Raw genomic sequence first — 72089 nt, 5'->3', positions numbered from 1 at the left:
CCAGTTTCGATGACCTTAAAGAAAAATTTCTTAGCCAGCAAAAGAAACACAAAAAACTTCACGTAGCCGCCCATGGGATAAAACAAGGAGATGCTGAGGGAAGCAGAACATTTTTGGACCGATTCACCCATGAAACCAAAGACATAATGGACTTGCCTGAATCCCAGAGGATATTGGCTCTGTTGCAGGCCTTCGGAGCCCAGGACTGGTTAAGTATCTGTACAGAGACCTGTCGAAGACTTACGAAGCAGTTCGGAAAAGGGCATACGTATACCTAGATAATAAGAGTCCCCTGCGGGACGAAAAGGAAAATAGGGAAATGACAGAGATAATAAGACCTCCGGTACAACCCCTACTACAAAAAAGATAAGGGGCAAGTCAAAATTAACCTTCCGGAGATGTATAAAAGTCCCGGGGAAATCCTACTCACCGAATCCGTCGCGAAAACCTTCCCGACACCATCCAGGTTGAGCGGAAGGAAAAAGAGGGAACCGAAAAAGTATTGCGAGTTTCACAGGGATAACGGGCATGACACCAATAACTGCTGGTAGCTCCGAAAGGCCATCGAGGAAGCAATCAATAAAGGAAAGTTATCACATTTGGCCAAGACCGTGCGACAGCAGCAAAAGAAGGATGACGACTTGGAAGAAAAGATAAAAGGACCAGAAAAAACTATTTACACAATCATCAAAAAGAAAACAGGAAAAGAACGTCCGTTCCCGAAGGCATACAGGGGAATATGATGCACATCACGTTCTCCTCGATCTGCAACACCCGAATCTTTCAGGACCCTCATGTAATCTCAGCAATACTCGAAGTTTCAAAGGTGAAACAGATATGTGTGGACACGGGAAGTGAATTTGATGTTCTCTACGAAAAAGCCTTTTGGAAATTACATCCTGTGTCACGAATGAATTTCAAAAGAACCGAAACTCTGGTCTAGGGATATTCAGGAGGAGCCGAGAAGCCCATCAGAAAACTAACGGCAAAAATGACAATTGGAAAAGGACGATGGGAACGCACGGAAAAAATATCGTTTTTCATGTTGCAGGGAGATTCGCCCTTTGAGGCAATCTATTAAGACCTGGAATTCAGAAGTTTGAGATGATCCCTTTTGTGGTGCATGGAATGGTCAAGTACCAGTCAAACGGAGGAATTGGAACCTTATCAACAAAAGCGAAAAAAATGACTCAAGGAGGACAGGACGGGCCACATTGGCTCTCGTGGAGAGAATGACCTTTCTACAGGTGATTGAATGCGTAATCTCTATCTCACAAAGTGTGTTTTCTATTTTTATTATGAAAAAGCCTAGAGGCTATGGTCTGTAACCTCCTCTTTATTAAATAAAGGCTCGTTTATTTTCATCAAATATAAATAATATGTGCTAAGAGCACGCAAATGGGGACGCCCATGTAGTTTGAAAACTCCAGAGAAAATTTAAGAGGACAAGAATTCATAAGAATTCCAAAGCATAGTCCCATTGTAAATATCTACACCACCACCAAATATATATCCATAAAAAAGCATGCTAAAACTCGTAGGTATCTATACAAAAACACAAACTAAAAAAGTGTCGGTAACATGTAGTCATAAACTGCAAAACAAAGCGACATCAAGGCTACAAGGCACCCACCTCCAAAATAAGCAGAACAACAAAAACATGACGAACCAGCCGCATTTCAGACAGCAAGATATTCACATACTTAGTTTGGGATTATGCCCAAACTAACAAAATATTCATCTACAACATAAAGCAGAGAAAATATCCACAACACAGTCACAGCAAAGTAATTTGTTTAGACAGCATCACAAGCGGCAGAATCAACAAGATGTTTAAAAAGGCACAGACGCCAGATCAAGGCACATAGGCCAGCAAATTCTTCACTGAGGGTTGGCTTCAGGTTCTGGGACAATGGTATCAGGCACAATCTTCAACATGTCATCCACAGGAGCAGTCGGGTCAGCAACAACCTTAGCCATGTAAGGAAAGATAGCATCCTTTCACTTCTGGTCCACAAGGTCCACTTGGTGAGCAGCATCAGTGACATAGTCAGCTCTGCACCTGACACACACTATCCCTCTGCTGCAAATTCGTCCAGAACGGTGGCTCTCTCCTCAGCCCTCTCAGCAGATATCACCTCACCCAAAAGTTGCCCCACCTCATCAGAATATAACAATGACCTGCAAACATATGGGATAACCTCTGTCACCAGCCTGGCTCTCTCATTCTTCATTATGTTCAGTTCATCACGCAAGGCCCTGCAAGTGCTCTACTCCACAACCAACTCCTGGTTCACCTTGGCCACAGCTTCCCCACGAACAACATTCTCTGTCTTCAGATCATTCATCTTCTGCTTCAAATCTTGGACAATATCCGATGACTCCACAGAGGTAACAAATCTGGACTCCTTCGCTCTAAGATCATCAACAGTGGCTAACAAATACTGCACCTCCAAAATTTTTGACCTAAGATCCAGAGACATCCTTGTAAAATGTTTGGCTGCTACTGAATCCAGATATGTGTGAAACTGACGGTCTTTCTTGAACGCTCGCAAAAAAATCTCATTGTCCATCTCATTTATCTTCTTGACATCCTCAGCATTCATGTCCTCCCCCTCCATCCAACCAAACATCCCATGAGGACCTATAAGGAAAAGATAGATAAATAAATAGGGAAGAAGATAAGATAAATAAAAAAGAGCATTGAAGGAGTAACAAAGTACCTATCTTGGAATCAACAGGCTTTCGGAACTCAGCAATCTTCACATCATCACCAACCTTCTTCCTCTTCACACGACCAGCAACGGTGTTCGGTACATCAGAAACATCAGCATCCTTCTTTTTCTTCTTTTTATCAGTAGCAGGCACTTCTAAAATCTCAATATCCAAGGTATCCACACCTAGGCCAGCAGGATTCACAGAACTTGATATCTCAGGAGGATCATTATGGGCACCAGAGGAATCAGCATCCTGCGAGGGACTATCAACAACATTGCTCCTTTGACCCCCAGCAGAAGGTACGACAGACACCTCCTTTACACCTTTTTTCACAAACTTTCCGAAAGTCATGTCTATAAGGCAAAAACAGAATACATGAACACAAAAAATCCGAATATTCAAGAAAAAACGCAACAATATGCCTTACCATCAATGTCTACACCACCAGGAAGAAAACCAAGCACTTTTGCTTTATACAAAATGACATCAGGGTACAAAACCACTTTTTTAGGATTAGATCGAGTATATCGACAAAAATCATCAACGGTGTACTCAGGAACAAGATTCTCATATTTTTATGAATACATAGTAAGCTTCTGTCAAGAATAAACTCATAACCAGGAGGAAAAAGAGAAGACTCCATAAACACAAAATCGCTCTTCCAACCACGAATATCCAACCCACCACTGCGAAAACAACCACCCTTGGAACGATTTCCTACTGTAACCCATTCACCAGAAGGACAAGTTTGCACAAAATGCCTAAAAAGATCAAGCGATGGTTCTCCACCATAAGCCCTATACATAACCTCGAAGGCCACTATCCTATACAAACCTAATGGGGTAACAGTAGAGATATGCACATCAAAATAATCCAAAACCTCAAGGAAAAAAGATGAAAAGGGATATCTCATATTCCCCTCAGACATTGATTTTATGTAGAAACCGACATACCTTACTGGTGGAGTCAGAATAGTTTCCCCATCAACTGGAAGCCTAAAAGATGCTATTTTGCCAGGAAAGTACTTATATACATATTTTTCTAACTTGAATCGGATTACGGTCGATTCAGTAACTTTAATACCAGATTTCGACATCAAAATGACTACAAGAATGGCAAAGTTAAAAACACACAAGCAGAAAGTAACGTACCTAAAGGAATGATCGGAAGAGGATTGTGCCAGAAACCCTAGGAGAGAGAGAGGAGAGAGAAATTTTTTGAAACGATCGAAATAAAAAAGAAAAAGAGAAGAAAGTCAATTATATATGTGGCTGCATGCGCTTCAGAACTGTCGATTAGGTCACCTTGAGACACATGCCCATCTACCACGCTTAAATATCTTTCAAACCATTTTAAATTAGGTGTCGGGGCAATTTTACATAAAACCCCCTTAAGAAAGCAGAAGCAGACAAGGAAAGTCTAAGGCAACGACTCTTTTGCAAAGTTCCTCCCCTTGGACTGGGGCCTTGATGGTATACCCCTCCTGCGATACGCAGAACCTGCCGCCTACAACATCAACAGAATGCGCTACGGTATGAAGGGATATCAGACACCTTTATAAAATAAAAAGGAAAGGAGCTAATTTCCCATAAATAAATGTGAGTCCCTCGATAGCTACAGATCGCTCTCGAGATTGTCTATTGTTATGTCGTGAGTGCGGAATCCTCACGAGATAACTAGTTTGATTAGTTATCGTGTATATCGCTAACTATCAAGTAAATAATCAGTCGTATGATGCTATATTCGTTTCTATAAGCTATAGAACGAACTTAGTCGCCTGGTACATGTATGTCGAATGTGATACCTCAATTTAGGGTATTCATTCGTATATATATGTTTCAGATCGAAACTGGGCTTGCTGGGCTTTGTTCTTACGAACTTAGCAGCCCAGCCCATGTAACGAAGTTAATCTTCGTTTGTACCAAACGAAGTTTATCTTCGTTTGCCTCTAACAAAGATATTCTTTATCTTCGTTAGATGTAAGACTTGGTTATATTCCTAAATGTTTCATCAACAAGGAATCCTAACACATATTAAGTTTGTACTTGTATAACACACAACAAACATCATACATAACATATATATAACACCAAAACATGTAATCGATCATTACCAAAACATAAAGTCCATAATCTATCAATTACATATATATAGATACGACATAAAGTAACATAATGTCTTAATCTAAAAGACAGATCAAATCTAAGTTGCTGTTGTCACATCAACGTGCATCAACAATAAAGGGATTTAGTTCCACCTCCAAAAGAGATAATTAAGGAAATGGTTGACGAAATCCGGAGGCCGAGAAAATCCTAGGGAAAAAGTCCATATGGCGCCAAACCATTTCCCACGCTTATCACTTCTCCTTATAAGTAAGAGATCAAAAGACCTCCAAAGGCACATATCATTTTTATACATACATACGATTACATGCATATCATCTCCATCTTGTTCGATTGGCGTAAAGAAGCTAGAACCTTACCTTCAACGAATCGCCAACGAACAACCCCACAACACCCATCACCCCATTTTCATCCTAACCTCGGTTCGGTGTAAAAACAACAATGACATCCAATTATTCATTATGCGGTGATCAAACAACGCATGTCTGGGATGACACCCGGGACTCTTGAAAATCCCCCTAATAATCCACCCCTACAAATGTAAAAATTGAGATTCGAATCCTGATGGATTTTCCAAAGTCAAAGACCTTACCAATAGGCCACCCGCCCATTGACTAAATATTGTTTATCTTAAATATTGTTTTAACTCCACCTAGATATATTTGAAGAGTAGGTCTTAAAACCAAATAAATAATCTCAAAGTAAAAAAAAATTACCTTGTAGTTCAACTGTTCAAGTGTATAATGTTAATTTCTAATGCTATTCACCTTTTACTTTCTTTATTATTTTTCCCTAATATTGTCTTGCCATTTAATATTTACAAATGGTTAATGGTTTTATCTGTAATATCTATATAAACAAACTAGCCCTAAAAAATTTAACACTTTACCTTTAAAATATCTAATTTACCCTTTTAATCTATTTAATCCTGAAATTCCAAAAATACCATTTAAAAAAACCTTACGCGTGTCCCTTCCCTTTCCTTCCTTGAAGTTGCTCACATAGTATACCCAAAAAACACACATGCGTTACTGAATTTAATAATCAATCAACATAAAAAGCGTTCACTCTAAAACAACGACGACGGTTTGCACTTTCAACCGGACTAAAAAAAATTTGAATTGAATCATACATTAATGTAATAACACGAGTACAAGTCTAGTCCTATTTTAATCATTGTGTACATATTTAAGTTTCAAATTTTTAACTACCAGGATATGTTTGACATTTATATACGCTAGCTGTCGTATCGGGTCTCACCAAGTTTTTGACATTTATAACGTCAAAAACTGAAATTATTTCTTTTTCTCCCCTAAGGTTGTCTTATTTGCCATTTAATATATTTACGTACAAATGGTTACTAGTTGTATCCAACCATAATCATTTGCACGGATTTAACTAACAAACTTTTAACATTCTATGTCGAATATATTTGACACCCATGCATATGCGTTGTCATGTCGAGTGTCATGTTGTTATTTTGTAAGCTTTCAATTGGTTAGATACGTACAATGTTAGAAATTGAAAGTATAATATAAGTATAATGAATATAGAAACTGAAAGTATAATATATGTATAATAAATACGATTATAGTTAGATACATATTATAAAAATTCGGGTATAATTGGATACATGTCAAAAGTCAATTAACCGTATAAGAAAACTTCAATATTCGTATATACTAGAATTTTAACCCGCGCGTTGTCGCGGGTTTTTGTTTCAGCGATACGTCATGCTGTTTGAATATATAAACATAAACACATAACAAATCACGAGTACGCAGCGAAAAAGAAACGTTTATGCAATCATATTAATTAACAAAGTAATAAATAGAATATGTGTACATTTGTGCAAAGCTTCCAATAATATTATTAATAATAATAATTATTATTAAAGAGTCTAAACTAAAACTCCTCTACGATCACACACTTGATACCCATATGATGTATGCTAATACCTGATCACGAACTCATAAACCCCTTGTGTTTAAAGTTATTGCCGTCGAATAAAACAACAAGAACATAATTAATGTTATGCCATGACACACTAATTAATGATTGAAGTAAGTTCCACGCATGGAACTAATTCGTAGTTGTAGTTTTGTTTTCGACCGAGAGAAGACTTAATATATTTAGGGTTTTTACAAATCTAATTTGTCTTACAAAACTCTTAAACCTTAACCCCTATATATAGGGATAATTAGTTAGGGTTTTATAATTTGGTGACCAAGTCTATAGAGGATTAGGAAACCCTCTCCAAAATCGGTCCACCCCCTATTTTAGTGTAATTAGGAAACTTCTTTATTTTCTAATTTACACTTTAATCATTCTCTTTTAATTAATTAATAAACACTATTAATAGTTTATTAATTATTTCATGATCAAATTAATCAATATATTAATTTAATACATTAATTAATTACATAGAGTTTACGTGTCATTTTCATGTAACCCCGTAGGCTTAAATAAATACCGGACATGCGTTTATGTAACGTGATCATAACCCAACACATGCAACTTTAATTATTGCGGATGTTTGTTATTAACTCGGATATATTACGTTTAAGGGTTTTCAGTTTTGTAAGTATATCTATACGAATAAAGCAAAAAATAACGAACTTTATGAATATGTTCAAGTAATTTTTAAACGGTATAATTGTAATTTTGTATAGTCTCAAAAGAAAGATATCCGGTTAAAAAAAACCTAAAAAAAAAAAATATACCTACTACCTCCACATTCAGATTTACAAAACCGTGGGTATACTTTTGAAGTTTACTCACTTATCTAAATATTACCACCATTTTTATTTCTCTCTCTTAATACCTCTGAGGCACTCATCTCTCTATTTAAGGCTTTAAAATTATTACTTATGTGGTTCTCCAACGTATATGTTTTTTCAGTATAGCAGCAACCTTTTTATTTTGGATTTGTTTTGGGTAAAAGAATCGGGCTTCTCCGTTACATTATACTACATCTTTTGTTTCTATAAAGTAACCATTATCACCGCATCTATAGTGGCACAGGCGTACAACAACGCCAACACCATTATCAACAGTCAATACTGTTAGCGCCACAACCATCACCATCTCTCGTGATATGTGTTTGTATAAAATGGGTTCCAAAGGATTCCTAACCACCACCCGATTTCGCCGCTGAAACTTCTTGCAACAACTGCAGTAGACCACCGCTTCAATGGTGATGCCGATACTCTTTTTGTTCCAGATGTCAGGTGTTTAGGTTTATGTAATGTTATTGCGATATCTCATTTGTAAGTTATTGATTCGTGTACGGACTGTAGCTTATTTTTACAAATCTGGTATTATTGAATCTTATTTTATGTATGATATGAACGCTTGTTGAGTTGTTTTTGTAACAAAAGTTTTATTTAGTCATGCATAAGAAAGTAGTACTTCATGGTTTGATACTTGTATTTTGATTTTTTGTAAGAGTAAGCTGCTACAAAAGAAAATGAGGGACTTTTTCTTTCACAATGGGATAAGAATAGTTGTGGTGGGTGACTGGTGTACCAACAAAGTAAAAAGAAAAAAAAATGTACTGAGAGAAGACACGTGCACGCAAATTATTTATGTAAAAAAAGGAGTTGTAACTTATGCAGATATGGTTCTATATTGTACTTTGTGCATACCAACTTGTAAAAAACAAATTGGTTTTTAGTATATAGGGTAAATTGGATACATTTTAAAGTCAATTAACCCTTTCAATTTTTATTTTTTTTTTTATCTTTTCTTATGAAATGTCGCATTTCAAACAACAATTAATACCAGTCGGACACGAGTACCTTAACAGTAAGTTGGTTACCGTAGAGTGACGTACCCACTTACTCAGCAAAAACCTTACAAGGTGTAGCACTCAAACAAATGGAACTCGCAATCATACCACTAATACAACATGCATATAAGAGTAACATTCTACAATGTGAGCTTTGACCAACATCAAATTTTAGGTCCGTGTACAATACATAAAACTTACAACTTAATTAATATTAATTAAATGCTAATTTATTATTGATTTAAAATTTTTTTTATTTTTTTAGTAACAAAAAATTAATCTATTCTATAAAACTTTAAATTTTTTTATTGAAATATTTTCAAAAAATATATCCTTCAGAATATTTTATAAGTAACATACATAACAGTATTTGAATATTACAAAATTATAATATGTTTATCAAAGTTTTATATTGTGACATATTTAACGATATTTGAATATTAAAAATCATAATAGGTTATTATCATTTTATTTGTTTTATTATTACACATGGTTTATTACATTCTTATTTTACACTTTGAAAAATAATATCTTGTCTTTAGATGAAACATATTTCAAATATTTTGATTAAAGTATGACAATGTTATATTTGTTTTCTATAAAGATTATATTTTTACATGTTTTATTTTTCTTATATGTGTCATGTTAATTACTTAAAAAAACTTCAAAAAAAAAGATAAAACTACAATTACTTTTAAAATCTTAATATGTTTACATTAAATTTTATTTCAAATTTTAGTAGTTGGTTTTATATTTATATGATAGAACCTACAATTAAGATATATATATACGAGTATTAGCTATCATTATATTGAATATATATATATATATATATATACACATAGGGGATGGTAAAATAAGGCTGTTAGGTACCTAAGCTTAGATGACAGACACTCACGTATTAATTTTTTAAACCATAAAAATCATGAGAGGCCAGACATTTATTCATTAAACAATATATAATAAAATATTAGTATGTGAGGGTTTCACACCTAAGCTTAGGTGTCGGATAACCTTATATATATGTTAAGTATTATTCTATTTGATATATATTAATTAGCTATTAACCAAAAGTCTAACTTTAGAAAATCAAGAATATATTGAGATTAGTCAATAAATTATTAGAGTAATTGTGTTTTAGTATATTAAAAAGATTAGCAGGAGATCTATCAACTCTTGTTAGTGTACATAACTGTAACTCTCTTGGTATTAAATCTGTTAGAATATACTAGAACGGTACTCGTGCGAGGCGGCAGTGTAATAGCGGTGGAAGTGATAGGTAGTGGCGGCGCGCAGCGATAACGACGGTGGGGAGGTGGCAATGCAATGGCTGCGACGGTGGTGGCGGGGATGGCTGTGGTGGTGGAGGCGAATGGTGGTGGCGCGCGGTGGCGGTGGCGGAGGTAGTTGCGGTGGTGGCAACCGCGATTGGTGGTGGTGGTGATAGCGGCGACGAGTAGTATAAGCTATCGATATAATATGGTTTTAATGAATGGCAGAATGTTTCCTGTTGCTGATCCTCATTTTGTATTTGTGAACAGCAGCAGAGGCCGCATATGATAATTTACTAAGCTATTTCTTTAGAAAGCTCCTACTAAGATGAGAAATTCCTCAATAAAGAATGTTGAAAAAAATTAGAAAACAAAAAATACATACAAACTCGTCCCTCGAAAAACTAATCATTGAGGACGGACCAATGACTAATCAAACCTAACGCTATGGACTTAAGGATGGATAAATGAAGAATGAGGCATAGACGAGTGAAGGTTGAGAGCACTGGGCTATTAATCGTAAAATGATTTTTCATTCCTAATTTATTAAAAGGGAGTGATAAATCTACAATATTATTTATACATTTATAATAATACATGTTTTATATAGTTGTACATTAATATAATATGTAGATGTAGATGGTCAAAATCTGCAGTAGATATATAACTTCCCTTTATTAAATATTAATTCATTTGTCCTATTAAAAGTGTCTTAATTTGAATATTCAAATTCTTTATTTTTGAACTTTGACTTTAAATATCATTTGTTGTGTTATATAAAACTTGATAAATATTATAACATTACAAAATACGTATAAAGTACAATCAATTCATATAATTTTTCATCAAATATAAACTAAAACAAATAAATTTATTTAAGTTAAAAGTAAAAAATATTAGGCATTGAAGATTCGAAACATGACACGAGTATTAATTATTAACTTGTAATTATAAACATGACCCATCGTATTTATATCGAACATGAAAGGAATCAAGGATTTGATTCGAAAAAAACACATGACTAATATTGAAGCATAAAATTAAGAACATATTTGCAAACAAAAGTTAGAAAACTAAGGCCTCAGCCAACGGGTTCGTCGATGGGTGTTCCTCGGATCCATCGACGAGGACACCATTGGCAGCAAAAAGTTCATGAGCTCTTTGATGGAGCCGTGTCGATGGGACGAAGGAGGACGATTAGCAGGGAGAGCGTGCATGTGGGGTCAGTGAGCATAATCAAACAAAAAAACAAACATTTTTTTTTTTAAATTCAAAATGTAACGGTTTAGGGTTTTTTTTTTTTCCTTTATTCTTATTTATTTAAACAACCATTTTACCTTCATTTCTCATTTCACTTTCAAATTTCAAATTAACACACACATATATTCCTTTCTATCTTTCAAATTAAAAAAGTTCTTTAACTTCCCCTTAACCAAAATCATGAACAACAACAATGATAACTTCAACCAACATCAAAACGTTAGTGCCGATATGTGGCAACAAGTTTTCGACTTCGCGGCACCGGCGAGTTCATCAACAAACCAAGGACAAACAAGCCAACCAACAGGTTCTTCAAACTCGCTGCCCAATATGGGTCCTTCTGCAAGTTGTTTTGTGAACCCAAATTCACAACCATTTTATAACACTATGGGTTACAATCCAATTATGGGTAATAATTGGAGCGAACAACAACGAATGGTGTTAGCCCAAGCTCAAATGGCTTTCCAATACCAACACCAACAACAACATCAACCACAACATCAACCACAACAACCAAACCCGGTTAATGCACCTGAAGCGGGTAGCGTCGCCTCTGCTGATGACGAAGATGAAGATGAAGTTGAAACTCGTGCTCGTGTCGGGGGGAGAAGGAGGCCCAGGAATCGACTTGAGAAAAGAATTTGGGAGAATGATGACCACGAATTGTTGGCACGTTCTTGGGTGCATTATTCGCAGGACTCGGTTGTGGGTAAGAATCAATCAGATGCCATTTTTTGGAATAAAATTGTGGAAATGTTCAACAGGGAAACAAGATTTGGCTCCCGTACGAAAAGCCAAATACATGGCAAATGGAACAAGATAAAAAAAAGTGTTAAGGAGTTTGGCGCGACGTTGAAGAGAGTTAGTGAGCACGGCTGGCAAAGCGGAGCAGATGATAGACAAGTGTCTGACGCGACCGTAGAGTTGTACAAGATAACGACAGGGAGAAACATTGGCATTACCAAAACTACTATGACCTTCTTCATGACATGGTCATCGTTTGGAATGACAACGCCTCGACGAGTTGGCAACCGACTCCGGTGGTAGATTTGACTGCCGATGACACTCCTCGTGGTTCGACCCCGGCTGCAAATCAAACGGGTTAATCATTTGAGGGGTTATTTGGTGACGACCCCATTAGGAGACCACCGGGTCGCAACGTAAGCCGGAGGTTGTCTAGTTCGTCCGGTGCTACATCTAACCAGTCATCGGGTTCGGAAGCGGCCCAAACTCTTACTGCGTATCTTCGAGCCCAACAAGAGGCTTTGGAAGATGCCCAGATTAGGGATGCCATGAAGTTTTTGGCAAAACCGATTCCTACAGGTATGTCGAGAAAAGACTTGAAGGCTCACATTGCATATCGAACACACCTGCAAGAAAAGTGGGGGAGCAGGTTCTATGCAAATGCCAAAGACGAGAAAGACAAGGAAGAGGACGAGGGGACGAGTAATTTTATTTAGTTTGAATAATGTAGTTTAATTTAAATGTAATGTTTTAATTATGTACTTTGTTTGTTATGTTTTTTTTTATATTAATGTAATGTGTTTTTATTTAAATGTAATGTAATGTTTTCTAATAAATAAAATTAAGTTTGTGTTTTTTATTTTGATATATTAAAATAAATTAAAAGTTGAGGAAGAGTTGAGGAAGAGGTGAAGTTGGTAGTGAATGAGGAAGAAGTGTTTTAGAAGAGAGAAAAACCGATGTGGAACGTGTCATGGGTTGGCAGAGGCCTAATGGGACCATACAAATCCCGGGGTTAATGGCTTAATGGCAACACGAAGCAACCGGCAATACCCGGTGACGAATCCGGGTCTTATTCATCTTCTTTTTGAAACAAGAAATTATAAAAGAAAGAAACCCCCCTTCCTCAGTCACCTTTTCTTCTTTCTTGTTATTCTATTCAGCGGCGGCCGGAGATATGACTACGCCGGAAAACATAAACCCACATAATGATGACGTCAGCTTATCAGACTTGAAGAAAAAAATGGCTGATTTTGCAAAAGAAAGAGACTGGGATCAGTTTCACAGTCCAAGAAATCTCCTTCTCGCCCTGGTAATTTACTTTTCTTTTTTCTTTATTATTTATGTATGCATATATACACTCACACTGAAAATGTATAGATATATGTTATTGCTTACATATTTATGTATGTTAACCATTTTTTTGTTTTTTAGATATAAATCAATTGTGGAACATTATTGTGTTTATGTTTGCTATTATAAGGTTTTGTAAATTTGTTTTCTTAAATGTTTGCTTTTAGTTTACGCATTTTAGATGTTGTTGTCTCTATGTAAAATTGAAAATAAAAAATATTAAAAAATAATAAAGATAACTATTATATGCCTGCACATTGAGTCCTTTTGAAATCTTTCTTTTATGTTTGAGAATTAAGTGTTTGATATTGAGTTCTCTTGAAATCGAAAGTGGTTATTAATATGAAACAAACTCATCTGATATTAGGTTCACATCAAGTAATAAGCTAGGTACACAACTCACTCGAAAAAGCTTGTTAAAAGTGATGCAGGGACCCGTGACCTGACCCGACCCGACCCGCAGTATCTTTTATTTAAATAAATAATCTCTTATTTTTATAAGTTATCTTCTTAACTATTAGGATAATTACTAATTGATTTGTTTCCTAGTTTAATGAGATTAAGATTAGTATAAATAGGGGTTCTGGTTATTGTAAAAATCAGTTGAATATTATTGAGTTATAAGAAAATTGACGTTTTGTCAATGTTTTTCGGTCTTTGATTAATTAATTGTTCTTTTTGCCATTTGAATGCACGCGTAACTGCATCAAAAAGGTGTAAGGGACATCTAGATTCATCAATTATAAGCCACCAACCAATCGTATTGACCGATGTGGGCTCGTAACATAACACTGTATATTGTGGGGTTTTGGTTTTGAAGCTTAATGGCTTATTGAGATTTTTAGCTAAAAAGTTCAACTTTGAGTTTTAACTGATTAAGAGCTTATCAGCTTGAGCTTATATTCTTAAAAAAGTGGTAAGTTCAAGATTTTAGCCGATAAAATGTGATTGCTGGTTTATTGAAAGTTTAGTAACCACATACACTCCAAAAGTAAGCTAATTGGAGGTGTTTGGCATAACTTATTTTTTGAGCATAGTAACTTATTGAAGTTAAAAAGAACCAATTGGTCAATTCACTGGCTTATGAATTTATGGGTCATGTTGATGAGCAAATGTTTTAGTATCCTAAAGAGTTTATAGCAGTAGTTTAGTATAGAAATGTGATCATGCTAATGGAGAGTTGATCTTTGTCAAAGTACTGAAGTTAAGCATAAATAAGAAAGAAAGGGTAATTAAGATGACATTAGAATTTGAATCTATATGTCAAAACCTCAAAGATCTACACTTCAACTTGATTGATAATTACTGTAGCAAACATATGATGTTAGTATATGGAAGAACCTTGATGAGATGATTTACTTAACCTTAATATAATTATAAAATTCTTTTAGGTGTCATGTAACATTGAGCAGAACCATCTTTTGAAGAGTTACCAAATGTGGCAAATCTTTGGGGTAATCAAAAACTGGACTTTTCTGTTTTTTAAGAAGGGGCCATGCCTGGTAAAGGTAGCCAGCCCTGTTTGGTTGGTGTAGGACAACTTAAAGTGGGTAATGTTTGTTTGTTTGTATACAAATGTAAGAGTGGCAGTATTCTTCATGGTCCTCAGCATAACCATGAACTTTAATCAATGTCCCACATCATAAACCACTGACTTGACTCTATAAACTTAGCTAATATACACTTATGTCTATTGTATATATATCACTTCCTAAATCTTTTTTTACAAAAAGACATGTTACCGTGATCAATGTGTGATGATATAATTAAACTAGAAAAACATAAAATATTGGATAAAAATGTTTGAATTTTGTTTTCAGGTAGGAGAAGTAGGAGAATTATCCGAGATATTTCAATGGAAAGGTGAGGTACCGAAAGGACTTCCAGATTGGGAAGATGAAGAAAAACAACACCTTGGTGAAGAATTATCAGATGTGTTGCTATATCTTGTAAGGCTATCAGATGTATGTGGTATTGATCTTGGCAAGGCTGCACTTAGAAAACTTGAAATCAATGCTTGTAAGTATCCAGTCAAGCTTTGCAAAGGTTCTTCCAAAAAGCATAATCAAATCATAAACAACTCTTTACCCACCACCAACAACAACATTAGCGGCAATATCAAGGATGATGTCTCCCATGATGGTGTTTGATCTTTTCTTTTTCTATTACCTTTATCTCTTGTTTTGACCTTTACCCAATATTGGTAATCATTTTCCAAAGTCCTTTTATATGGTTCCTCTTTCTGGTATATGGTTTTATAAAACATTAATCTATTTGTTCTTGGTTCCATTTTCCTCAATTAATTTGTTCTTGCAAAAGAATTACATACGACTTATTTTCCGAAGTCATATCTTTTACTTTAGTTTGTCTAAAGTACATTTTTAAGTTTCAAGGCTGAATAAAGGTAGTTACCAAATTTTTCATACAATATACTTGCACTTATTTAAATTATATGACTAGTTTTTCGTAAGTAAAGAAAGTTAAGAAAATGCTAAATGAAATTTTTAAGAGTATATTTAACGTGCATTAAATAAGTATACTTTTCTTTTTAAAAGTTCAAAAGTTCACCAATGTACAACTATTTAATAAACATTAATTAAAGCTCTTATAGTTGCATTTAATAAAACCTAAAAAATTAATCTTTTTAACTAGATTTCTTATAAGAAGAATTTTTTTAAAATTTCGTTTATTTAGAACGTGGAACTCTTAGAGGCTACCCAATGCCTTATACTCATACCTCAAAGACTAGTCTCTATCAACGTACATAATCAAAAAACTCTTCAAGGACTAATCCCCTCAAAATATACCCAATACACTCATCCCTTAAGGACTAGTCTTAGACCCACCAATTATTTAATTCTACCATTTTATTTAAACTTTACACTCTCAACCCTCCATATATAAATAAAACACATTTTACTCCATTAAAATAAATTTTAAATAAAACACACCTCATTAATAATAAAAATACATTTAGAACGTAAAAAGATAAAAACAAAGTACAATTAAAAAAAAAACACAACCTAAAAATGAAAAAAATAAAATCGACATTTTTATTGTTAAAAACTAAACTAAAGCTAAACTAATTTGGTCTGAATAGGAAGTCCTTGTGCTCCGCCATGAGTTTCTTCTTGGCTTCCTGGATATACCTCTTCTCTTCTTCATCACACTCTATATGGCCCATGAACGAAAGAGCCAAATACATGGTGCATTTCCTTTCTTCCTCACGAATGGCCGCCAAAGATTGTTGTTGAAGAACGAGAAGACCATGCATCGGAAGACGCACACGTTCGTGAAGCCTTTGACTTAGTAGGGGGCGTGTATACATATCCGAACCGAAAAGATCATGCTCGTATTAGGTCTCCTCCTCCTCCTCTTCACTATCAACAACATTAACAATGTTTTTCCTTTTAAGCAAGCTTCGCCCAAGAACATCATGAGCTAACGGACCAAAGAACTTTGGCCTATCTTTCACAAGCAATCAACACTCGTACATGGTAAACTGAGTTTTGGTTTGAGAAAAGTACCCTGAACGCGCTTCTTCCATGACTTGGCATCATTCTTCTCATTACACCGGTTCCCATCATAGCTCTTCCAAATTGCATTCAACTTTGAAACATTTGTTTTGATCTTTCTCTACTTGCCATTAATCTGATTGTCTCTTCTTTGGTTGTTGGGGAATCTTTCATTGTAGTTATCTATGATTCTCCTCCAAAAAGAATCGCCCGATTAGTCTTTGCCGTGTATTGGATCCTTTGATGCATCGACCCAACACTCTGTGAGAACTTTCATCTCCAACTCGGTCCAATTTGACGAGTTTCCAGCAGGTTCTTTTGGTTGTTAGTCTTTCTTCGTGCATTTGGCCATGATTTTGACCCTTCGACCATTTGGTTGTACGTGTTTCAGGAATGGATTGGGGTGTGGGTACAGATTCGGGTGTGGGGATAGATGGTGGTGTGGGAAAGGATTATTGATCGGGTTGTTGAAAACCTCTAGCCGAGATGACTCTTCATGGTAGAAATTAGGGGGTTGTGGAGATGCAAGTTGATCATAATAAGCTGCCATGAATTGATGATAATTAATGGGGGACACTTGGATGTGGAATGAACGGTTAGGGTGGTGATTGGTTTGGGAACGATTGATTCACATCGTTCAAAGCGTTAAAGAAGTCTTCGACTCTTTGGTTGTTGAAGTTTGACATGATTTGTTGTTAAAATGAATTGGTATGTGTTAATATATATGAATTATTAAAGTGTGGTGTGTTCTAGTGCTTATGGAGGTGTATATATAGGAACTTTATAAAACTAGCCGTTAAAGGACTAAAAGGGTCAATTTTTTGAACTAGTGTCGGTCAATTCGGCCGTTACAGGGACCTGTTTTGCCATTGTCAGAAACTTTTTTTGTCTTATTGCATTATAGTAGCCGTTAGGTTCTAATAAAAATAAACAAATAAATAAACAATCGTCACAACTCGTCCCTAGAGGAACGAACAAGCTAGACGAGTCCATCGAACGAATGAGGGACGAGTCCCACCCAATGGTGTGGACTCGTCCGTCCACCTCGAACGAGCACAGAGACGAGGGCATTGGGCACGCTCTTAGCGTGTCTCAAAACTGTTTCTCTTGAGCACACGTATATATTTTTAAATTGCATTTTTAATTTCTATTCAATGATGTCATATAAATTAGTGACGAACTCAAAAGAGAGTTTGGGTGGCGGATTAGTTTTGGGATCCAACTTGGAAATTGATATTAAACTTTTAATGACGTATCAAGTCACCTTTATGTTTAACGGGTAAAACTAAACAATAACTTTTTTTAATTGATTTTTGATATTGTATTTTATTTTAATAAACAAAGTCTAAATAAGTTCATTTTTTTTTTATATAGAATTCGCCGTAAAGTCTTAAATTATACATATTTAATCCGGTCAAAAGGAAAATACTAGGACAAACTTACGAACTAAAAAGTTTTAGTTGATTTTATATTTATAAGGCATATGCTTATAAGAGTCTCTTGGACGCAGGACGCTATGGACACGGAGAACCCTAGAGTTGCGTCTTCAAGCAAGAGTCTTCCCAAGGAAGTCGACAGACGCTCGTATGTGGGTCCAGGAGGAGTGCGTATGCGAACAAAATAGAAAAAATGTTTATTTCTTTCATATGTGGGTCCAAGAAGCTGTCTTTATATGTAGAGGATTCCTAAGGGAAATCATGGGTGATGTGCTGTTGAGTTGGTAACTAAGAAGCTCCAAAACTCCCTCCTTATAAGCATAGGCCTAACAAGTAGGCTGACAGACTGCACACAACAAGCAACCTGCTTATTGCTTATTGCCAACGTTGATTAACACATTTGGTAGACGGGTAGAAACCTATATATATTTTTTTTAGAATAGGTCATCTTCAATGTTAAGGACGCCTTTAGGCGTCATTGAGCTGTCATATCGTATCCTTACAAATCCTTATACATCTTTATAAATCCTTCAAATCTTATAATTTTATCTCCAGCCATACAAACATCCTTACATATCCTTACATATCTTTTTACTTCCAACTAAAGACAAAAATATATAAAGTAAGGGCATGCCCTTGAGTAGGGCATCCTTTAAAAAATCCTTAGTTTTGAACAAGCTTCAATGACAAATGATATCCAATAACACCTAAGGGCGCCTAAGGGCACCCCATTGGAGATAGGCTAAAGACCATGGTTCAATGATCCATGATACCAATATATATATATATATATATTAATTAGTTTTTCGGAACGCATACCCCGACCATAGAATAAAGTGTAAGCCGACCACCACTTTCCCCGGCGATGTCGCCGCGGAAAGTCAGATAAGACAAAATTGCAACAACCCACCCGCATTAATTGCCTGCTGACTTTGACCAGCCTTTCCGCGGCGACATCGCTGGGGAAAGTTTTCTCGATTTTCGTGATTTAAACTTGACCGTCTGTTTGTCTCTTCTCTATCTCCCCACCCTTTTATTTTCTTTTCTTTTTACACTTCCGAACTCAACCAAAACCCTCAAATCTCCATCTCTTTCAAAACCAAAATTCACCATCTTTTCTCCAAATATTCCGGCCAACTTTCCGCGGCGACTTTGCTTACCACTTTCCGACGACTTTTCCGGCCGTTTCCCGACACGGTATATATTTTCCGCCCATTATCCTTTTTTTTCTTTTATTTGTGCTTTTGATAGCTTTGGTAGATGGTTTTATTCTTTTTTTCTTTTATAGATTTGTTAGTAGTCTTGGCGGTTCAAATTTTCCGGCCAGCCGGCGTATCTCGACCATCCTAACTTTTGGTATGTATTTTCTGGCCATTACCTTTTTTTGTTTGCTTTTATTTGTTTTTTGTTTTTTTGATAGTTTTGGTACATGTTTGTATTTTGTTTTCTATATATTTGTTAGGATTATTAGTATTGTAAATTGATGTGTTAAGATTAGTGGTTTGTAATTGTTGTTATTGTTGTGTTATTGGTACAAATTGTTATTGTTAATATGTTAGTGTTGTGAAAAATCCCTAATGGTTTAAGAAAAACTTTGTAGAAAAAATTTTGTACCAAAAATTAAGTATTATGTAGAAAAAAGTTATAAAAGATAGGTAGAAAAGATTATATAGAAAGAAATAATTTGTATGAAAATAAGTATAAAAGTTGATTATATAAGTATAAAAATCAAGTTTTGACAAACTTAAAAAAATTTATATAAAAGAACAAGGTATAAAAAAATAAAAATAAATAAATAAAATATATATAACTAGAGTAATTTATATAAAATGTATATTAAAAATGAAGTATAAAAAGTATATATAAAAAATAACTATAAAAAGATATATATAAAACTAAGTATAAAAGGGTATTAAAAAATCAATATAAAATACTTGTAGAAAATATAAGAAAATTTAAGTTCGGAAATAAAATATAAACAAGTTTGAATAGGTATATAAAATTATAACTTTTAAAATATACGTATAAAAGTAATAAAAAGCTAAGTTATAATTTATGAAAAATGTATATTAAAAATGAAGTATAAAAAGTATATATAAACATAACTATAATGAGATATATATAAAAGTAACTATAAAAAGGTTGTAGAAAATGTAACATTTTAAGTACGAAAAAAGAAATATAAAACAAGCTTACACAAATATATAAAATTTTAACTTTAAAAATATACGTATAAAAGTAATAAAAACATAAGTTGTAAATAGTATAAAATGTACTTAAAAAATGAAATATAAAAAGTATATACAAAAATAACTATAAAATGATGTGTATATATATATATATATATTGCTTGTAGAAAATATAACAAAATTTAAGTACGGGAAAAAAAATATATAAAAACAAGTTTAAATAAGTATATGAAATTATAACTTTCAAAAAATACGTATAATTGTTGAATTTAAACAGATGTTGTAAATAGTATAAAGAATTATGTGACAATTTACCTTTATTGTATTGTTGTATGTATTATTAATATGGGTATAATATGATTTGTAATTTGCAGTATAAATGGCTACAGTTCATGGTGGGGATGGTGGTAACGACCCACCACGTAAATCGTGGGTGCGAAAAATTTGAGGTTGCGCCGAGGGCGGTGGTAAAAAATATTGTGTTTTATATATATATATATATATTTTATTTATGGACTTCATGTGAAATTAATAATTTTTTTTGTTTTGTAGCACCTAAAAAAGGTCGGGGGAAGAACAAGGCACTAAACCGGAGAAAGAGTTTAAAGAACATGGTCGGCTTGAAGTTGATTTTGACACGAAAAGGTTTAGGACGTGGCACGCAGTGGGGGATTCAGGGTCTATGTTTAAGATTTATATAGGGACATTGATTCGTGGTAGTGGGGTCCCTATGACTTACGACTCATGGTCGGATGTGCCGACGCAGGATAAGGCGTTCCTAGTTCCGGCCTTAAACGTACAATTTCTATAATATTATATTCTTAAATCGATATTTTGTAAAAACTTGATATATCGCTAACTATTACTTAAAAATTGCAGGAATGGTTCAAATTGGATCACTTCATCGATTTGGACCCCAATGATCCCATCCGAGCAGCATTTGACAATATGATCAAGGCTGATGAGCAACATATGTATCGGAACTGGAAAAGCAGATTCAAATCAACCCACTTCGATCATAAGGGGGTTTAGAGAAGATTGCAGAGTTGGAGGGAGCTGTTCCCGAGGGTATGAAGCCGGAGGACTGGTCCGCTTTGTTGTGCTTCTACCAGAGAGAGGACCATGTGAAAAAGGCCAAGACCAACAGGGATAACCGGGACCTCCGAAAGCTCGCAGGGACCCACGGTCGGGAGTCGGCATCTCAGTATGCCGATCGATATGCGGTAACTTGTTATGAAATATTTACTTGTGTTTACAAATATATATTCCCTAAATAATTGCTATTTTAATGATAATTTGATGTATGTGCTTACAGCGAGCTAATAAGGGAGTCGAACCTGATCTGGTCAAAATGTATGGCAACAGACACAAGCATGCGGATGGGTCATGGGAACACCCGACAGCTCAAGCTAATTATGTAAATTTCTCTTTTGAAGTTATTAGTATTACTTAATCGTTTTGTCAACCTTATATATAAGTTATATTTTTAGCATTACTTATTCGTTTTAGTATAAGTTATATTTTTAGTATTACTTATTTTTTTTTATCAACTTGATATGCTTTTTTAACACGTTTTTCAGGAGAAACTAAAGAAGAAGAAGGAGGATGCTGAACGAGACCCCATCCCGACACCCCAGCCAGATCTTTTTTTGGCTACATTTGAAAACCGGTCGGGCCACCGCCGTGGCCAAGGGAGGATCGTTCGGGGTGTGAGAGACGCAGAGTATGACTATACTCATTTGACTCAGCCACGGGTAGTCACACCCAGCATATTCAGGGTTCCCTTGCTGGACCATCTCATGTTCATGGTGGCCAGGCTGGACCATCTCATGTCCCTGATCTCAACTCCACTCCTCCTCAAGAGCCTTGGTTTGATCCCGATACTATATTTAATTGGTCCGGTGCTGTACAGGCTCATGGCTCGCAATATGCTTCCACCTCTCCGTATGGCTCGCAGTTTGGCCCCACCTCTCTGTTCTCTGTTGCATCTATAAATTTGGGTAATGATTATATAGATTTGGTTAATGATGATGATGAGGAAAATGATAATTAGCCTTTTCATATTAGTGTTTGGTTGTTATAAACGGTACTCATTTAAACATGTGTGTTAAATTCAGTTTGTGTGTTATCCCATCTCGACAACCCGGCGGCTCAACCAACACCGATTGTCGATTTATTTATTTAGTTTTTTTTTATTCGTAATAAAATGCATGTGTTTTTATTTTATTTTATGTTTTGTATCTTTAAATTTTTTAATATCTAAATGAAATGTATGTATTTGTTTTCTTTATTTATTACCCATTGAAACTTTCAAAAACACAATACACACTCCATATTAATTTCTAAAATGCCATTTTATTTTTTAAAAGAGTACATTACAACATAATTAAAACTACTTAAACCATCATACACTAATTTAAAAGTACTTTACATTACAATATAATTTAAAAACATAAGAACATAATTTAGAAACATTACAACATATTAGATGTAACAACCCTACTTTTTAAATATTATATACGTGCTAGTTAGGTTGTCTATGTTCCCGCAACCCATAGTTATACGTAAAGCTAGTAGATAATGCCCCTAAATTAGCAATCTAAAGCTATTGATTAGTTCTAAATTCAACTCAATAAAATACCATTGAACAAAAATCTTAGTTGATATTTGAGTAAATTATAAATAATAATACAAGCCTCACAAGTCGAGCTAGCAATCAAAAAAATACTTATAAATACCCAACAATTTAACCATCAAGCCAACTAAATAATATTTGGTCATGGAAATAGTATGAACATCTTGAAATATTTGTAAGTTCTTTATGTGCATAAAATGTTTGAATAATAATAAGTATATATATGTATGTTTAATATAAATACAAGATTAACAACCAATGAGCCATGTGACAAATTAAAAACACAAATATACATACATACACATAAACACACACGACATATGTATGCATATATACTCCTAGACCAACAACTAACTATACTCACCAATAAACTAATAATACACTTATAAAACAAATAAATACCCATCTAATATATATATACACTTATACACTTACACTATAATTACACAAAAAAAAGTAAACAACCCTTCATTTCCCCCTCCCCCCCTTGAGGCCGGCCCCAACACACACACTCCACATTTTTGAATTTTTATTCCTTCCAAGATCACTCTTGAAACTCACACAAAATACACTCTTCACTTTCTACACACACCAACTTTATTTTCTCTCTCACTCTTCTCCCCTCTTTTCTCTTCTTCTTATTTTGGCAGCAAAAAGGGCAAGAAAAGGAAGAAAAATCAACATAAACATTTGCTAATAATAAGGGTTTAAGTTAGATTAAGCAAGGATTATTGTGAGCAAGGTTTAAGGGTTGTATTAAGGTGTGAATAAGAGTTGTTGGAGGCTTTAAGGGTCACGAAAAATCTGCATATTTTCATCATCAAAAAAGTGTTCTTCAAGGGTATATAACTTCATCTCTTTACTAGATTAATCTTATTCTTGTTCATACTAAAAAGGTTTTATCAAAAGTTCATGTTTTCTTTTAAATGTACACTTGATGAGGGCAAAGTTGATAGGATCTTTCTTTCCATGTTCATGCATGTTGAATCCATGAAGAAAGATCCAAGGATTCAACTAGTTTAAGAACCAAAAGTGTAGATATAGATTATATAGCTTTTAAAGTAGTTTTTCCTTTGAAAGATGGTTATGTTTTTATATATTTTGAAGTTATGATTTCTGGAAATTTTATAAAAATACGGACTTTTGATGTTGTGTTGTTGGATCTATAAAAGTTAGCATGAAAAGTGTTGAGATATGTTAATAGTTGTAAGATAATCTTTTTGCATGAAATGATGGACATGTTTTATACAATTTGTTTTTATGTTCATATTTCTGGAAATTTTCTGGAATTTTTCATAAAAGTATGTTTTTAGGTTGATGGAATTTAGATGGATAAAGATTTATTATTAAAAAGTTGAGATAATTGCATGCTTGTTAGATTTAAGAAAGTTGGATCTTTTATTGGATTATGAGATGAAGCTAGGCTTGTCATAAGTGAAAAATATGTTAATCTTGATGTTAAATATTCTGGAAAAATTTACAAAATATCAAGGATATGAAGCTTAAATCAAAACTTGTTAAAATATGCTTGAAATCGTAAACCGAAAGCTTGCAAAAATGCATTTTGAGCACACACATGCACCATAATCTTTTGAACATGAAAATATGATAAACCTAATGGAAATATGATGTATCCAAAGTATATAACTCAAGTCACTTGATGCATGGCAAGAATAAGCTCAAAAATCATCTTTTCGGGTCAATTTATCACTAACCGAAAGCACAAAATTTCACATATCACACTACCACCACTATCACGACTTGAATCACCAAAATATGATGGACTTACTGTAAATATTGAAATAAGGATGAAAATCTATTTGGAAGTACTTAAATTGCTTGAAAAATGAGGCTTAAAACACGTTTTCGGTAAGCGGTTTTTGATCATAAAATCCACAAATAAGCAAGACACAAGAGAGATTGAAATTATATAAATTTTACATGTTAAAAGATGCCTAGAAATACCTGAGATTTTTGGACAAAAGCTTTTGTGGTGATTTGTAAGTATTTTTATGATTTAATGGATTAAAATGGTAATTAAAAGATATATAAATTAATTAATAAATTGTATAAATCATGAATTTGATAAAATATACATAATTAATGGAAAAATTAACTAAGACCTACTGGAGAAAAATAATTATAAGTAAAGAACCAAGTTTTATGCAATTTAAGGGTAAATACTTAATGGAAATTACTAATTAATCACTATTATTAAATAATTAAATAAAAATGCATAAATATAAGTATAAATCATAATATTATAAATCAAGAAGCATAAAAATCAGTAAATAATCCATATATAATTATTCATGAATTTTAAAGACAATTTAAGAACCTAAAAATAATTATAAGGAATTATTTAATTAATGAATCCATAAAAAATAAATAAATAATTAAATATTATTAAATTAAATAAATATATAAATCAGAATTATTTATCAACATTTACATTATAAGAACACAAATGTCAAATAATATTACTAAACAAAGTATACAATGTAAATTATATAAAACAAAGCAAGTCTACTAGCATACATTTCATGATCTAGCTTACTAGTTCACGCAACGCACACTTACGTTGTGTGTATTTAAATACTATGGTTTAGGCTTGCTTGAGGGGCGACACCACTAGGCGAAGTTCACGAATTTTATCAGCCCTCTTTAACTCTCGAAACAAGTGAGTCATAGGCCCTTTTCAACTCTTTTATGCGTTTTACTTCCGGGGTGAAAAACATGATAATTATAATTGTTATCTTTTATGAAATGATACTTTGAAAGAATGTTTATGAAATGGATATTATGATGTATGTTCAATGTGATATATGTTATCTGATGAACTTGAGTACTGTCAAAGTCTAGTCCCCGCTACACTACTATTAACTCATTGAGGCCTGTAGTTAGAGAGTTCTGCAACTAGGATTCGTCCCCTCACTCACATCAGCGGCGACAGGTTGTTTGGCCGCCTACGTCGCCGCCTTCAACAGTGTCGGTCGTGGGGTGCTCTAATCTACTTTATATTTAGTCGTCTCCATGGCACGACTTCTTTATTATTAATTATTGCACATGATTGACAGCATGTGCCTTTATATCATAATTTTTCGGGGCAAATTATTATTATCATTATTTGGACGTGAAAGGGTCTTAGTAGTGGCTCAAGCATTTACTCATCAAATAATGCCTTTGGCTGAATGTTATTGAAATCAATTATGGTTGGACATTGTGTTTTGAACATATGGTTTGGGTATGAGTACTATGAAAGAACTCTTGAAAGTTTTATGGCATACCATCCTTGAATGTTGATGGAATATAAATGTGTTGCTAGTATAAACCTATGAACTCACTCAACTCTCGTAGTTGACACTTTTTCTTCATGATTTTCAAGTCTAGGGCAGTATGTTAGCCTTATGGCGATGTCGCCGCGGAAAGTCGAATAAGACAAAAGTGTCTGTCGACTGTTACTGTTGACTAAGACATTCGATAGTGACTTTTGTCTTATTAGACTTTCCGCGGTGATTTGTCCTGGTCGGGATACCCTTTTTGAAGTTCGGCATACCCTCTGCCTAGTTTTTACTCCATATGACCGCATTTGAATAGGTTTTACTCCATACGACCGCATTTGAATAGTAGAGGAGTAAGATATTTATGCCGATAAAAATGCTTTTGATGGATCATGGTAGTCTATTTTCCATGTGAATAAATCATTGGATAAGAATATGTTTTTTTTTAAAGGTGAACATAATGATGGAGGGTTCAAATTTCTTTTTAAATGGTTTTTGAAAGGTAAAATCAATGTGAGAATATGATTGATGTTTCATGGTGAATAGAATCTATGGGGCGAGGGTTAGCTAGTAGGCTGAGGTTAGGTAGTTACTAATGTCTGGTCTAGCCCAAACCTTTTTAATAATTTGGTTGGTTATCTGGGATGAAGAAAGGTTATGTTCCCAAATCTTTCGAATAGCATTTTAATGATAGGTTCCCCTGTATATGTGGTTGGGAACATTTGCATGTGGTCCATTTGAAGTTTTGAACTACTGTGTTGGAATTTTTAGATTTTGGATCCCTTTCAGCTGATCGGTTTATGGCAAACCATTATTAATTATGTCAATGTCCTATAAACATAATAAAACGTAGTTTTGATTTTTTTTTATCCGGGCCGGGTCTCGATTCATAAAGATGAAGGGCCCAAAAGTCTAAATCGGGCGGTCTTCTTGGACTTGATTTCTGTCTGATTTCGATATATATAACGTTATTATATATATATATATCATTACGTCTTATGTTCATATAAAATATAAAACCAGATATCATATTATATCACAATAACCAAAGTATCATTGTTGACATTTAATATAATACACTAATTGTTTTGTTTTGTTATTTATACATTTTATTATTCATATTGTATTTATACGTTATTTTTGCGGTATTTTTGTATCGATCCTTGATTAGTTTCTCGCATTCAGCCTTTTTTTGCAGTATTTTTTACTGATTGTTATGAACGCCTCTTGAAGCACGTTGTCTTCACCGAGTGTCATATGCGTAATAGATGATAGAACTATAACAATTTTGTTGTTTGAATAAAATGGTAGTGACGTAGAATGAAATGTATAAAGTTAGAGATCAATGTGTTGTGTTGTGTTGTAGTGAACTGTAAAGTAAAATGGTTGTAATTATAGTAAAAAAGTGTTTTTTTTAAATAAAAAAAATTGGCCTTCTTGCCGAGTTTAAAAAGCTTTCATAATATATTTTTTTTATGAAATATTAGAATTATAAATATGGTGTTTAATTGTAAATTCTAGTATTGGAAAGGGTATTAACGTTAAGTTGGTGATTTGTATAAATACCCCTCCCCCATAAACCTTGTGATAAGCTTGATTCATTAATATCATACACCCTTTTTTCTAACTTACTTTCTCTCTCTAACTTCATCTTCTAACTCTCATCACCCACACACACTAAAACACACATTCCACCATTGTTACACATATTAAGCTCATTATTATTCTTTACATGAAAATCACATTATTAGCCAAATTTCATTGCGATTATATCAAGAGTTAAAGTCACCAAAACATAACATACTTTCACAAAATGTTCATTTTGTATCATCTATTATTTTTTTTTTTGTTCATCTAAGTCACTGTACTAATTAGACCGGCTATCTATACCACTCGGAAATAGAAACCGTAAATAACCGGTAAACATTATGACTTGGCATATCTTTTTGGAAAACAAAATTAAATTACAATTAAAACCTAATCCCACGTATACGTCTCTTTCGTTCTACAAAAAATCAAAAATTCCAAAAACCATTCACCAACAAAAACCCTTAAAATGGAAGAATATTTTATATCTACATAATCAGATCCCAAAGCATCAATATTATAATCATTGTTTACCATTTACTCAAGGTATTGTTTATTGTTTTCATATATTTTTTTTTATTTTTGATTCTATGGTGTTCAAATTTTTTTCTTTTGAATATTAATGTAATGTTTATTAATATAATTTTTTTTCATTATTGTTGTTGGTGCTGCTTTAGATGGAATCTTTGTCAAGTTCTTGCCCAATAAGTATAAAATTGCATCATGGTGGCTATTTTGCAAAAAATCCTTTAGTATATGAGTTTGAGATTGTTACTAAGATAGACAATGTCGATATGGTTGCAATGAACTACTCTCAGTTTGTTTCCTTTGTAGAATCAAAAAGTCATGCTATTTGCAAAAGGTTGTTTTTTATTTTGCCAGGGAACAATTTATAGCGTTTTATGTATATCATGACTAAATGGGGTTTATATCATGACTATAGTCAATCAAATGTATAGTTATATGTGTTTGTCCGTGTAGTTTCATGGTGTATTTTGGATTTTTGGTATGAAAGGTCTTTTTGGATGTAGATGAAACTAATTCTTTATAATCATTTTGATATATTTTTAACTATGTAATACCTTTTTAATATTATGTAATGTGTTTTTTTGTTAAAACACATTAATTTATATAAATTTGTGTAAAAGTAAACTAGAATACTTGTTGAATTACATGACTAAAGGTTGTTTTTTATTTTGATAAATTTGCAAAAGGTTGTTTTTTATTTTGCCAGGGAACAATTTACAGCGTTTTATGTATATCATGACTAAATGGGGTTTATATCATGACTATAGTCAATCAAATATATAGTTATATGTGTTTGTGCGTGCAATTTCATGGTGTATTTTGGATTTTTGGTATGAAAGGTCTTTTGGATGTAGATGAAACTAATTCTTTATAATCATTTTGATATATTTTTAACTATGTAATGCCTTTTTAAAATTATGTAATGTGTTTTTTTGTTAAAACACATTAATTTATATAAATTTGTGTAAAAGTAAACTAGAATACTTGTTGAAATACATGACTAAAGGTTGTTTTTTATTTTGATAAATTTGCACAAGGTTGTTTTTTATTTTGCCAGGGAACAATTTACAGTGTTTTATGTATATCATAACTAAATAGGGTTTATATCATGACTATAGTCAATCAAATATATAGTTATATGTGTTTGTCCGTGTAGTTTCATGGTGTATTTTGAATTTTTGGTATGAACGGTCTTTTTGGATGTAGATGAAACTAATTCTTTATAATCATTTTGATATATTTTTAACTATGTAATACCTTTTTAAAATTATGTAATGTGTTTTTTTGTTAAAACACATTAATTTATATAAATTTGTATAAAAGTAAACTAGAATACTTGTTGAATTACATGACTAAAGGTTGTTTTTTATTTTGATAAATTTGCAAAAGGTTGTTTTTTATTTTGCCAGGGAACAATTTACAGCGTTTTATGTATATCATGACTAAATGGGGTTTATATCATGACTATAGTCAATCAAATATATAGTTATATGTGTTTGTCCGTGTAGTTTCATGGTGTATTTTGAATTTTTGGTATGAAAGGTCTTTTTGGATGTAGATGAAACTAATTCTTTATAATCATTTTGATATATTTTAAACTATGTAATGCCTTTTTAAAATTATGTAATGTGTTTTTTTGTTAAAACACATTAATTTATATAAATTTGTGTAAAAGTAAACTAGAATACTTGTTGAAATACATGTTCCGTTTTATTTTACATGGAGACCCTTATCGTTTCTTCTAAAACGAAGAATTACCAGCACATTCACCTGGACAAAGTGTCTATAAATAGATGATCATTTTTTTGGGTAACTTTAACATGTAAAATACTTTCACACTTAAAATGAAGCAGAATTTCACTAAACACATGCATCACACAATAGTTATGGTTCTACACTCGAATGGGGATAGAATTTTTAAAATATCGGATAGGGTGACTCAACATTAAGACAAGATTAAAAAATTGGAAAAGGAAAGCCCAAATTGTGGTTTCGATTTCCTATATTAATTTATTTTTATACGTTGACCGATTTATACTATGTACGATTTGCATAATATAGTTGTTTTACTTTTTCCATTGGTTGATCGATCAAAAATTGATTTGTCTTGTATTCATGATGTTTAATTATAATAATATTGCAAATATTATATTTGATAGGAATGAAATTGTATATGAATATAGCTCAAATCGCAAAGATAGCAATCCATTGTGACAACCGTCATCTGAGCATATTTTCTCGATGTACGTTTCTGATGGTCTTTAATCCATTCCGTTCATGTGCGCGACTTTATAATTAAAATATGTGCTTTAAGGGAGTGGACGTCATTAGTCTTTAAGACTTTAGTATCGGAATAAGTGGACTAATGTTTTTATTCGGGTTTTATGAGCATTTAGACTTTAGAAAAATTGCACGTAGACTCGAGGACAAGAAGAATACTAGTTGTCTTGTGGCGATGCCAAATAAAAGCAAATGCTTAAAAATTGATGCAATTAAAGATTTACTAATAAAAAAAGGTCATGTTTATATCTGTTAGAAAGCTATTGAAAAGTTACATGTAGATATGTCGATGATATGAATTAACCAGTCTCGAGTATTCTTGGATGGTCATGTCAAACGAGTTTTTAGTGGGGTCAAAGAAGGGTCAAAATTCGGTCAAAGCAAGGGAAAAAAAAACAAAACCCTAATTTTTACTAAACTTAACCTCATTTTTCATTTTCACTTCTCCCTCTCCTCCCTTTTTCCTCTTTAGCCGCCCCACCCCCTCTCTTTCAATAAAATCCAGCGGCCACCACTCAACCACCACCATCTACCACCTTAGCTTCTAGATTCTTCATTTTTCTTGTAGATTTGTGTAAGAATTACACGGATATATGTATTAAATGATTTTTCTTCATCAAAACTCACGTAATTCATACATATATATATATATATATATATTTCGGATATGTTTTGTATATGGATATAAAAATCCGAAATCTTTTCATTCGGTATACATATATATAAATCCGATTTCCATGAATTAAATCCGAAGTTTTTGATCTATTAGATATATAGACCCGATTTCTTGAACAAAAGTATTTATATTTCCGGTATATATGTTAGATCCAAAAAGAAGAGCCCGAAAACCTTCCAAATCCGGGTTGTATGGCCCGATATCTTTTGAATCTATGAATGTTTGAACAAAAAACTCTTAGATCCGATATGTTTTAATCCAAAATCCTTCAAATCCGTGAACCATGATCCGAAATCTTTATTCTTGGTAAGATTTGAAGTTGTAACATGATTTTGATTCTTGTTCTTGTCCTATGAGATCCGAAAATATATATATAAATTCGAAATTAATTATAACCGTGGGTATCTGTGATTTTTGACTTGTTCTTGGTTGTTTTTGGTTAGATCTAGCTTAGATCCAGGTTGTAAAAAGTGATTTAAATTGTGTACAGTGTTTGGATCTAGTCTTGTTCTTGAAATTAGGCTCAGTCAACGTTGGTCAAACCGGCAGAAAACATTTTTGACTTCAGAAATCTATTTGTCTTGAATTTTGGTGTTTAAATCTAGTTTTGGAAGTTGTTTTCTAGTCGGTCAAAGTCGGTCAACGGGCAGGTTTTTATTGTGTCTATTTTGGTCTTTTTGATAAAATTAGGGTTATGTTTAAATGGGTTTGTAAAGTCAAAATTGATTTAAAATTTGGTAAACTCAAAATTAGAGTTTTCTAGTCAAAATTAGGGTTTCTTGGTCAAAGTTAATTATGGTTAGTAATTTCGAGTCGTATTAATAATTTAATCCAAATTTGTCGTAATATCGGTGTAATACAGACTTATGACTATATATATACATCTATATAAAAAGACTTTGTAAAGACTATATAGATTATACGACTTTTCGGACATAACATATTTTATAATAAATGTTCCATACGAAGACTTGACATGATATAAACAATATAACGTGACATTATTAAGCGAACTCTTTCATATGGACAATTTACAAGGACAACGGGATTATTATATATAGGCCTATGGGAGACTATCTACACACATCAACTGTTCCCAGAAAAAATTACCGAAACGCACCGTTTTATACCCCGATGGTACGTTTTTGTGTATCCAAAACGGTGCTGGATCATCTACTTTTATATAAAAGGGATCATTTGATACAAGAGAAAATTCTTTCCGCTTTGAATAAAACAATACGTCTAGGCATAAAAAACGGCACTGGCATATACACATTTGATGTAAAATGGCCGGTTTTGGCAGTTCACCTTAAAATAGCGTTTCATGTAAAATGGCACCAAAAACGGGAGAATGACACCTGTCATTCCCCTGACATGAGTGTCAGACCACGTGTAATTCTTAAACAGTGTTTTGCTATCTACACACCGGCCAAACGCAGAGTTTTATATAAAATGGGGTATAAAACGGGGAGTTTTACATAAAACGGGGCGTTCAACTAATACTTAGCGTTTTATGTAAAATGGCACCAAACACGAGGGGAATGACATCATTCCCCTGACATGAGTGTCAGACCACGTGTAATTCTCAAACAGTGTTTTGCTATCTACATACCGGCCAAACACAGAGTTTTATGTAAAATGGGGTATAAAACGCGGAGTTTTACATAAAACATGGCGTTTTGATAGTGTTTCTATGAACAGTGGACAATGTAGCTATAGTATCACCCTTTTCTTTAACATTATATTGATTTTTATGATTTCAAATTTTTGTTTGCACTTTAACCAACTAATACTCAATGAATATTAACGAATTTGTTTGATAGATAATTTTTAATTATGAAGAAAAACCCCGCAACAACGTGTGGGTTTTTTACTAGTTTAGAGTAACAGACTTTGTACTTTTTAAATATACATGTTAATAACGTGCATTGTTACTTATATATGAGCATGATATCCGCGCAATATGACGGAGATGATGGAAAAGACGGTCTAGTCGTCGGTGATGGTACTAAACAAAAGAGATTGAATTGGCATCACACCGACATTTGCAAAATTAAAGAAATACACGAATCGTTAATCCACAATGAAAGATTGCAATAATATTACATGAAAGTGAACACCCACACCCACACCCACACCCACACCCACACCCACACCCACACCTGGAAACAAAAAGGTTGTTCGTTAGTTAAATCGGTGGTTGACTGTAGTTGTCGCCGGAAGTTGCAGCAATGGATAAGGGTGGTGATTAAAAACCCTTTCGAACCCACTTACATCTATAATTAAAATTTTAAGTTTTTTAAACTCTAATAAAAGTTACAGCTGAAGATGGTTATGGTAATGATGTTGGTGGTTTGAAAATTGTGAGTTATGAAAGCCTAAAAATAAAATTGTATCTTTGCTTCATCAAGATTTATGAGGAAAGATATGGAGTAAAACTACTGATTTCTTGGATAATGTGTTATAAAAAAAGAAAGGGAGAGCTTAGTTTTTATTTATTTATTTTGTTTTTAATTTTTCTTTATCTTTTTTTCTTGAACGTTAATTTCTATGTTTTTCCAAACAGGTGACAAAGCTTTTTCATTTAGCTCAATTATTAAAAGACCATTATCTCTTGCAAAAGGTTTTGTGTTCAAGTCTTGTTGAGGACATAACAGTTAAGTCTCTTTATAAGTGCTTGACTTGGATATACGTACTCAGGTTCAAGTCTGAGAGGGCAGTATTTACCCGTATTAATCGTCGTGCATTCGGACGGATTAGTAGAGAGTTTTCCCCCATCAGGTATTTAAAATAGACATTTCTATTTCGAAGGAACTCTCTAGCGCGAACTCGGTTAAGATGATAGACCTTTCGCTTTCGAATCACGACTCGAAATTTCTAACGAAATTGACCTTTAAAAAAATGTATTTTAATTGAGTAACGTTTTAAAGTGTGATAGCTAGCATCCAAAATAGCTTGGGTGTGTTATGGAGTTCCAACAATACACGTACACATCTCGTCGTTTCAGAAAACGAAAAACACCTACATATTAATGTCTAAAACAAACAAACATAAATTCTAATATAATGTTATTTCAAATTTACATATACACCATATAATCAGATTTTCTATATCTTTATCACACTAATACTTTAGTATATGTATATTAAAAAGAAATGTGCCCGATACAACGATGGTTGTGACTACGCGATGGAAACATAAGTAATGTAGGTTAGAAATATAAAATATGGTAATATAATTATTTTAAGAGTAATTAAGAAATATCTTGTAAATTGCCTTTTGCACCACCTATTATTATCGCGTTTACTGTTATGCAAGTATCAACGATTTTATACGCGTTGTGAATTTTACAATATATTGTTATGTTTCTCGGGTAACGTCCGGGTATAAAAACTAGTTAAATATTATACTCGTATGTCATTTTCCACAAAACAACAAATTATATATGTATATTTAAGAAGAAGGTAGCTCTAGGCTTTTAGCACATCAAGTAAATTGTAATTCATACGAGCCATGGATAAGCTCCTTTCGGTTCGGTCTTCATCCATCCAGACCTTGCCCAAAAACTACATATTTCCGGTTGAATCAAGGCCCGGAGAAGTGGCAATACCTTTTTGCGACGCTCTTCCCATGATCGACTTACTTGCATGTGATTGGGACAATGCAGTTCAACAAGTTCTTGAAGCATGCCAAGAGTTTGGAATCTTCCAGGTTTTTTCTTTTCATTAATTTGTAGTATATTTAATTGACACATTTATTTGAACAATATGCGTTTATAGATGTTTTATAACAAGTTGTTAATGTGTAATTTTCAATATCATATATATATGTAGTTGATCAATCATGGAGTTGATGAGGATCTAGTGAACGACACAATGAAGGTGGTCAAGGAGTTCTTTAACATGCCAGGAAAGGATAAGGAGGAATATTACTCGGAAGATCCAAATAAGAAGTGCAGGCTTTTCACTGGTGGTTATGACTACAAAAATGAAAACATTCATTTATGGAGAGACACACTACGACACCCATGTGTTCCTTTAGACGACTGTCTTCCCTTGTGGCCTAAAAAGCCCCGAGATATCGGTAAATCGTTCATCTTGTTATCTAGCTAGTTTGTTTTCATGTACTTAACCTATGTCATACCTATGTGCAACTTTTGATTTAATTAACTCCTTATCACCATAAAACAATGATAACCATAATCCTTGATTTATCCTTAATTTTGGATTTAGCCATTTATCCTGATGTTGATGGCAAAGATTTGGCTAATCTAGCGGACCTCTTTCATTTAAGTAAAAGGTAATAACATGAAATTGTAATAAACTATATACGAATATCCATTTTATTGGTTGGGTATTCAAATTTTAAAAGTTAAATACAAACTATGTATATGACTATATTATAGTTGGATAATACTAAAGTGATCACTTATGTTCACACATCCTCTATAGGTGGGACCCAAAGTTTTAGCCAGATGGAGCATGGATCTTTCACCAAAAATTTAGAGCTCCATCTACCCTATATATTGGCTTTACCAGCTAGGATGGCTTCATGGCATAAGTCATTTGAAGGCTTAACGCGAAAGCTTATAAAAAGGCCTTGAACAAAAGATTAGTATGGATAATTAATTGTGTTCAACTCGACCATCTTTAGATTTAATATATATGGATAATTATTTGTGTTCAATATTATGTATAGGATACAGTTATTTCATAATTAGTTATTTGTGTTCAACATTATCTATACATTACAATTATTTATGACAAGTTATAACATCGTTTTAGAGATATAGTTGGGAAATATGCCCTTGAGATGGGAGAATTGTCATCAAGAATATTAGAGTTACTATCTCAAGGACTTGGGCTTGGACCTGGATATTTTGGAGAAGGTCTAGCTGGGGTCCAAAACTTTTCGGCACATCACTACCCACCATGTCCCGACCCAAGTTTGGCTTTGGGCTTTCCTGCACATTGTGACGTTAATCTCTTAAGTTTCGTTCTTCAAGATGAAACATATGGGCTTCAAGCGTTCAATAATGGAAAGTGGATGGGCGTTCGGCCCATTCCGAATGTGCAGGAAAGCCCAAAGCCAAACTTGGGTATCGTAAATTTGTTGGACTCCAGGCTAAGGTATCGTAAATTCACATTTGTTATTCTTCTATACCAATACTTTTTTAATGAAATGTTTTACATGTAGGCCTAGTAGTTAAATTTTTTTCTTCCAAGGTGTTTAGGTACTTTGTGGTCTCATATTCAAATCACGCTAGGTACAATCTATGAATTAGGTGGTCTTAGGATACCCCACTTAGGCCGAACTACTTGAATAAGGTTATATGAGTTGCAGAAAAGAAAATGGGTCATATATGCTGAAGATGTCAATCCTAATGAAATATGAAATGTAACATGTTAGTTAACCTAGCTCATTTAAATAATCGGTTAATGTAAGATACTTGACTCCTTTTCACAAATAAAGTATCATATGTACTTGGTTTAATTTATACTATATTTTAGACATGTATTATATATACTAGTTTTACAACATTATTAATATAAGAATTTATATGAAACAAAAAAAAAAAATACTTATACGTTAAATGTAAAAATATGCTTAAAAATGAATTAAGAAATTTAAATGTAAATACTGAATAGTAAATAATATCAAGGTTGGATGGTGTAGCAAAGTTTCTTTTATACAAACTCTTCCAGGGAAGCTATATCTTAAATTTGATTACATAATTAACCGAGTTCACATTGGTGTCTTGCAAAAAAATAATTTTATTTTCGTTAACCATGATTGTTAAGAACAAGAAAAGTAGCAGCTAGTTCATGATATTTATAATAATTTTGTCTATTGTGATTTTATTTGTATGTTTCAGTTTATATAAGAGAATTTGTATCCTAAATATATAACTCGATTTTAATTACTGATAACAACAAAGATTTTTCTAATTATGGTCTAATTACAATTACTAATAACAATAAATTTACAATTAGTTTGATTACAGTTAATAATATAAAATAAATATTGATATAAATATGTAATCTTCCTAACTTTTAGCTATATTTTGTTATTAGATAAACATAATGCAATAAATTATTAATTATTTTTAAACTGGCTTAAAAATAAAAATTGGTGATGAAAAAACTAAAAAGTATAAATTAATTTAGACATGTGTTGATTTAATTAATTTTAAAAAATTGAGAGGTGTGATTGGTCAATTAAGGTTAGGTCAATTGTCTTTTAATATATATTAAGATTAGAATTATTTACAAGTGCTTGTTGTGTTTATAATATTTGTTAAAAGTAAAAAATTTAACGGTCCTTGGGATTTAGTCCAACTAGACAATGTCTCTTATGTCTTTCAGCCAAATGTTGGTCACGGGTTTGAAACTTTTGAAATGCATATTGGGAAGTCCTTGCCAATGAGGTGGGCATAGGGCGGGGTGATCCCTAGCATTTAATTGGTATTCTCCAGAACGGTAGTGGGACTTCCACCGCCAGTCATGCTTTCGGATTGACTGTGCTGGTGACGTGGTCGATCTCTACCAGATGATGAAGAGGCAATGCCGCTGAGTCTAATCACCACTGCTGTTAAAAAAAATAAAAAAAATTAACGGGCTCGTTGACGAACATTTTTTGACTGCGACACAGATTATTAGTAATGGGAAGTTAACAAGTCCACCACATAGAGCAATAACAAGTTCGTCTCAGCAACGGACATCAATTACATCTCCTATATCCCCAAAGGCAGACAGCATCATAGAACCCGCTAAAGTTCTCATCAATGACTCCAATCAGTCGCTTTATCGAGCTTTTGAGTATAACGAGCTCTGCAGGGCTTATTATGAAAATAGAGATTTTAATGAAGGAGCGTTGGAAGATTTTAAGGTCAAATCTGTGCACCTGACACTCTAGTAATGTACTCAGGCAATGCCATTGAACCCAAGTTTGTCGTTCAAAGAACCTTTATGATTAAAAGTTTTAAAATGTATATAATGTAAAATGAATTTATTCAGTGAAAAGTTAAGAGGCACTTCAATAGATAGACGAAAATGATCAGATGAACTTTTGCGCGCATTGTTCTGTGGAGTTCATCTACGGAGTTTGTATAAATATGTGCCTGAAATCCTGAATGTTATTGTTCTTAAATTCCTGTTTTATCTTGCAGTTATGTTCTGGTGAATCTTGGATTATGCAATATAACTTTACATAAAATTTTATTTAAACTAAATGTAGTTATTTGAGGGTGGACCAAGAACTCTTAATGCACCATTCAAATTTTCTGTTTGGAGGGTAAAAAAATGTGATACATCAGTCATTATTATTTGTAGGGTGAAGAAATGTGATGCATCAATCATTTACATATGGAGGATAATAAATGTGATACATCAGTCACACATTTTTTTTGGTTTCAAATCTATTGGGGTGGGTCAAATGTCTTGGACCTTTTAGGTTTTGAAAGGAAGGGGTGTATTTAGGTATGCTGGAAGAGTGGTCATGTCGGCCGTAAAGTGTATGTGACTTGCAAGAAACATTAAACATTATTTGTAACAATCACAAATATTTTCATGGTATTTATATGTGCATTTTGAAAGGGATTATATCGACTGACATGATAAAACTCAATACAACTGATTGTGTATATGAAAAGTCTGTTTATGAGTATTATATCTAATACTAGCTTATCAATTTCTGAGTGATATGCGGGTATATTCAAGATATTAGTGTGATGAACTTACAAAAAGGTATATAAGTACCAAAAAAACAACATTACTTAATTATATGGTTAAAAAAGAAGGGTTTAATGGTAAACTTGACATTTTTTAAATCTCTTTTTAGACCTAAAATTCTTTCCTAATTACTCCAGAACTCTCTCTCTCTCTTTTTTTTTTTTTTATATATATATATTTTTTTTATTAAATAAATAATTACGAGTAAACTCTTAAAGTTTAAAGATATATAACTATCCTTAAATTTTTATTAATTATTCTCATTAATATATATTATTCTCTCTTTCCTATCTTTAATAAACAAATTAAGTTTAATAAATTTTTCAAAAAAAAAAACATATTTTTATATTCACTTTAATTTTATTTTTCGTATTTTGTTCGTGATTATCATTATTTGATATTGATTTGTATGTTATTGTTATCTTTCATATCTTTTAGTTTAGTTTGTTGTTAACTATAGTTTGCTTATGGCTTCTTTTTGTACGACAAGGGTTTATATTAAATGTATTTTGTTTATGTTTTGTTATCTTTCACCTGTTTTGTTATTTATTATTTTTATATTACCTTCATATTGAAGATTTGAACCCAGCACATATTAATCATCATCTAACACTGGTTATCATTTTGATATTTATATATATATATATATATATTGAGATTATCCGTACATCGAGCTGGAGACTAGTATATATATATATACATATATGTTTTTCTATACTCTACCTACATCCTTTAAGTGTTATCTCAAAAATATCCTTAATTAAATAATTTTATAAAATCTATTTATGAATTCCCTATAGACGAGTGCTGTTCCTTAGCGTAGAAAGCCTACAACTAGATGGTACGTTGTATTTTTGCTCTTCTTGCTAGTTTGTTATTATCAATGAATATGTCGAACGTATTGTCATGTATAAATACAAAGTTACAAAGACATGCCCAAAGACTATATATAGTTGGCAATTCTCTAGCAGCTGATCTTCAACAAATTGAATGGAGTAGCTAAAGAATGACCCTATTTTCAAAATTCTCTCATCGGTCACGCATATGAGAGTTGGTCTCATAGTTTTAGCCTGTAACAATTAAACACAAATCAGCCATACGCCATCTATATTTATTCGTACCCTTTTAATTTACGATGAGAGATAATCCATTCGCCATTTATATTTATTCATACCCTACTAAACATTCTTCAAGTATCTACCAATAAAATAAAACAGGATTGAAATGTTTTTAAAACGACACGTGGCTCGACACGTGTCATTTAACTTTTTTAATTGTATACAGATTAAATTTCCTTATTATATTTAGAATTAAACTCTAACTCTTGGATTATTAATACAAAAGGCATTATAACCTTATTTGATTGATTGTTTTCTCATTAATAAACTGTCTCTTTTTCTTTCTCAATTCTCCAACTCTTATAACTTATATTAATTATAATAAGTCATTAACATGAAGACTTTAAAATTTTGAGTTTACGATCGAAATCACAAGGCTATTTGCCGTCATCCACTATGTTTGCAAGTTTCGATTTTGATGTGATTCTAAAAATTTAAGGTAAATCCAAAACTCTAACTAAACATATATTATATTTATCATTACTGTTTATTATAATTTAGTTTCGATCTTCGATTTATTTTAACCATAATTTATTTCATACTCACGAAACATGTATGAGACATATTCGAATTTCTTTATAATATAATCTATATTACCGTACATCGTACAGGTATTAGAACTAGTTATAGAATATACAAAAGACATTTAATTATGGTATGTAGTTAAAAAATGATGTACGGATCACTCGATTGGCTAGCATAACAACTAATAAAAATGAATTTAATTATTTGTAACTATAGATTTTAGGGAAAATTTCATGCCATTGATAAGTCACATAATATCGTATTTGTCCAATTTAATTTTGAAATATCACATATGCCACTCTAATACACTTAAATATCATATATGTCACTCCTAATACACTCAAATATCAAATATGCCATTTTTAAGTAAAAAAATCATATGCTCGAGATAGTGGTGACTAAGCGTAGTGAGAAAGACCCAAAGAAAACGAGGTAGGTACCCATTTGTGTGGTGAGAGATAGCCGGATATTGGAAATAATTGAAATCCACTTAAAAAGTCTTTTGCATAATCACAAATCACGGCTATCAGAAAAGGTATATAAATTTGGTAATTTTCACACAAAAATATTAAATAACTTTTTTTTTATTTACTTGGAGATTCTTTTTGGGTGAAAGTAATTGCTTGTAATAATTGATGTCTTGTTTTTGGATTTGATTGTGAAAGTAATTGGTTGTAATCATCGATGTGTTCTGTTTGGTTATGGATAAAGACATAATGTATGTATGTATATAGGGAAAATTTCATATATGCCATTGATAAGTCACATAATATCGTATTTGCCCAATTTAATTTTGAAATATCACATATGCCACTCTAATACACTTAAATATCATATATGTCATTTTTAAGTAAAAAAATAATATGTGCCCAAATACATTATTAAATATTATATATGTCATCATTACTTCGAAATATAGCTAACATGTCATTGAAATTATATCAAATGCTTTAAGTTTATCATTTAAATTTGAAATTTTCCTCTCTTTTGTTAATTCATGAGTTTTTATTGTCTCAAATGTCGTGAAGACTAATTACTAAGCAAAAATAAAAGTATCACATATAGTTAAGTCACTTACAAACCATGATCGCAACACTTATTATATACCATGAATTGAATTGAATCGAATAACGGATTTAAAAATATCAATCAAATTAATCATGTAGATAACATTGAATTAAATTTTACACGGTTTAGAATAAAACTATGGATTGAACTATAAAAACAAGAAAAAAAACGTGTGTAACTATTAATTTCAAATTTTTCATTGATGATTTTTTAAAAAAACATTATGTTTTATTTTGACTAAACTAATTTAATAGCACATATTTGATATATTTCATTGACATATTTGATGTATTTCAAATTTAACGATAAAATATATGATATTTAAAACTTTATTTGGATAATATTTAATTTTTTTGTTTGACAACGGCACATTTGATAATTGGTAGATTGGGAATAACATGTATGATACTTTGTTATTCAACAATGACATATTCGATATATTGATAAGTTAAAAATGGCATATATGATATTTTAAAAATTAATTGGGCAAATATGATATTTTGTAACTTAATAATGGCATATATGAAATTTTCCATAGATTTTAATATATCTTTGGGCCTTTCTCTTTTTGAAAAGCAAACTATTTTGATTGGGTGTTCGGCCCATTCCCCATACCTTCATTGTCGTTGTTGCCTTGTTGGTATCCCATCGGAAACTATTACTCCGTAAAATGCAAACTTTAGCTTATAAACTAAAATAACAACCTATTATCAATGATTGGTTAATATTTTATTAAGTAATATACAAATTATTAGGAACAAAACCTGTCTAATGAGTTCAAAATATATCATATACTAACTCATTTTAATACTACTAATTTGCTAAATTGAGTACAATAACATTTCAATTGTTTAAATAAATAAATAAATTAAGTTTAATCACGCATACAAATAGAAACTACCAATCCATCAATAGATAGAATGTTATTCGCATCGATAAAGTTTAGGCTCATATGTAAAATTGGGAGACAGATGTTCAATCCTTAGAAATGTATAAAACATATGGATTTTAAGTGAATGTATTTTATCATAATCATAACCTTAACGTGGTGGGATGATGGTGATGCAATATCATTTCGGGAACAGGATGTCCTCTTTTACCTTTTTCAAACAAAAACTAGATATAGATCGACAGCCTTATGTTTTACTTGATTCAAACAAGTGTACTTTGTTTATATATATCCGAATGTTACATGCAGATCTTCAAGCAATATGTATAGATATATAATTATAACACTTTATAAATCGTGTACGGTACATTTTAAATATTATTATCATTATCCCATCAAAACAACAAATGATAAATGTATATTTAAGAAGATGCTACCTCTAGTCTAGCAAGCAAGTTGTACGTGATTCATATAAGCCATGGACAAGCTCCTTTCGAGTCGGTCTTCATCTATACACGCCTTGCCAGAGAACTACATCTTTCCTGTCGATTCAAGGCCCAGAGAAGTGACAATACCTATTTGCGACGCTCTTCCAGTGATCAACCTAGGCACAACACTTGCGTTTGATCGGGACAATGCAGTTCAACAAGTTCTTGAAGCATGCCCGCAAGAGTTTGAAATCTTTCTGGTTTTTCTTTTTATTTGTAACTATTTTATTTCCATTCTCTTGCGACATGAAAATCTAATGGATATATATATAGCAAGCTGCTTATATGTAAAATTTGATATTATATATATAGTAGATCAACCATGGAGTTGATGACGATATAGTGAGCGACACAATGAGGGTCGTCAAGGAGTTCTTAAACATGCCAGACAAGGACAAGGAGTAATATTACTCAGAAGATCCAAATAGAAAGCGCAGGCTCTTCACTAGCGGTTATGACTACAAAAATGAAAACATTCATTTATGGAGAGACACACTACGACACCCATGTTATCCTTTAGACGACTGTCTTCCCTTGTGGCCTGGAAAGCCCACGAGATATCGGTAAATTCTGTGTTTGTTCTTCTTATTAGGTAGTTTGTTTTCATCTAGAACTAAACTGAACTTAATGTCGTAGCTTTAATTCAACCATTTTTCCTCCAAAACAAATGATAACCAGAAACCTTGACTAGCCTACGTCCCTGCCCTATGTGATGGCAAGGGTTTGGCTGATTTAGTGGTCCTCTTCCTTTCAAGTAAGCTGTCATTGCATCAAAAAAAAATTAAACATTATAAATTGCAGGTCGACCCGCACCTGTTTGACCCACATTTTTTAAATGACCCGCAACCGTTTCCCCCCTCACCTATTTTGACCCGTTACCCAAACCCGCCCAACCCGCCCACTTTGCTAGGCTTATTACCGACCGTATATGTTCACAATCCGCTTATTCGATACAGATATTTGTAGTTAAGTAAGACTCAAGGTTTTAGCCAGATTGAACATGGATCTTTCAACAGATATTTACAAGCTAGCTCCTTCTACCCTACTGGCTTTATCAGCAGGGGCGGCTCAAGTTATTTGAAGCTTAAAGAAAAAGCTTATAAAGGAGCCTAGCTCGAATAATAAATTAAGTTCAACTCGACCATTAAATCTTAATACGGATACTTAATTATTTAAGGTCAACATTATCGATACTTTATTCTTATTTCTAACAAGTTCAAACATTGTTTTAGAGATGTAGTTGGGAAATACACCCTTGAAATGGGAAAATTGTCATCAAGAATATTAGAGTTACTATCTGAAGGACTTTGACTTGAACCTGGATATTTTGGAGAAGGTCTAGCTGGGGTCCAAAACTTTTCGGTACATCGCTACCCACCATGTCCTGACCCAAGTTTGGCATTGGGCTTTCCTACACATTGTGATGTTAATCTCATAAGTTTTATTCTTCAGGATGAAACGTATGGGCTTCAAGTGTTTAGAAAGGGAGAGTGGATGGGTGTTCGGCCCATTCCAAATGCATTTGTTGTCACTGTTGGACTCCAAGCTAAGGTAATCGAAATTCATTAAATTCAAATTTTCTACTACTCCTTGGTTTTGTTAGTATACACTTGGTTTTGTTTTACCTACACTCTAATAATGTAACTTATTGTGTAATAGGAAGTGATATATCTACAACAAATTTTGACTATCTATAACAAATGTACATATTATACTATACAGTATATAACCGTGTAAAACATACATTTTTGTAGATGTCCAAATAATGTTGTACATTTATCACTCCCCATTGTGTAATTGGTAACTTGTATTGTTTATGGCACTTTGCAAAACAGTACGAGTAATATTTATTTCTAATGTATCAAAATGTTGAACTCAAACGCAACTCATATAACATGTTAGTTGTGTCGAATTATTGAACACATGTTAAATTAAAAGCTACGTATTAATTAATAATTATAAGTTGGGATTTTGGATAATTTTGATCCACATTATAACTAAGATGACGTAATTTTGGAAATATACATTTGAAATGTGAATTGTGCACTTAGAACTACATACGAAATTTGAATTTTGTTTGCTATTACCAATACAAATATATGTTCACAAAATGCAACAATTGAATCTTATAAACACGTATACTAACTTAGAATTATATCTCACAATAACTTTTGAGATCTATATACATGCCTAGCTAATTATTGTTAGGTGTCTTTTTCTTTTAATTTTTACCGTGATTATCTTTTAATGTGTTTTACGACACTTGATATAAAATATATGAATAAGTTGAGTTTTTTATTTTCTTTTCAATGATATAAGTTTCATCGACTATTGTAAAATACATACAAAGATATTTACGATGAAAATAAAAAAAAAATACTTTGAAAGTCAAACTAAGATACTTAAAATGGGATGGATGAAATACTTAATTAAATCTTTATATAATAAAGAAGGATTGTTTTTTGAATATATTTTTAGAAAGATTATGATGTGTCAAGATCACACATTTTTTAAAAGGTTTTTTCTTCCATTTATGATGTTATATTTGAAAAAAAAAAAAAAAAACTCACTTAATGCTTATTTAAAATTCATAATCTTTTATTTGAAACAAATAAATTATAAATTTTTCTATGAATTATAAAATGTCTTTTTATACTTTGTTAACGCAACATGTACCCTTATTTTACGCATCATTGTGTTAGTCGATTCACTATCTTCATATCAAGTTTAACAAAAATTACATTTTTTTTGGTTTTAAAATTTTGTTTACAATGTCCGGTTTGAACTCGGGTTGCTTAACTAGTAAAATTAATATGAATGGATTGAAATTTAGGTTAGTTTTTATTGGATATAATTTTTATCAAATATTATATAATGTATTAAATTGTAAGGTATAATGCAATAAAAGTTAAAAAATAAAATAAAACTTTAAAATAAAAAACCACACACTTTTAATGTGATACAAAGGAGTATACATTAATAAAATAATACGAGTAATAATAATAATAATAATAATATAATACTAAATATATCATTCATCTAACCTCATGATTCATGAAATTACATATTTATCGAAGACTTTTAAAAAGTAGTTCGTCTTGTCCCTTCTTTACCAAAATATCAAACAACACCAGCTCTATTTTTCAGCCTCACAATCAATGACCATTATCCCTAACCTCCAAAACCTGCAACAACAAAAGAAGCAGTAGCGAAATCCCGACGGTGTGAAGGCTGGACTTTGACACGTAAGAACTGATTGACCATCCAGTTGGTCAATATGGCCCTGAAATGTAATCAAAGCCCAAATAAGTTGGCGAATTGTCGAATGTGGTAAAGCGTGGCATTCAGTAAGCGGTAATCCATAAATATAATATACGCCATGAACAAACTCCTTTCGAGTCGGTCTTCATCCATTCGGTCCATGCCCGAAAATTACATCTTTCCTGTCGATTCAAGACCTGGAGAAGAGACGATACCTTTTTGCGACGCTCTTCCCGTGATCAACTTACTTTCGTGTGATCGCGATAATGCAGTTCAACAAGTTCTCGAAGCATGCCAAGAGTTTGGAATCTTTCAGGTTAAATTTTTCCTTTAATTTGCAACTAATTTATTTCTTCCTTAGCTATTTAAATGTCTACGTTTTAGTATTTCCATTGATATACTTTTAATCAACTATATATTATATAGTACAGACAAAGTTTTTACGTTAAAGAAAAAGGACTGACTGAAAATTTGATACTATATATATAGTTGATTAACCACGGAGTTGACGAGGATCTAGTGAGCGACACAATGAGGGTGGTCAAGGAGTTCTTTAACATGCCAGAAAAGGATAAGGAAGAATATTACTCCGAAGATCCAAATAAAAAGTGCAGGCTCTTCACTGGTGGTTATGACTACAAAAATGAAAATACTCATTTGTGGCGAGACACCCTACGACACCCATGTATTCCTTTAGATGAATGTGTTCCCTTGTGGCCTGGAAACCCCACGAGATATCGGTAAATTGTTCTTCTTGCTAGCTAGTTTGTTTTCATGGATCTAGCTAGAGATAATTTGAGCCTATTGTCATATCTATGTGCAACTAATTCTGATTTACTAATCATTAACTATTTATCCCTCAAAACAATGATAACCATCACAATTAGTGACCATGTTTGCAAGTCCTCTTATTTGAAACCAACCGAGCTATACATTTGTGGGTTTGACCCAAAGTTTTAGCCAGATTGATCGAGCATAGATCGTCACCGTTATTTACTAGCGTCCAGCTAGCTCTTTCCACCTTATTGGCTTTACCTGTTTTTTTTGAACGGCCAACAAATTTTCATTATATTAATCACCAAGATTAGCCAGCAAGATGCTAAGAGTTACAACACCAAGAAACACCACTATTACTAATTAATCACAAAGACACGAGGCCTGCTGATCATGACCGAAAACATCAAATTGTCTCCACATTTCTGTTGCTAATCTGACCAACCTCGCTTATAATCATCACCTATTTACCTGCTCTATAACCGAAGTAAACCATTGGTAGTTTTTGTTCATTATTGGATTCATTTTCTTGACCTTTAAATGCTGCAAATTACTGTCAAGATATGGACGAGTTTCTTCCCCTTCTTTAAGCCCCAAACATAGTTACGAAAAACCAGAAAATTCTGCAGCCCGAACACACAGAATGCCAGCTTACACCAATGACCCCGTTTGAGAGAAAACGCATGGCTAGCCCTGTCTGCCACTGCGCAATATTTAAAACCACTCATGAGCAAACAGAGTTGGGAAAACTGAGCTCTAAGGCCCGGGGGTTAAGAAATAGGATGAAAGTCCAAGACCATGACCAACTATGAAAAAACCACAGGACTTTTTTCCATATAGACTCCCGGTCCATCTTAAACCACCACCACCATTTTGCCACAGCTAGATTGGTGGCCCGTAATGACCCAAGTCCACCCCACCATTCTCATTTGGAGAAGTAGCCCGTGTATGCAATTTCTTAGGATCGAAAAATATTCATTTTATCAAGAAATTCACCCCCCCCAATCCAATGTGTCATATTAGTTATCAATGTCCGTTTTAACTAAGGTAACATACCTTTGACCTTTTGCATCTTCATCGAATCTAAGCATTAACTTCATTTGGGATAATGGGAACGTCCAGGATGCTTGGGTTCGACATGAAAGCCATTTGTTCCTCAGAGTTTTGCCAATTACCCTTTTGACCAATTAGCAAGAATTTCTTGAGCATTTTATTTATCACGCCCACTAGGCTAATTAGCTTTACCAGTTAACTTACAGTTGTGCAAGTCGAACATCTTTAGATTTAATGAGGATATTTTATTCTTTGTGTTCCACATTATCTATACTCTAATCATTTTAATTTTTAACAAGTTATAACAATGTTTTAGAGATGTAGTTAGGAAATATGCTCTTGAAATGGGAAAATTGTCATCAAAAATACTAGAGCTACTATCTGAAGGACTTGGGCTTGGATCTGGATATTTTGGAGAAGATTTAGCTGGTGTTCAGAACTTTTCGGCACATCATTACCCACCATGTCCTGACCCAAGTTTGGCTTTGGGCTTTCCTACACATTGTGACGTTAATCTCATAAGTTTCATTCTTCAAGATGAAACATATGGGCTTCAAGTGTTCAGAAATGAAAAGTGGATGGGTGTTCGGCCCATTCCGAATGCCTTTCTTGTCATTGTTGGGCTCCAAGCTAAGGTATCGGAAATTCACATTTGTTATTCTTCTATCCATATAACAAGTTTTACTTTATCAATGAAATGTTTTACAAGTAGCTAGGCCTAGTAGTTAAATTTGTGACTTCCAAGGTGTCTAGTGGTTAACTTCGTGGTCTCATATTTAAATCCCGCTAGGTACAATCTGGGAAGTGGTCTTAGGATACCGCACTTAGGCCGAAAAACTTGAATAAGGCATATATGAGTTACAGAAAACAAAATGGGTCAAATGGGCTGAAGATTTCAACGCTAATGAAATATGAAATATTACATGTTAACTTAGCTCATTAATGTAATCTATAGGTTAATGCAATCTATACTTGACTCCTTTTCACCAAAAAAAAAAAAAAAGTGCTTGTTGTGTCTATATTCCTTAATTAAGAATAAAAAAATTTATATGTTCATTGACAAACTTTTATTAACTGTGACACAGATTATTAGTAATGGGAAATTAGCAAGTCCACCACATAGAGCGATAACAAATTCGTCTCAGCAACGGACATCAATTATATCTCCCATATTCCCAAAGCCAGACAGCATCATAGAACCCGCTAAAGCTCTCATCAATGACTCTAATCAGCCAATTTATCGAGCTTTTGAGTATAACGAGTTCTTCAGGACCTATTATGAAAAGAAAGATTTCAGTGAAGGAGCGTTGGAAGATTTCAAGGTCAAATCTGTGCACCTTACACTCTAGTGATGTACTCAGGCAATGCCGCTGAACCCAGGTTTGTCGTTCAAAGGAAATTTATGATTATAGAAGTTTTAGAATATATATGATGTAAAATGTTAATATTCCGTGAAAAGTTAATAGGCACTTCAATAGATACACGTAATTGATCAGATGAACGCGCATTGTTCTGTTGAGCCTATTGGCAGAACTATCACAGAAGTTCATCTGCGGAGTTTGTATAAATGCGTGGCTGAACGTTATATATAGTTCTTAAATGTGTTGTTTTATCATGCAGTTATGTTCTGGTGACGCTTGGGTTATAAAATAAAACTTTACATATATTTCTATTTAAATTATATTATTTGAGGGTCAAGAAATCTTAATGCACCATTCACATTTTCTGTTTCTGTTATATGATTTTATTTATTTTTTTTGGAAAAGAAAATTATTTATATTTGGAGGGTGAAGATATGTGATACATCAATTATTTATATATGGAGGATCAAAAAGTGTAATAAATCAGTCACATTTTTTTTATGTTTCAAATCTATTGGCCTAGGTCAAATGTCTTGGGACTTTTTAGTCTTTGAAAGGAACGGGCCAAAGCGGGTGTGTAGAGCTTCATTTTTAATGTAGAGCTTCGTATTCTAAAGGAAAAAGAAATAAAAGAAGTTTAATATGCTCACTTGTTTTCTAAAACGAAGGTTCTGTTTATTTATTAAATTATTTCCGTCTTTCATAGTACCACATAAATATTTGTGTGAACTATTAAGGTAAAATTAGAAATTGCATTTCTATGTTAATAATAAACATCAAGCAAAAATGAAAAGATGGATATTTAAAATAGGACCGAAGAATTCTTAAAATTGCAATATAGATGCATATTTTTTTACTTTTTTGTAATATTGTGATATTGCAAAATTTCTATGCAATTTTAATGATCTCATGAAGATTTTGCAAAATGGCATTGCTATTTGCGAATTTCATTAGCGATTTTGTTTGTCATTTTGTAAAAATGCAAAAATACTTGCTAAATTGATATAGTCTTATAAAATAATGTTGCTACTTATGTTATTATCAATGATGCACCGAAACTCCAAACAGGTAGCCGTACTCGTTTCAGAAACTTCATGAAAACGTTTCCGCGTACGAAACACGTGTGAAACAAATCCATGAATTTTCCATATATACTAAAGCGTTTCTTTGAAGTTTTCATATTGTTTAATTAATATTAGGATTTTAATGGACTTTTTTAATTCCAAAACGGACTGCCATTTTGCAATTGTACATATCCCAAAACCCAAACAAACTATATTATATACTATTTGATCAACATTAGATTTTTTTTTCTATTCAAAAACCAATTTTTAAACACTAAACATTCGATAAGTGATCGCTGATCAAACATATATTATACAACTATACATATACAATTATACAAAATTTCTAATGTTTCAGGACTCTCTATAAAAATTGATATATTTTAAATTTGTATAATTTTTTTATCGCCGTACCCGTATCTTGCATTTTTTAGTTTTACCGTTTCTCGTTCCCGTATCGTTCTCGTACTCCTCTACCGTACCCGTTTTGGTGCTACAGGTTATCTATACTACTATATAAAAATTATACCCTCCATGTTGAAAAGTTTACATTTTTGGGACACACGAAATTACCATTTTACCCTTATTGAATTAACTTATACAATCATTATTCTATTATCTTTTAAAAGATATACACTACTCTTTTAAATCAAATATCTTTATATCAAATACCTACACCACTTAATGCATCTGCCGCCACCAACTGTCACTGTCATCGCCGCCGCATTGCGCGGGTACCATGCTCGTACTATATAAAAATTATAAGCCCATGTTGAAAGTTTACAAAAAATGAGACATGCGAATTGACCAAAATACCCTTAACGAATTAAATCACCATCAACTTTTAATATTAAAATACACCATTAGTCCATTATATTATAAAATATCTCTACAACCCTCTTTAAATCAAATACATTTACCTACACCAAATTAATGGCGTCACCACCATCACCATCCATCGCCGCCATCACTCCACCGTCAGCACCGGCTCGCCGCCGCATTACGCAGGTACCATGCTCGTTATCTCTAATTTAAACTTCTGTGTTATGATATGTGAATGCTACAAGTTAACTCAAATTTAACGCTTTAACATAATTATTAGATTTAAAATGAATGCTTAGTTAATCACTTCGAAGACAAGAGTATTAGATTAAACATGTGAAGTATAAAATAAATATAAAGAATGGGTGCGGATATGATTTTAAAATCAGATTCTCAGTAAGTCCGTAGTAAAAAAAGAAAAAAAAAAATTGAGTAAACCCTAATCCCGATAACACAATTGGATATCCATAATCTAACAATAATGTATTAGTAAAAAATAACCTAATAGATATGCAGTACAATAACATAAGTTAGGTTACAAATTCCATCTTGCATTCCTTTAATTATAATGTCACAAGATTTGGATTTTTTTTTTTCCTAACCTTAGAAACGGTCAATAAAAATTCTTAATTATAACAAATGTAACATTAAAAAAAAACAAATAATAATAATAATAACAATAAAGTGTAGAATTTTTTATTATAAATAAAAAATATGAAATTTTACTAAGAAAAACTATGATACTCGCGCGATGCGGCGGGCGGTGATGGATGGTAATGGCGTGCTGGTAGTAGGGGTGACGATAGAGGTGGAGGCGGTGGTAGCGATGTAATGGTGGCGGCGGTAGTGGTAGTGACAGGTGATAGTGATGCGCGACGGCGATTGGTGTGGGTGGGGGTAGCAGCGGTGGTGACGTCGACGAACGATGGTGATCGCGGCGAATAGTGTAGCTTATTAATGTAATATGATGAATGGCTCAATGTTTGGAAGTTGAAAGTAGAAAATGTTACTTGCTTTATAATATAGTATGAGACAAATATTTGCGCGTTACGATGGTGGCGACAGCGGCAACGGGTGATGGTGGTGGTACCGGTTTTGGTATTAGTAAAAGTGTTTCATGTAAAAGGAAGTGATATAGTTATTTAAAAGTTGAGGGATATTTGTTGTAAATAATTTTATCAAAGATATTATAAGTATTTTAAGTGAAAATGTTTAAATTAATGGAAAAAAAAAAAAAGATATTTTGGGGGTTATGAATATTTTAGTTGAAAATTTTGAATGGAATTATGCTTTGTAATGTAGTAAATATAGATATATATAGATATGTAGGACGATGATAGAAATGAAGGACATGCGAAGTGGTGGCGGCCACTTGTTAAATATGGACATGGGAACATGATCATCACCCGTCACGCTTAATCACATCGCTTTTCCCTACGCCTCTCCCACTTTCTTCTTCTAATGGTTCAAATACACACATCATGCCTTTCCCCATTAATTACTTTGTGATAATTCAATGCATGTTTGTTACAATTATATAACATGATAGCACAAAATTAATTGTGTTTGAGTGTTTCTAATTTTGTTGATTATTGTTCATCTAATCTAACAAAATAGCTTAACTTAAACCTGTGTTCAGGAACGAACAGTATGAACATAAACGAACCACAAATTACTGATTTAGGTGGATTGGTCACTAATTTGCTTTAGGGTAGGCTATGAGGGAATTTCACTAACATCATTATCAAATATTTTTTAGTACTTGATATATATAGACTTTCATGTAACACCTCTTTTATTGTAACTTTCTATACGAAAAAGTTTTAAAAAGAATTTTAATTGGATAACATAATCTTTTTACAAATTTTATTTCATACATATAACTCCCCAAATTCTTTTGACATAATATAATAAAATATTAAACAAGTTGGGAAAAAAAAAATTCAGTCCTTAGAAAAATAATGCAACTTTTCATCGAAAATCAAAATGTTCCAATTCAAGAAATGACAAATAAAATATTCTTATAATGATATAATAAGACTAATTTATTAGTTTCAGGACTCGAAAAGTTCAAACGAAGTCTCGATAAAAAGTGATATCCAGGACAGAAGATGGAGGATGGTATGGAGGATGATCCGCCTTCACCTGCAGATGTTTTGACGGATGATGCACAACATCTGCAGCTTCCTGCAGTTCCACCATATTTGACAACTTTTTTTTTTACAACATACTTATGACCAAAAAGACATATCTTATATTTAGATATCCAAACAAGTTATAAATACACAATCCATCATTTCAACAATGATCACTTCTAAAAAATACAAATCTTTACCAAACGGGTCGTTTTACCCATCTTACCAACTTAAAGTTTAACACTTAACAAGACCATATCATATACTTCATCATTTCATTTACAAAAACGAAAAAAAAAAAAAAAGAGTTTTAGGGTACTTAGGAGCCCATGGACCAAAAGGGATATTTAACCATCAAATACTTCCAATCAACACAACGTAGTTCTTACCCAAACGCTTCTTCAAGTTACTTCAATTTATCCGCTACTTTACCTCGGCTACTACCTTCTCCTATAAGCAAAACGCTTAGTGAATACATATACATATGATCATAATCAATTTACCAAAACATTAGTGCATCAAGCATCATTCATTGCCTATATTTTGATAGCCATTTAATTCATATCAATCATAAACACAAAAATCATCACCAATCATTTTCAACATGGCCATGGATTATGCTAGTGGGACTTTACCCACCTACTAATCTTTATCATTCAATTTTGCTAGTAGGAATTTACCCACCTCCTAGCTCACATATTCAAATTCACATTATGCTCATGGGAATTTACCCACCTACTAGCTTTTATCCTCAAATATCAATTATGCTAGTAGGAATTTACCCACCTACTAGCTATTATCATCAAACATCAATTATGCTAGTATGAATTTACCCACCTACTAGCTTTTATTCATTAAATCAACAATTTGACTAGTAGGAATTTACCCACCTTTGTCTTCATATTCAAGCAAACACATGGATTATAGGAATTTACCCACCTATGACCTCTAATAACAAGAACATGATCATATGCATATGCACCCACCTTGATTTTTGGCTATTAGGCTCTACTTAACTATTATGCACAATTAGCTGGTCTTCACCATCACCTATTCAAATACAAGACATAAGCGTTTCATATTCTTAACTCTTTCACAATCATCTAGCTAAATTCACTATGAACTCAATCATTATGGTGTTTGGCTACTCAAACCATTTCAACACAATTTCTATAATCATTTCCATAACATAATTATAGCCAAACACCAAAAAACATAAGGTTTATCACTATGGGTTTTATCATAAAAACTCATTTGCATTAACCCCCAAATTTCTCCTTTTTAACTTATTAGGGTTCCTTTCTGAAAATCCCTAAAAATAAAACCCCAATTCAATAATAAGAACCTTAATTTTAATTCAATCAAAACAATACTTCTTTAATAAAATCCTCAAATTTCATATAGTTTAAGAACCCTAAATTCAAATAGTGAAATTTCTAGGTTAAATTCATACCTTTAAGAAAAGAAGGGATTAAAAGCAAATTAAACTCCAACTTCTTCCTTTTCTTCATGTGGAATTCGACCCACACACAAATCACCACCAAAACCCTTGATTAATCATTATCATTACGAGGAACTTCTTTTACTTGTATTGTTAATAGAGATTTGATTGAAGAATTTAATCTTAGAAGAAAAATTAGGTAGAAAGGAATTAAGGATTAGAAATTTTTGGAATAAAAATGAAGAAATTAGGGGTTAAATCATCAAGAAGAAAGTGGCGGACTTCCTCCCCCCTCATGCCATGCTTTATTAGATAAAATAAGGGTATTATACCCGCTAGCCACTAAGGTTTCAACTAATTTAATCCTTTATCTCAAAACTAAATACTAGAAAGTTATTTTAAGGGCTAAAATACATAAAATATTTATTTATTTATCTTTTATATATTTGGGGTGTTACAGTAAATATGATGTGCAAAAAGAATAGCTTATTTGGAAATTTAATACCCCTTATGTCTTTCAGTCAAATGTCGGTCACAGGTTCGAAACCTTTAAAATGCATATTGGGAAGTCCTTGCCAATGAGGTGAGGCATGGGGGTTTTCTCTAGCATTTAGCTGGTTTCCTCCAGAACGGTAGTGGGACTTTTACCGCCTGTCATGCCCTCGGATTAATTGTGCTAGTGACGTGGTCGATCTCTACCTGACGATGAGGAGGCATGCCGCTAAGTCCAATCAACACTGCTATTAAAAAAAACGAATGACGCTCCAAAAGCATCCAATCTAATTATAGTTGTCTATAAATTTTTATCCCGCGAGAAACCACAGATCGATTTAAAAAAAACAAAAATTTACACTAAATATATTAGCTATATATAATGTGAAAGTAATGAAATAGTATTAGATATAAACGGAGAAAAGTAGGAATTGTAGATTAGATATTACATATAATAAGAAAAGATATAAATCCGATTTATATAAGGCATTAAGAGTATTTGTAGCAAAACATGTTTACTGCTTGAATGAAATAAGCCATGAGCAACATCTTCACAAGCATTGAAGCACTTCTTTGTAGACCACATTTGTGGTTGTGCCTATTTCGATGGAGTCATAGCAAAGCATAGTGACAAATCTTAACTGGAATCCTTTTATCCGATGGAGTCATCTTTAACCTTGAAATTAGAGTGTGAGTGCCAATGTTTGTTCCTGTGATGATTTTAGCTTCTATCACATGTTTTCCCAATCTCATCACTTGTAAACGTGTGCCATTACACAAGCCATTTTGTTGATCGAGGTTTCGCAGTAACATAACTGGGACTCCAACCTTCAACACCAACTTATGATTCGGTAATCCGGTCAATCTAAGTCCGTTTATTACTTCTGATGAGAACAAAGCTGCATCAGTTGCGTTGCTATCTTCAGATTCACATAAGTTGTCAGAACTGAGATATGTCATCTCCTCACTGGGCATCATTTCTAACAGCTTCTCATTTATGGTTCCCACCACATCATGAGTTGGTGCAAGAATAGCACGTTGTTGAAAAAACATTGGATCCTGCAAACTATTTAGCATATCTGGATATGTAAAATTAATCAACTCTAAAAGGGGATCATTTGATTCAGCCACTAACAAATCCTTTGGTATTTCAATTTCTGCTTCCCCATCATTTTCATCACCTAGAACCCCATCTCCCACTTTTAAAATCCATTCAGCAAATTCTTGAACCTCTTGTAAATCTTGTTGTTGTGTTCCAACTTTTAGCCTCATATTGACAGTCAATTTAAGCACTTTACAATGATGCTATATATATGAGGAATTTAGACTTGCATTTACAATCATGCTTCTGGTTCCTTTTGGTATCACAGGCAAGATTTGTCTAAAGTCACCGCCAAAGACCACTCCTTTGCCTCCAAAAACTTTGTCTTCGCTGTTTGGTTGGGTTGATCTTAGAATATCCCTCATTGTTCTATCAAGAGCTTCAAAACAATGCTTGTGTATCATGGGAGCTTCATCCTAAATGATCAATTTAGTGATCTTGATTAATGCTGCCAATTCACTGCTTGGACCTATGGAACAAATAGAGTTTTCAGTGATGTTAATTAGGATAACAAACCTTGAATGTGCAGTTCTTCCACCACTTAGTAAAAGTGATGCTATTCCACTTGAGGCTACATTTAACACAATTTGTCCTTGGGATCGTAATGCAGCTGTTAGAGTCTTCCAAAGATAAGTCTTCCCTGTACCTCCATATCCATAAACGAAGAAAAATCCTTCATCGTTTTTAGCAACAGAACTAATAACGGTATCATACAACTGTTTTTGTTCAACAGTTAAGCAGGCTAACAACTGTTGATGTTCAATAGTTAGTACCCATTTATCATAAAGCAGTTCATTGGCAATTAAGCGGTTATTGAGTGATGCAACATAATTTGTAGTTGGGAAAGGCATGTTGGGAAAGTTTTTGAGGGTACTACCATTGTTAAGTAACAATTGCTCGATATATGATAGGCAGAGATTGTGAACATCTTCTTCTTGAAGCTACAAACCTTTAATATATAAAAATGGGATTACCAACATAGTGTTTTCTGTTTAATTTTACTAAATCATTCAACTGAGATATGATGTTGCCGAATGAGATGCTTCCAAAATTGCATCAACATATTCTTTATCATCATCTAAAAGTCCTAACTCGAAACATGCTTCTTTGTAACTATCACATGTACGTCTATTGACTGTTATGATTTCCTCGTAAGATTTTGGTCCAACAACATGATTGAGCAGGATTCCTAAATAATATACTTTACCAAGGGACGGTGGGACATAGCATATCCTCCCTATAGAACCACGTCCTTCAACAGTTCTTCGTTGCCATATCCTTTTGCTACGTATCCAAACATAAAATTGTGGGATTTCGACATACTTCAAGGTTCTTGCAAATTTATCTTCTGCATTTAATTTCATCCATTGAAGGAACTTTGAATGATTGACAGTTGGATTTGAAACAACATCACATAACTAGGCTTCATCATCATATACCATGCTCTGTTCATTTTCACAGTGAAATGACAAGATTTCAACAGGAGGGTATCTATAATGAATATCAAAGCCGAATATTCGCCAAGCCGCTTCAGAAGCGGAAACGTACCTTAATTTAATTGATGTAAAACAAATGTTAGATATATATAGTTTTGTTACTCAACGATTTGACCTATGTAAAATACAAAGTGCAAGGGTTTAATTAGAATTATGTAAAATTACCTGCAATCCAGGTAATTCTTCACCTAATATGTGGGTTTGTTGTTCTGAGTTGTTGTACCATCTACATTCGTTTGTTACACAGTTGTCGTAACTCTATCGGGTCCTTTGTTTATATATTTGAACAAATACTTGATTGAGCCTGATTGGTTGCACCATTCTACATTAATGTGACATTGGTATCTTCGGAGAAGTGTAGCATTATAAGGTACCACCATGCTATTATCAAGAGGAATACCATTCTTTTCTATGGTAATTCCTGAATTACGACGTCTATATGTAGGATAACCTTCAGAATCGACAGCCGTTTCATCCTTCCATTTCTTGGGAAAATTCTTTGTACATTTTCCTTTAACCATACATGGACAGTTGGGATTTTCAGCTCCACAAGGTCCATGCATCATGAACTGTTTGACAAGTTCATACAACTCTGGGTCTTCTTTTGGGTCTGGTATTTCGGCACTAATGTATTTATCGACATCTGTTGCACGTGGAAACTTGTTTGCGGGATCCAAAAACAAACAAATATGAGCATGAGGTAGGCCTCTTTTTTGAAACTCCACTGTATAAATAACTGCAAGTTTTACCAAATTATGATAGTAAATATATAATTTCAATGTTAAAAAAAGAGACATACAATATATGTATAGGGTACATAGGAGATCCACATTAATACCTGCATGCACCGGACCAAAGAATTCCTCTTCCACAAAATCGTTTATGATTTCATCCAATTTAATCTTGAACATTCTAGATATTATATCCGGCCTGTCTGCGGGGTTCAGATTTTTGTCAACCAAACAGCGGTAAATCTCGGGCGAATTGGGGTTTCAAGTAATAGTAATAAACAAATCTGGATATCCGACTGACTTGCATATAGCCATTGCATCCAAGTACTTTTGCATCATGTACCTGCTCCCACCGGTAAACGATGAAGGAAGTAATATACGCTTACCAGTCTCTGATGCATCAATGGTGCCATTTTCGATATTTGTTGTCAAATTTTGGAAGGTATCAGTTCTGAGTTTTTTCTGGTTACATTTAACATATGACAATCGGTCAGCTTCTACCATTGTGTAACCATCAACAGAGAACTGATGATACAATTTCCCTGCATGAAGTAATAGTGAATACTCGTTCGGTTTGTCTTGCATTCTGTAACAAAAGAATTCCCTCATAGTCAGTTTTGTTCTGCTTTTGGTTGAATCTTCTGCTATGCCTCTGTGTTTGATACCTAGACGGAAACCATCTTCTGCAAATGGAAAGATGAGTGGATATTGAAGAGCCAGATAAGAAGGATGCAACTCACTTATCCTTTGAAGACCACCTGACTGTTTTCTCAATATAATGTCTCTAGGTTCAAGTGAATCTATGTCTCCAATTATTAATCCAGCTACTTCTGAAGTTGTTGGCAAATTGTAAACTCGACCATCTTTATTTCTGTTGGCAATAAGTTTGAGACTTACATCTTGCCAATCATTGTCTTTAACACAATCTCTTACCATCCTAAATGATTTCACAAGAGGGTTGCAAGAATCTAACAGCATCTTTAATATGTTGATGGTATCACGTTTGAGCTCACTTTTTTTCGTTCTTGACTTCTAAGTGCCAGAACTATCACAATAACACATGTTGTTTGAAATCAAGTTAATGTTGCATATTTTAAAAAGTAAAAGGCATATTTACCTCACAACTTTTTCTTTATTTTCCGCCTCGTTTTCCGAATCAAATATATAAAGTTGCGAGAATTTTGGTTGATCACCTTGGGCAGGTAGCAGACTACCCATTCGGTGATAATTTTGTCCTTGTAATCTAAAGACATAGGGTCCTTTACCTTTTAAATTACCTTGATTGATCTTACCTCCTATAGATGTGAATGAAAACATCATGTTATATGCTCGTATATGTTTCATGAAATTGTTGGACATGGGATTGTTCCTTGAAAACAAATTTTGTAAGATAGGTGGAGGTTTGGAAACTGGTGGTAGTTGAACATCACCGCCTTTGCAACAGAAGCTAAACGCAGTTTTCTTTCCATTCGGATTACCCCTTAACATTTCTGCTTCCCATAGCAATGCATTACACTTGGAGCATTGGTATATTTGATCTCCATGATCTTTATACGCTAAAATCATTTGCAAAATTAATCAGAGTGTTGTATGAAATTTAGATGAAAACACACCAAATCCACATATTGTTACAATGATCCTTACCTAATGACATACCTTTCCTTTTGACATAAGAATCTTCCAACATCTCATCATTAATCTCCAAATCTATTCTTGGAATGTCAAAAGAATTTGTAATTTGAGATTTTTGTTTGTTCATGTTCTTCAAATTTGGTGGATTAAATATGGTACGTTTATTTGATTGTTCACACTTCTGCTTTCCTTTCTTGTTAGATTTATTTGCTGGAGCTGAGGTTGTCGTCTTTTGTCTTGAATTTACTTTAATGTCCAAAATTTCAAACTGTTAAAACAAACTAACTAATCCCTCTACTCACATATATAAATAAGTAGTTAATCCTATGTAATAAGTGTATCTTGAGAAGAAAAGTTGCCTGTAAGAGTACTTTTGCCTGACCAAATGTAATTGGACTGATGAATACATTGTTACCCTAATGTTCATTCCTTTGTATACCTTATTATACATTTGTAAAGTCATGTTTATAGGAATTATAATTACAGCATTTGTTAATACTCATAAAGAACATTCTAAAAAAAGTTACAGGAATTATATTACCATTGTTTATCATTGAGAAGGGATTGGTAGTAGTGTTGTATTGTACATAATTCGGTGTTTGATTGGTATTGCTTGAACTTGCGGTTAGAAATGTTGAATTGATTCCTGAAGCTATCAAATTATATGGGTTAGTCATCGCCAATTTTGGTAGAAAACATGTTAATATGTCAATCCACATTTAGGAATGATAAAACTACATTACCATTGTTTAAAGCTTTGGTTGCATTTTCGAATGCAAGATACTTATTTCTGGTATTGCTTGAACTTGCAGTATGAAATGTTGAATTGATTCCTGAAGCTATCAAATTATATGGGTTAGTCATGGCCAATTTTGGTAGAAAACATGTTAATATGCCAATCCACATTTAAGAATGGTAAAACTACATTACCATTGTTTAAAGCTTTGGTTGCATTCTCGAATGCAAGATACTTATTTCTGGTATTGCTTGAACTTGTGGTAGGAAATGTTGAATTGATTCCTGAAGCTATCAATTTATATGGGTTAGTCATGGCCAATTTTGGTAGTAAACATGTTAATATGCCAATCCACATTTAAGAATGGTAAAACTACATTACCGTTGTTTAAAGCTTTGGTTGCATTCTCGAATGCAAGATACTTATTTTTAGTATTGCTTAAACTTGCGGTAGGAAATGTTGAATTGATTCCTGAACCTATCAAATTATATGGGCTAGTCATGGCCAATTTTGGTAGAAAACATGTTAATAGGTCAATCCACATTTAAAAATGGTAAAACTACATTACCATTGTTTAGAGCTTTGGTTGCATTCTCGAAGATTAGGTACTTATTCCTGGTTGAACATACATTCCTGGTTTGAACTTGATATAGAAAATAACAAATTTCGGTCAAAATTGGGTGTCATATAATTGGACAAGAGTAATAATTATACGCATTTTCCATAAATTTGTAGATTAGGACAACATACCATTGGTACTATTTGATAAAGGAGTTGTTGTTAATGGTGTGTTCTGTGTGGGAGAAGCACGATTAACCACCTTGTTTTTACGTTCATACAAGAAATCCTTCCTTTTCTTCCGGTTAACTGAAGCTTGAGATTCAAACATTGGAAGTAATATATGTGTGCAAATCTTGGAGCAGGATTGTAATATATTTAGTATTACTTTGATGGACAAGTATAAATCTAAAATGAAAGTTATTTGGGTTCTAGTACTTTTAAAAAAAAATTCAGCTTCCAAATTCCCTCCATCATTTTTTGGGAAATTTTTAATTGGTTTAGTGAATATATGATAAAGGTTTTTACTGTTTTAGTTTTGAGTTGTCTTATTTTCATTGGTTTATATGTATGGAAAAATGTGATATGATATACTTGCTTTTTCCAATGCTTAAACAGTTTTGATGAAGGGTAGTTAGTGTTTGTTGTTACATAATATTTTAAGTCAAACCAAAAAAAAAAATGACGCCTTAAAATTGTAAAAATATTTTTGTCAACTCATTTTTACACCACAAACTTATTTCACCTTTTCCTTTTCTCTCTAATCCAAAACAGTAACATGGCGGATCAGGTAAATTCATTTCACATAAGTAATCTAATTTGTGTTTACATTCAATCGATTGCCATTGATTGTATATATTTTTTTAGTTGAAGGTATATGCAACACTGGTTTAACATGTCGTATGTAGTAGGTTGTGTTTTTTAGGTTTATACATCACTTTCTTCTTTGTTTTTATTAAGTATTTGATTTTGTGCATGTGTGATTTGAATATATATATATGTATATATATATTGATATGATTAAATATATAAATTTAGTATAAACTCTTAAATCATTTAGGGTTTCAGATTTTTTAATTCATTGACTTTTGTTTTTTTGGGTTTAACAGCCATGTGATAGAGTCAGTTTGAAAGATCTTTTGTTGATTATATAATACAGATTTGTCCCACGCATATTTTCATATATGTTTTTTGTATAGTTGTTGATAGCGATAACTCATATTTTTTGGATATAGGACCACAAGTGGGGTTGGAATATAGTAAAATTACTAACATGATTTTTCTTTTATTCTTTGAACCCACCACCAATATTTGTGGATAGATTACTTTCCAATTTCTGGTTGACCTTTTGAAGAAAGAGACTTTGTCAGAATGTTTGGTGAATTTTGAGATAGACTTTGTTTTTTTCACCATTTTTTTGGAAAATTTATAAATTTTGGTGAAAAATACTAAAGATATATAAATATCATTTGTTATCTTAGGTACTGCCAAGAGTAGTTAAGAACAAAGTGACACCAGGCCTGCCGGCAGTTAGACTGTTTGATCATGACAGGCGTGCGTACAATGTTCGTTTGGTATCGCTTGCTGATGGTAGACTAATGCTGACTGGTGCTGGCTGGTGATGTGACTAATTTATACCCATTACCCACATCGTTATTGGCCATTTTAATACATGTTTTTAGTCGTTTTTGTATGCATTTGACGCGTTTATGGTGTTTGTTAGTGTTTACAGGTTCTAGGTTACGCGTCCATTTGGTACATTTTTGGGTGATTATTGGCCAGGAAGTACGTTATATTGATGAGAGTTGATTTAAGTGGACGAGACGGCAGAGCTTAGCAAGTAATGAAGACCGAGAGTAGTTGGCTCTGTACAAGCTATGACTGCGCCGCAGTAGGGATGCATGTAGCCCACTGCGCCGCAGCCAAAATCCTCGGAAACAAATGAAGATTGCCCCACTGCGCCGCAGTGGGGGTTGTAAGTGAATGACTGCACCGCAGTCAGGAAAGGAGGAAAAGAAGCCGTGGAAACCATCTGCGCCGCAGTGGTGGTTTGCTTAGCCACTGCGCCGCAGTCACCCTCAAGTCAAAGTCAAGACCACCTCACTATGCTGCAGTGAGGGAAGGCAAAACCCCACTGCGCCGCAGTGGGTGCACGGGGGCTGAAGGGTTGGATCGTTTTCTGCATCAGATTTTGAAGGAGTATAAAAGCAAAAACCCTAGTTCGAAAATAGGTTATCAAAAGTCTTTCTAGGAGCTATTCTACAAGGGTTCTTCTTCCACCAATCAAGATTATTTCTTAGGCGGATTCGTTGAAGATTCACGGGCACCCATCTAGATCGTATCTACTTATTGTCTTGCATTTTAATTTCTTTAAACAATTGGTACATCATGTTTCTCTTCTATTTTATTCATTATTGTGAATTGATCATGAGTAGCTAACTGTTTAATCATCCACCTTGATGAAACTAGACGGATAATGTGATTGCAATATTTTTAATTCAAAAGGGTTTATTTAATTATCGTTGTTCTGTGATCTTGATGATATTAATTCTTTTCATTAATTAATTTCGATATTGGTTGCATATGATTCTTCGTTGGTGATACCAGTTGAATGCATATGTGATTTTAAAACGGTTACTCGTCTATAAGTAATTATCACTAGTTCATGGTATGATAGTGAATATCGTTTTAAGAAAAGATTAATTTTGTTAACGTGATTGATATCGGTTGGTGGTACCACGTTATTGTCACATAAGTTCAATTGATGATTTGATAGTCAATAAAACTAATTATTAGAAGAATTGTCTTTGGTTTTGGTGGTATCGGCTTGGGTAATTCGACTAGTAGTTAGGTGATTCGATAATTTGTTCACGGTTGGTGGTACCATGTGTATAGCTTAATCTAGTCACGACTACTTTTAAACTCTTGAGAATTTGTTCTTCGTTAAATGCAATCACATTTGAAGTCGAGGGAAGTCAAGGTGGATGACTTTTAATTATACTGTCTGAACTGTTCTTTTTAATTTATGCAATTATTTTGCAAACCAATTTATTTAATTGTCAAAAGGAATTTCGAAGCAACACCCGTTTTCCAAACCATTTTACAAGCAACGAATCATTTCTCAATCCCTGAGAACGAACTCAGACTTGCCTCTTAACTATATTACAAACGATCTGGTCCACTGCCCGTGAGTGCGTAATAGTGAGTTTTTGGGTAGTTTTAGTTTATAAATTTAAAGCTCGATTTTGCACATCAGCTGGCAAGAATTTGTTAGTGTATGTATCCAACCAGATACCAGCCAGCTTTGTTTCAGACTTAGGAGAAACATTAATCTGGATGTTATTGCTTTTGATTGTGCGGCCAAGCAAGTGTCGGTGAATGCTAATGCAGAACCATATGTGAACAGATGTTTAATTGAAGTGACTGGTGAAACAACACATACTGAGGTTTATACATCACTTTGTTCTTTGTTTTTAATTAAGTATTTGATTGTGTGCACGTGTGATTTTCATTATAAACTCTTAAATGAGTTAGGGTTTCTGATATGATTAAACACCACATACTGAGGTATATAAACTTTTGTATTCATTCTTGTAATCCTTTATGCTATACTACTAAAAATATATGGTTGATTAGTAACTACCGGAATGTTTGACTAATCTCAGTATCTACCATTGTTCTTTCTTGATGACCTGAATGTGGAATATCATCGTCAAACCGACAAGACTGCTACCATTTTTGGACCACATCAAATTGAAGATGTGGAGGAAATATATGAGGAAGATGCAGATGGTTCTGATCTTGATCATACTGATGATGATGTCAAAAGCGAAGAAGATCAAGTTGTTCCGACTGTTTGGCGTGTTGTGGGTATCACTAGTAGTAAGTGGACTCATCTGTGCACTGAGGAGGAGGTTGAAGGGGGTGGTAAAATCATGTTAACAAATCTAGGGCGAGGATTTTACTTGTTTGATTACTTTAATGAGCGTGGAATTGGATCGGCTGCAGCTGTTCCACTATGTAAGTAATTGTCACACGTACAACTTGTATTACAGTTTTAATTTGCACAGATTTTACTTTTAATTACACTAACCTTGTGACCATCTTATACTTACAGCTAGTGAAGCACCAAGAAGTGTAAGGCCAATAGTGTCTAAGGAGTATCTTACCGAGAGTGATGGAGAAGACGTACAAAATAACGGGCATATCTGCAATATTGCTGGACATGAACATTCTCTTGACAGACCATCCTTTTTCAAAAGGTTGACAGAACACTCATTCACCACCAATGGACTGGACAACTGGTATGGCTAATTCAATTACTCAAGAATGTTCAAAATTGTTTTCATGTTATTTATGTTGTATTAGTGTTAATCATTTTTAACATTGTAATTTGAAGACGGTGCCAAATCATTTTGTTCGTGATAATCACCTTGATACCTTTACCGCATGTGTGTATGTGGGGAGTTTGAAGTTCAAGGCCAAGCTGGAAATTATGTATGATGCTCACAAAGATGATGACCAAACACATGTTGTTCTCATGACGGATTGGTATAAGGTTTCATCGAAATGTGGTGTTGAAAGGGGTAGAGAACTATGCTTTGAACTCAATGTGGTGCAGCTTGTTGATGGACCTCTTGTGGAATTTCATGTGTGTTGAACAATTTCATGTGTGTTGAACTAAATGTGGTTCTATCTCTGTTGTCTTTTCAAAACTTCTTGGTATCGGATGGCGATCTTTCTTTTGAGGTATCAAGCCTAATGGTATGGATAGTAGTCATGCTCATTTTGGATTTGTAATATATGTAGCATGTGTATAATGATGGTACAATGTATTCTCTTAACTGGGTCTGTAATATTACACTACTTATGTTTATGGTGTTGACATTCCCCTTCTAGTATGTAACTTGTGGTTATTTTATGTTTGTTGATATTCTGTCATGTTTGGTTACACTAAGTGATTGACAATTCTTAATAATATGTGGGTTATTTTGTATAAGACAATAGATACAAGTATGTGCTATTTGTTTATTCACACATGATATAATATTACATTACACAAGCTTAAACCTCTCTTCCAATGGAACTATAAACCATTAAAGTAACCACAACCTAAATTGATCTAGTATGTTGGTAATAATATTATACATCATAAGTGAGATTGAATGAAAACCACTTTTTAATATCTGTCTTCCATAATATCTTTGTCCTAAAAACCACAACGTACATTCACTTTTTATACATTTGGTTCAGTGTTTATTCTATAATATCTTGGTTCTCCAGTTTTTTAAACTTTCCTTAACATGAGAAAAGATCCGCGTGTGTGTGTTTAACTAATTGAGTTAAAGATAAAACCAAAATAACTACCATGAAACATGATACAAACCTAGTACATAACATAAGTTTAAAACATTACATAAGTTTAGCACACCACATTACAAACCCGACATTTAGTCTGAATATTATCGGAGATTGATAGTCAACACAGTTTGAAAAGACAGTTTAAAACACACATCATAGTAGATTGATATACGTTCATCACATCTACACACTTTCAAAAGACAATTACCTTCAACCAAAATGATGAGTGTTGGGTTCTAGTATATTTTCTCCTTGCGAACCCTTTTTCCAGACTTACTTGGTTATTCAACACCTGGAGTGTCATTAGGTCGCTTTTGCAAAGGGCTGGTCTCACAATCTTTTTCAATCTCGACGGCTAAAGAATCGCCAGTAACAGAGAAAGCATCCTACAAATATACCACATAACAACTATGCCAATATTAGGCGAGAATTATTTAATTTTTTTACAATTGTCAATTATAATCAAGTATTGATCTATTACAAATACCTTTGAATCTGGTCCACCTTGCGACTCCTCAACAAGCTTAAGAGCTGACACAATTTCTGGCATGGCTTCTTGTTGCTGAACCTAGTCATCAATAAAATACATGTTAGCATATTGTTATATTCATTATAGCCAATATAATTAACTAATTACCATCATTACAATTTCAAATAGCAAATTAATTGAGTACCTCATTGTCGTTTTCTTCATCTTCTAACTCCGCAATGATATTAGGATCATCACACATCTTGTTGACAGTATAAGCACTGCCCTTATGTTTCACATTGTATTTGTCTATTTTTATCTTAAATGCAACTTTCACATTTAGCAACCCTTCAAGTTCATGCGGGTAAGTCTCATCATCATTATTATTCAGTTGTCTTTGACGGATATCATGGGCAGACAAACGAAGTAGCTTCTGGACTTCTCTATCCCACATTACAAAAGAGGCACTGCCTGTGCTGTCTTGGACTCTCATGGTGACTCTGAACCTGAAGTTAAAATGTAAATGTATAAGACTATTGCAAAAAAAATGCCACATATATTATCAAACTGTAAATATATCTCTATATTTTTAGTATAAACTGAAAAAATTTTACAGTATTACTTGGGTCCAACTTCTGTTGCTATTTTTTTTTCTTTTCGACACCAGATACTGTCACCTGGAGCATTGATAAGCTCATCAGTGAGCTCTTCTTCATCGGCAATTTCCAAGTACTCCATTTTGCTTATGACTTTCTTTTGACATTTTTTGCAAGCAATAAAGAATCATCCAAACTCCGGTTCGAGCATAGCTATTGTGGCCACAACTACAACATCTCCAGGCTGCAAATAAAGTCAATATGACGATGAACATTTTCCGCTACTTAATATATAATATGGTCATAAGTTAGTATGAGGTGACCTTAAATTTACTTGTTCAGCTTCTCTAACCTCATCCAATTGTTTCTTATCACTTTTTAGGATAAACTCTAACCGATTTAGGTAAACAGTTTGTGTTGTGAAAGTTGTATGTGATCCTTGAGCAGCTCCTTCCTTTAGTATCAACCTAATAATAAGATTTGTAGAGAAATAAGTTGAAAAAAACAAATCATTATGATCTAACTTAATATTTTGTATATATCCATACCTCCTCCTAAAGTCATTTGCTTCTTGTATATCCTCATTTATGAAAATCCTTGTACCAAACTTATCACTTTGAACAGTCAAATTTTCTGGGTAAACAAAAGTGAATCCAAATTAAACATTACAGTGATAACATGGGTAACGAAAATTCAATCCAAATCCTTGCACTTACCATTCCATTCGTTTATGATGGCATGTTGCATGATGGTGATGACATGCTCTTCAGATTTGTTATTCTCCACAAAGTCATTAAATTGAACAGCATAATCATTCCACAAAGTACAACGTTGTGTTACACCACTACATATGTACATCAAATACCGATTTCATTAAATGTTACCAATGATTTGATATTAACTCATTTCGTTCAAGTTCTCTATTAAATATGACAGTTAAACTGGTGAAAGTGTGCTATGAGACCCTCATCAATATGTTTTTAACTGTATTCTTTTTTTATTTACTTCAACTGACAAATACTTTCACTTACAAAACACATACATGCACTTATATAGTAGTCTACATGCTGTTAGTTAACACTACTGTTTAGTAGATCAAATGTAAGAAACAAAACTGAAACATTAAATATTATGTGTAGAATATTATCTTTGAATGTTTATCAAATATTCCTACAATTTTGTTTCCCTGACAAACACAAAACTTAAAATAGATACATAGATGCACAAATATAGTATACCACAGGCTGTCAGAATATCAACAACTTTTTACTACATCAAATGTAAGAAACAAAACTGAAACATTAAACAAAATATCAACAACTTTTTACTACATAGATACACTTATATAGTATACTTCAAACAGAGATATTTGAAAACTTACTCCAGATCTTTCAACTCCAAGTTGAACCTCTTTGAGGTGTTTGTTGCTGACTTGAACACCTCCAGATTCCCACACCAAATTACACAACCAATGACATCTGTTCCAACCAAAAAATATAAATCTTTCAGTGTTCAACCAAAACAAAAACACAAAACACTTTCAGTAACTTTATTAACAAATTAATCATACTACCCAATATTGAGGGTATCTTTATCTCTAGCTTTGGTCACAGTTATTTCATTGAAAGGTGTGAATGAGAATCCATAAGCAGGACCAGTAAAAGTTACACCATGCTGCACCTATGTATTTTTGTAAAAGCTTAACTTTAGCTTATGTTTAACCACAGAGAAAGGGTCATCATTCATATCAACACCAAACCTCTTGATGATAACCGCAGTATCTTCTTTGATCGGATTATCAAAGATAGGAACCAAGTCTTTCTTTACCATACACTGGATTTTTGCACCCTATAAAATAACATAAAAAAACTTAGAACAAAAATTAAAAGATTGTGTTTTTTTCTTATATCTATAAATTGATCCACAAAATGGAAACATATAGGGTTACCTTCTCATCAACCAACACCATCTCAAGCCTCTGCCAGGGATTAATCCAACGACGGATTATCCTCACCTTCATGTTGATGAAATCGTTTGAAACATCTAGTTGTTCCACAAGCAAAGTTTGGTTGGTAGCCATGAAATTTGATTTTCAAAACCGGTGAGAGAGTTGTGTGTGAAAAACTATGGATGGTGTGTTTGTGATAAGGTTTGATCACACAATATACATGTTTCTCTTTCTTGATACAATCAATTGTAGATCTCAAGACTCATGAACAGTGGTGTCAAATCCATAAGCAAGCAGGTGAAGGTGGGTCGTATGGGGAACACAATTAGCATTAAATGCTTGAGTGTAACCTTATAAACAACTCCGTACTACGTACCACTCTATTTTCTTCAACTAATTTAAGTTTTATTATTCAACTTAAAGCATGCATATATTCTTCATTTTTAAATTAAAGCATGCATATCTCTCCCATCTCTCCCATACATACATATATCTAGTATTTATATTGCCGCCAAAACCGAAGTTTGAAATAAAGCAACACACCACCTTCACAACTATCAAACAACACACCACCTTCACACCGATTTCCTGCAAAGAAACACCACACCACCTTAACACCTATCCACCCTACTCCTGCCAAAGCCCATTTTTGAAGTATGCCTTATTCCCCCGCCCAAATCACGTCCCCACACACACCAAAAACACTTTGAAATACTTACAGATTGACATCATACATCTAATGTGGCTTCCCTCTCGGCTTGACAACAAAACATTATGATGTCACTTTACATTTCTCCTCTAGTATGAAAGGGGGATATATAGTTAAGATGTATTTTTTTTAAAAAAAAAATGAAGTGATACACAAGCACATAACAAAATATGATCATGTGTAGCTTATATATGTTACATTTAAGATACAAGAGTACAAGATACAAATAATAAAGATAAATATAAATATACACATATATTTTACTAGGTATCATTAACTCGTGTTAGCTTAAATAACTATTAAACAAAAATTAATCCTACAAAGCATATACAAACATATGATATCATCACCATAATATAATCAGAATAATAAATTAGACAATAGTAACTATATTAAGTTGCAAAAGATTAGTTTTCAAACCAAATTAATTATTACAATGATATCTAAACATGATTTCGGTTCCGATCGAGAAAAGATATAATCGGAAATTTTCTGAATGTGTTTTTATTTTTATGTTATTTATGTCGCATTATTTTGTGAAAATTTGTTTATAAGTATAGCACTCTTTTGCTTTTATTAAGGTTAATTTTTTTTTATAGTAAGTAACATATTCTTTAAAAAAAACCAGCTTATCAATCTTCAAAACAATTCTCTTTAACAACTTTTCATAACATTTGATAAAATTTAAAATAAAATAAAAAACTAGTGAATTGCGTAGTTATTAAATTTACTTTCATGGTTCTTGTTAATGACAACATTATAAGTATAAATAGCATGTTACTCGTGTAATGTGGCGGTTTTCGTGGCGACGACGGTGTGGTGGTGGGGATGGTTGTTGGTTGTAGTGGTGGCGTCAAATGATGTTAGATAATTGATGTAAAGTATTTGATGTAAAGGGTTAATATGGATATTTTAAAAGAAAAAAGACTAATAGTGTTATATATCCATTAAAGATATTTTAGTCATTTCCCCGTGTAACCTTTAATATTGGGACTATTTTCTTTATTATATAGTATATATTTAAAAGTATAGATATAGATAATTTGTATTTTTGAAATTTGCTTTTAATAATATCGAAAGTAGCCGTAATTAACATTTTTCTTATGAATATATATCCTTTTCCATCTTTTATTAATAGTAAAAG

The 72089-nt window shown here is 33.0% G+C and overlaps 4 protein-coding genes, 1 long non-coding RNA gene and 1 pseudogene across 5 annotated transcripts; 5 read left to right on the top strand and 1 right to left on the bottom strand.

The window, feature by feature from the left end:
* Positions 1–13011: 13011 nt before the first annotated feature.
* LOC122605931 (dCTP pyrophosphatase 1-like) lies at positions 13012–15558 on the top strand. The gene is made up of 2 exons (XM_043778896.1): positions 13012–13218; positions 15080–15558. The coding sequence occupies exons 1-2, from the start codon at positions 13084–13086 to the stop codon at positions 15407–15409; spliced, it is 465 nt and encodes a 154-aa protein (XP_043634831.1). The 5' UTR covers positions 13012–13083; the 3' UTR covers positions 15410–15558.
* Positions 15559–16916: 1358 nt separating this feature from the next.
* On the top strand, positions 16917–17511 carry LOC122602712. Its single transcript, XR_006324373.1, has 2 exons — positions 16917–17086; positions 17166–17511. It is a non-coding gene; the product is annotated as an uncharacterized LOC122602712 (long non-coding RNA).
* Positions 17512–34899: 17388 nt separating this feature from the next.
* On the top strand, positions 34900–38301 carry LOC122604398 (flavanone 3-dioxygenase 2-like). Its single transcript, XM_043777293.1, has 4 exons — positions 34900–35097; positions 35220–35469; positions 36179–36489; positions 38038–38301. Exons 1-4 carry the CDS (start codon positions 34900–34902, stop codon positions 38299–38301), a joined length of 1023 nt encoding a protein of 340 aa, XP_043633228.1.
* Positions 38302–43194: 4893 nt separating this feature from the next.
* LOC122604397 lies at positions 43195–44773 on the top strand (annotated as a pseudogene).
* Positions 44774–46289: 1516 nt separating this feature from the next.
* Positions 46290–49907, top strand: LOC122603402 (hyoscyamine 6-dioxygenase-like). The gene is made up of 4 exons (XM_043776094.1): positions 46290–46781; positions 46955–47205; positions 48609–48927; positions 49378–49907. Exons 1-4 carry the CDS (start codon positions 46584–46586, stop codon positions 49639–49641), a joined length of 1032 nt encoding a protein of 343 aa, XP_043632029.1. The 5' UTR covers positions 46290–46583; the 3' UTR covers positions 49642–49907.
* A 17597-nt stretch (positions 49908–67504) lies between these two features.
* Positions 67505–68430, bottom strand: LOC122604396. Its single transcript, XM_043777291.1, has 4 exons — positions 68315–68430; positions 67898–68198; positions 67711–67791; positions 67505–67609 (listed from the first exon to the last, which is right to left on the bottom strand). Exons 1-4 carry the CDS (start codon positions 68428–68430, stop codon positions 67505–67507), a joined length of 603 nt encoding a protein of 200 aa, XP_043633226.1.
* Between the last annotated feature and the right edge of the window lie 3659 nt (positions 68431–72089).

The sequence above is a fragment of the Erigeron canadensis genome, chromosome 6, assembly GCF_010389155.1.
Source record: "Erigeron canadensis isolate Cc75 chromosome 6, C_canadensis_v1, whole genome shotgun sequence".
Taxonomy (NCBI): Eukaryota; Viridiplantae; Streptophyta; class Magnoliopsida; order Asterales; family Asteraceae; genus Erigeron; species Erigeron canadensis.
This window is presented reverse-complemented; position numbering and strand designations above follow the sequence as displayed.

Excerpts from the sequence above, each read along its gene's own strand:
- LOC122605931 (XM_043778896.1), top strand. The coding sequence starts at position 13,084 with ATGACTACGCCGGAAAACATAAACCCACATAATGATGACGTCAGCTTA. Across the intron at positions 13,219-15,079 it reads GAAATCTCCTTCTCGCCCTG|GTAGGAGAAGTAGGAGAATT; the intron begins GTAATTTACTTT and ends TTTTGTTTTCAG.
- LOC122604398 (XM_043777293.1), top strand. The coding sequence starts at position 34,900 with ATGGATAAGCTCCTTTCGGTTCGGTCTTCATCCATCCAGACCTTGCCC. Across the intron at positions 35,098-35,219 it reads AAGAGTTTGGAATCTTCCAG|TTGATCAATCATGGAGTTGA; the intron begins GTTTTTTCTTTT and ends ATATATATGTAG. Across the intron at positions 36,490-38,037 it reads CAAAGCCAAACTTGGGTATC|ATTATTAGTAATGGGAAGTT; the intron begins GTAAATTTGTTG and ends ACTGCGACACAG.
- LOC122603402 (XM_043776094.1), top strand. The coding sequence starts at position 46,584 with ATGAACAAACTCCTTTCGAGTCGGTCTTCATCCATTCGGTCCATGCCC. Across the intron at positions 46,782-46,954 it reads AAGAGTTTGGAATCTTTCAG|TTGATTAACCACGGAGTTGA; the intron begins GTTAAATTTTTC and ends CTATATATATAG. Across the intron at positions 47,206-48,608 it reads GGAAACCCCACGAGATATCG|AGATGTAGTTAGGAAATATG; the intron begins GTAAATTGTTCT and ends ACAATGTTTTAG.
- LOC122604396 (XM_043777291.1), bottom strand. The coding sequence starts at position 68,430 with ATGGAGTACTTGGAAATTGCCGATGAAGAAGAGCTCACTGATGAGCTT. Across the intron at positions 68,199-68,314 it reads GCAACAGAAGTTGGACCCAA|GTTCAGAGTCACCATGAGAG; the intron begins GTAATACTGTAA and ends TTTTAACTTCAG. Across the intron at positions 67,792-67,897 it reads ATGAAGAAAACGACAATGAG|GTTCAGCAACAAGAAGCCAT; the intron begins GTACTCAATTAA and ends ATTGATGACTAG.